This window comes from Myxine glutinosa, chromosome 7, assembly GCF_964187855.1.
Source record: "Myxine glutinosa chromosome 7, kmMyxGlut1.1, whole genome shotgun sequence".
Taxonomy (NCBI): domain Eukaryota; kingdom Metazoa; phylum Chordata; class Myxini; order Myxiniformes; family Myxinidae; genus Myxine; species Myxine glutinosa.
The window spans coordinates 18,699,348-18,760,295 of record NC_136267.1 but is presented as its reverse complement, the minus strand read 5'-3'; the positions used below and the strand labels follow the sequence as shown (position 1 = coordinate 18,760,295).

Sequence of the window (60,948 nt, the reverse complement as noted above, 5' to 3'; positions counted from 1 at the left end):
GCTCTGCTCATTGGCAAGTCATCTTCATGCTCTGCTAATTGGCAAGTCATCTTCATGCTCGGCTCATTGGCAAGTCATCTTCATGCTCGGCTCATTGGCAAGTCATCTTCATGCTCTGCTCATTGGCAAGTCATCTTCATGCTCGGCTCATTGGCAAGTCATATTCATGCTCTGCTCATTGGCAAGTCATCTTCATGCTCGGCTCATTGGCAAGTCATCTTCATGCTCCGCTCATTGGCAAGTCATCTTCATGCTCCGCTCATTGGCAAATCGTCTTCATGCTCCGCTCATTGGCAAGTCATCTTCATGCTCCGCTCATTGGCAAATTGTCTTCATGCTCTGCCCATTGGCAAGTCATCTTCATGCTCCGCTCATTGGCAAGTCGTCTTCATGCTCCGCTCATTGGCAAGTCATCTTCATGCTCCGCTCATTGGCAAATCGGCTCATTGGCAAGTCATCTTCATGCTCCGCTCATTGGCAAATCGTCTTCATGCTCCGCTCATTGGCAAATCGTCTTCATGCTCCGCTCATTGGCAAATCGTCTTCATGCTCCCCTCATTGGCAAGTCGTCTTCATGCTCCGCTCATTGGCAAGTCATCTTCATGCTCGGCTCATTGGCAAGTCATCTTCATGCTCTGCTCATTGGCAAGTCATCTTCATGCTCGGCTCATTGGCAAGTCATCTTCATGCTCTGCTCATTGGCAAGTCATCTTCATGCTCGGCTCATTGGCAAGTCATCTTCATGCTCTGCTCATTGGCAAGTCATCTTCATGCTCTGCTCATTGGCAAGTCATCTTCATGCTCTGCTAATTGGCAAGTCATCTTCATGCTCGGCTCATTGGCAAGTCATCTTCATGCTCGGCTCATTGGCAAGTCATCTTCATGCTCTGCTCATTGGCAAGTCATCTTCATGCTCGGCTCATTGGCAAGTCATATTCATGCTCTGCTCATTGGCAAGTCATCTTCATGCTCGGCTCATTGGCAAGTCATCTTCATGCTCCGCTCATTGGCAAGTCATCTTCATGCTCCGCTCATTGGCAAATCGTCTTCATGCTCCGCTCATTGGCAAGTCATCTTCATGCTCCGCTCATTGGCAAATTGTCTTCATGCTCTGCCCATTGGCAAGTCATCTTCATGCTCCGCTCATTGGCAAGTCGTCTTCATGCTCCGCTCATTGGCAAGTCATCTTCATGCTCCGCTCATTGGCAAATCGGCTCATTGGCAAGTCATCTTCATGCTCCGCTCATTGGCAAATCGTCTTCATGCTCCGCTCATTGGCAAATCGTCTTCATGCTCCGCTCATTGGCAAATCGTCTTCATGCTCCCCTCATTGGCAAGTCGTCTTCATGCTCCGCTCATTGGCAAGTCATCTTCATGCTCGGCTCATTGGCAAATCGTCTTCATGCTCCGCTCATTGGCAAGTCATCTTCATGCTCCGCTCATTGGCAAGTCGTCTTCATGCTCCGCTCATTGGCAAGTCGTCTTCATGCTCCGCTCATTGGCAAGTCGTCTTCATGCTCCGTTCATTGGCAAGTCATCTTCATGCTCCGCTCATTGGCAAATCGTCTTCATGCTCTGCCCATTGGCAAGTCACCTTCATGCTCCGCTCATTGGCAAATCGTCTTCATGCTCTGCCCATTGGCAAGTCATCTTAATGCTCCACTCATTGGCAAATCGTCTTCATGCTCCACTCATTGGCAAGTCGTCTTCATGCTCCGCTCATTGGCAAATCGTCTTCCTTCAGGCTCTGCTCATTGGCAAGTCATCTTCATGCTCCGCTCATTGGCAAGTCGTCTTCATGCTCCGCTCATTGGCAAGTCATCTTCATGCTCCGCTCATTGGCAAATCGTCTTCATGCTCCGCTCATTCGCAAATCGTCTTCATGCTCTGCTCATTGGCAAGTCATCTTCATGCTCCGCTCATTGGCAAATCGTCTTCATGCTCCGCTCATTGGCAAGTCATCTTAATGCTCCGCTCATTGGCAAGTCGTCTTCGTGCTCCGCTCATTGGCAAGTCATCTTCATGCTCCGCTCATTGGCAAATCGGCTCATTGGCAAGTCAACTTCATTCTCCGCTCATTGGCAAATCGACTTCATGCTCCGCTCATTGGCAAATCGTCTTCATGCTCCGCTCATTGGCAAGTCATCTTCATGCTCCGCTCATTGGCAAGTCGTCTTCATGCTCCGCTCATTGGCAAGTCGTCTTCATGCTCCGCTCATTGGCAAGTCATCCTCATACTCGGCTCATTGGCAAATAGTCTTCATTTTCTGCTCATGCGCAAGTCATCTTCATGCTCCGCTCATTGGCAAGTCGTCTTCATGCTACGCTCATTGGCAAGTCGCCTTCATGCGCCGCTCATTGGCAAGTCACCTTCATGCTCCGCTCATAGGCAAATCGTCTTCATGCTCCGCTCATTGGCAAATCGTCTACATGCTCCGCTCATTGGCAAGTCATCTTCATGCTCCGCCCATTGGCAAATCGTCTTCATGCTCCACTCATTGGCAAGTCATCTTCATGGTCCGCTCATTGGCAAGTCGTCTTCATGCTCCGCTCATTGGCAAATCGTCTTCATGTTCTGCTCATTGGCAAGTCATCTTCATGCTCCGCCCATTGGCAAATCGTCTTCATGCTCCACTCATTGGCAAGTCATCTTCATGGTCCGCTCATTGGCAAGTCGTCTTCATGCTCCGCTCATTGGCAAATCGTCTTCATGTTCTGCTCATTGGCAAGTCGTCTTCATGCTCCGCTCATTGGCAAATCGTCTTCATGCTCCGCTCCTTGGCAAATCGTCTTCATGTTCTGCTCATTGGCAAATCGTCTTCATGCTCCGCTCATTGGCAAGTCATCTTCATGCTCGGCTCATTGGCAAATAGTCTTCATGCTCCGGTCATTGGCAAATCGTCTTCATGTTCTGCTCATTGGCAAGTCGTCTTCATGCTCCGCTCATTGGCAAGTCATCTTCATGCTCCGCTCATTGGCAAGTCGTCTTCATGCTCCACTCATTGGCAAGTCGTCTTCATGCTCCGCTCATTGGCAAATCGTCTTCATTCTCCCCTCATTGGCAAGTCGTCTTCATGCTCCGCTCATTGGCAAGTCATCTTCATGCTCCGCTCATTGGCAAATCGTCTTCATGCTCCGCTCATTCGCAAATCGTCTTCATGCTCTGCTCATTGGCAAGTCATCTTCATGCTCCGCTCATTGGCAAATCGTCTTCATGCTCCGCTCATTGGCAAGTCATCTTAATGCTCCGCTCATTGGCAAGTCGTCTTCGTGCTCCGCTCATTGGCAAGTCATCTTCATGCTCCGCTCATTGGCAAATCGGCTCATTGGCAAGTCAACTTCATTCTCCGCTCATTGGCAAATCGACTTCATGCTCCGCTCATTGGCAAATCGTCTTCATGCTCCGCTCATTGGCAAGTCATCTTCATGCTCCGCTCATTGGCAAGTCGTCTTCATGCTCCGCTCATTGGCAAGTCGTCTTCATGCTCCGCTCATTGGCAAGTCATCCTCATACTCGGCTCATTGGCAAATAGTCTTCATTTTCTGCTCATGCGCAAGTCATCTTCATGCTCCGCTCATTGGCAAGTCGTCTTCATGCTACGCTCATTGGCAAGTCGTCTTCATGCGCCGCTCATTGGCAAGTCACCTTCATGCTCCGCTCATAGGCAAATCGTCTTCATGCTCCGCTCATTGGCAAATCGTCTACATGCTCCGCTCATTGGCAAGTCATCTTCATGCTCCGCCCATTGGCAAATCGTCTTCATGCTCCACTCATTGGCAAGTCATCTTCATGGTCCGCTCATTGGCAAGTCGTCTTCATGCTCCGCTCATTGGCAAATCGTCTTCATGTTCTGCTCATTGGCAAGTCGTCTTCATGCTCCGCTCATTGGCAAATCGTCTTCATGCTCCGCTCCTTGGCAAGTCGTCTTCATGCTCCGCTCATTGGCAAGTCAACTTCATCCTCCGCTCATTGGCAAGTCATCTTCATGCTCGGCTCATTGGCAAATAGTCTTCATGCTCCGCTCATTGGCAAATCGTCTTCATGTTCTGCTCATTGGCAAATCGTCTTCATGCTCCGCTCATTGGCAAGTCATCTTCATGCTCGGCTCATTGGCAAATAGTCTTCATGCTCCGCTCATTGGCAAATCGTCTTCATGTTCTGCTCATTGGCAAGTCGTCTTCATGCTCCGCTCATTGGCAAGTCATCTTCATGCTCCGCTCATTGGCAAGTCGTCTTCATGTTCTGCTCATTGGCAAATCGTCTTCATGCGCCGCTCATTGGCAAGTCATCTTCATGCTCGGCTCATTGGCAAATAGTCTTCATGCTCCGCTCATTGGCAAATCGTCTTCATGCTCCGCTCATTGGCAAATCGTCTTCATGTTCTGCTCATTGGCAAATCGTCTTCATGCTCCGCTCATTGGCAAGTCGTCTTCATGTTCTGCTCATTGGCAAATCGTCTTCATGCTCCGCTCATTGGCAAGTCGTCTTCATGCTCGGCTCATTGGCAAATAGTCTTCATGCTCCGCTCATTGGCAAATCGTCTTCACGTTCTGCTCATTGGCAAATCGTCTTCATGCTCCGATCATTGGCAAATCGTATTCATGCTCCGCTCATTGGCAAGTCATCTTCATGCTCCGCTCGTTGGCAAGTCATCTTCATGCTCGGCTCATTGGCAAATAGTCTTCATGCTCCGCTCATTGGCAAATAGTCTTCATGCTCCGATCATTGGCAAATCGTCTTCATGCTCCGCTCATTGGCAAGTCATCTTCATGCTCCGCTCGTTGGCAAGTCATCTTCATGCTCGGCTCATTGGCAAATAGTCTTCATGCTCGGCTCATTGGCAAATAGTCTTCATGCTCCGCTCATTGGCAAATCGTCTTCATGTTCTGCTCATTGGCAAGTCGTCTTCATGCTCCGCTCATTGGCAAGTCATCTTCATGCTCCGCTCATTGGCAAATCGTCTTCATGCTCCGCTCATTGGCAAGTCATCTTCATTCTCCGCTCATTGGCAAGTCGTCTTCATTCTCCGCTCATTGGCAAATAGTCTTCATGCTCCGCTCATTGGCAAATCGCCTTCATGCTCCGCTCATTGGCAAGTCATCTTCATTCTCCGCTCATTGGCAAGTCATCTTCATTCTCCGCTCATTGGCAAATCGTCTTCATGCTCCGCTCATTGGCAAGTCGTCTTCATTCTCCGCTCATTGGCAAGTCGTCTTCATGCTCCGCTCATTGGCAAGTCGTCTTCATGCTCCGCTCATTGGCAAGTCATCTTCATGCTCCGCTCATTGGCAAGTCATCTTCATGCTCGGCTCATTGGCAAATAGTCTTCATGCTCCGCTCATTGGCAAGTCATCTTCATGCTCGGCTCATTGGCAAATAGTCTTCATGCGCCGCTCATTGGCAAGTCATCTTCATTCTCCGCTCATTGGCAAGTCGTCTTCATTCTCCGCTCATTGGCAAGTCATCTTCATTCTCCGCTCATTGGCAAATCGTCTTCATGCTCCGCTCATTGGCAAGTCGTCTTCATCCTCCGCTCATTGGCAAATCGTCTTCATGCTCCGCTCATTGGCAAATTGTCTTCATGCTCCGCTCATTGGCAAGTCATCTTCATGCTCCGCTCATTGGCAAGTCGTCTTCATGCTCCGCTCATTGGCAAGTAATCTTCATGCTCAGCTCATTGGCAAGTCGTCTTCATGCTCCGCTCATTGGCAAGTCATCTTCATGCTCCGCTCATTGGCAAGTCATCTTCATGCTCCGCTCATTGGCAAATCGTCTTCATGCTCCGCTCATTGGCAAGTCACCTTCATGCTCCGCTCATTGGCAAGTCATCTTCATGCTCCGCTCATTGGCAAGTCGTCTTCATGCTCCGCTCATTGGCAAGTCGTCTTCATGCTCCGCTCATTGGCAAGTCGTCTTCATGCTCCGCTCATTGGCAAGTCGTCTTCATGCTCCGCTCATTGGCAAGTCATCTTCATGCTCCGCTCATTGGCAAGTCATCTTCATGCTCCGCTCATTGGCAAGTCGTCTTCATGCTCCGCTCATTGGCAAGTCATCTTCATGCTCCGCTCATTGGCAAGTCATCTTCATGCTCCGCTCATTGGCAAATCATCTTCATGCTCCGCTCATTGGCAAGTCGTCTTCATGCTCCACTCATTGGCAAATCATCTTCATGCTCCACTCATTGGCAAGTCATCTTCATTCTCCGCTCATTGGCAAATCATCTTCATGCTCCACTCATTGGCAAGTCATCTTCATGCTCCACTCATTGGCAAGTCATCTTCATGCTCCACTCATTGGCAAGTCATCTTCATTCTCCGCTCATTGGCAAATCATCTTCATGCTCCACTCATTGGCAAGTCATCTTCATTCTCCACTCATTGGCAAATCATCTTCATGCTCCACTCATTGGCAAGTCATCTTCATTCTCCACTCATTGGCAAATCATCTTCATGCTCCACTCATTGGCAAGTCATCTTCATTCTCCACTCATTGGCAAATCATCTTCATGCTCCACTCATTGGCAAGTCATCTTCATGCTCCACTCATTGGCAAGTCATCTTCATTCTCCGCTCATTGGCAAATCATCTTCATGCTCCGCTCATTGGCAAGTCGTCTTCATGCTCCGCTCATTGGCAAATCGTCTTCATTCTCCGCTCATTGGCAAGTCGTCTTCATGCTCCGCTCATTGGCAAGTCGTCTTCATGCTCCGCTCATTGGCAAATCGTCTTCATTCTCCCCTCATTGGCAAGTCGTCTTCATGCTCCGCTCATTACATTGGCAAGTCATCTTCATTCTCCGCTCATTGGCAAATCATCTTCATGCTCCGCTCATTGGCAAGTCGTCTTCATGCTCCGCTCATTGGCAAGTCATCTTCATGCTCCACTCATTGGCAAGTCATCTTCATTCTCCGCTCATTGGCAAATCATCTTCATGCTCCGCTCATTGGCAAGTCGTCTTCATGCTCCGCTCATTGGCAAATCGTCTTCATTCTCCGCTCATTGGCAAGTCGTCTTCATGCTCCGCTCATTGGCAAGTCGTCTTCATGCTCCGCTCATTGGCAAATCGTCTTCATTCTCCGCTCATTGGCAAGTCGTCTTCATGCTCCGCTCATTGGCAAGTCGTCTTCATTCTCCGCTCATTGGCAAATCGTCTTCATTCTCCGCTCATTGGCAAGTCGTCTTCATGCTCCGCTCATTGGCAAGTCGTCTTCATTCTCCGCTCATTGGCAAATCGTCTTCATTCTCCGCTCATTGGCAAGTCGTCTTCATGCTCCGCTCATTGGCAAGTCGTCTTCATGCTCCGCTCATTGGCAAGTCGTCTTCATGCTCCGCTCATTGGCAAGTCGTCTTCATGCTCCGCTCATTGGCAAATCATCTTCATGCTCCGCTCATTGGCAAGTCGTCTTCATGCTCCGCTCATTGGCAAGTCGTCTTCATTCTCCGCTCATTGGCAAATCGTCTTCATTCTCCGCTCATTGGCAAGTCGTCTTCATGCTCCGCTCATTGGCAAGTCGTCTTCATTCTCCGCTCATTGGCAAATCGTCTTCATTCTCCGCTCATTGGCAAGTCGTCTTCATGCTCCGCTCATTGGCAAGTCGTCTTCATGCTCCGCTCATTGGCAAGTCGTCTTCATGCTCCGCTCATTGGCAAGTTGTCTTCATGCTCAGCTCGTTTTTCTCACCCTCACCATCATTATATGTTCAACACCAAAATGTTAATTGAAATCATTATTATTGTTTTACTAGAAGGGTTACTCCGGCGTTACTCGGTGGGAAAAAAAACAGAGAATTGACAACGAAATAGAAATGAGGACAAAAACATATTTGTTTCAAACACTTGTACTTTCCCAAAAAACATAGCATAACACATACGTGCACAAACACTAATAAACAACAAGAAAGAGCAATCAGAGATTGCAGACCCTCGCCAGGATGTGTTTTCAGTAGTTTTTAAGGCTTTCGTGTTAAAACATATATGGCGGCCGAACCACGTGACCGATGACGTCACCATTATTATTTTTTTCTCCACCAATTTATTCCTGGACTCAAGAAATTTCATCTTGATCGGATGAAGTTTTGTACTTGTCGAATTATGACGTCAAAATGGAGGTACCTATGACATCATCATTAACATATTTTATTCCACATGGAGAGTTCTTTACAATGAGCCATGTCTCAATTTTTTATATACAGCGCTTTCGGAGATATAGAGCTGCAAATGTTTTCGGTTTTTCCAAGATGGCAGCCGAACAACGTGACCGATGACGTCATCATTATTTATTTTTTCTCCACCAATTTATGCCTACATGACGCTCAAGAAATTTCATCTTAATAAGATGTAGTTTTGTACTTGGCGAATTATGACGTCATAATGGCGGCACCTATGACATCATCATTAGCATATTTTATTCCCCAAGGAGAGTTCTTTACAATGAGCATTGTCTCAATTTTTTCTCTTCAGCGTTTTCAGAGATATAGAGGTGCAAATGTTTTTAGTTTTTCCAAAATGGCGGCCGAACCACGTGATCTATGACGTCATAATTATGAAAAAAAATTGTGCAGGTGGAGTTGCACCTATGTTGAAAATTTCCTGTCAATCGGACCAACGGTTGCAGAGAAAATCATATTTATTCTGTGTGGATAAACAAACAAACAGACAGACAGACAAACAAACAGACAGACAGACGAACAGATGAAAAATCACTCATAGAGCGACACTTGGCAAAAGAGAACAAAGCAGAATGGCACTCATAGAGCATCTTTTTGACCTCACAAATAATTGGTGGTTGAATTCAGTTGGCTGACATGAAAATCCAATTCAAATTTCAAGTCAATCGGATGAAAATTGAGGATTTTAGAAATTTGAAATTGTTGTTGATCTTTGGCCTATGTTGCTCTTTTGGCCTATGATGATCTCAAAAATAGTTGGTAGTTGAATTCAGTTTGCTGATATGTAAATCCCATTCAGATTTCAAGTGAATCGGATGAAAATTGAGGATTTTAGAAATTTGAAATTGTTGTTGATCTTTGGCCTATGTTGCTCTTTTGGCCTATGATGATCTCAAAAATAGTTGGTGGTTGAATTCAGTTAGCCGATATGTATATCCTATTCAAATTTCAAGTCAATCGGATGAAAATTGAGGATTTTAGAAATTTGAAAAAAGTGGTTGACCTTTGGCCAATGTTGACCTTTTGACCTCAAAAGTATATAGGATTTGGTCGGACCACGAACTCTAACATTTGGTGAAGTTTCGTGAAGATCGGTTTAAAATTGTGACCTGTAGGCAAGTATAAGGGAGTGGACAGACAAACACACACACAAACATCACTCAAACCAGAGTGATCAACATACTTGCAATAAAATATATATATATATTTGCCAAGTAACAAACAAACGGACTCAAGTGCAATACCCTCTCCTCGGGCGAGTGTAATGAAATAGCTACATCAACGAGCCTCTTTGTTAACAATGTTCCTGGTCTTGCCTTCCGACAAACCGCCACAAAAATAAATAAATAATGAATTTAGAATTCTAGTTAGTGATATCATCATTAGCCAAGGTGTAGCCTATATTCAACAGGAGGCCCAATTTGGTCTATGTGTAAACTTTGGTGGCAATTGGCCGAGCAGTTTGGCCATGATTAGTGTTTCACACGCACAGACACACAGAAAATTACTTTTATTTATAAAGTTAAAAAGAATTATGGAGTATTTTTATATTTAAATAATTTAATCTAAATCGTGTGTTTTTAAGTTTACATCATGGATAAAATATAATTACTATTTTTTTAACTTGCATTTAACTTAGTTGCACTTAACTAAGGTATTATTAGCTTACACATAACTCAGTAATTCATTATATTAGCATTGAAGGCCTGACATTGTTGTGAAATCTGGTTTGGTGAATCATTTATTAACTCAACTGGACTATGTCCAGCTGAGTTTTTGTCGACCCCCAGTGTCCGTCGTCCGTCTGTCTGTCTGTCTGTCTGTCTGTCGTCTGTAAACAATTCGACGTCTACGCTCTAAAAGTCACAAATATTGATGAAATTTGATGAAACTTGTTACGCAGCATCTTTAAGACATAAACTAGTTTGGGATTGCATTTGGGCGTTGCACGCCCAAAAATGGGCGTGGCAGGGCGGCCATATTGAAAAATCAATTTTTGTCATATATTTTTAGCACATATAAACTATATAGTTTGTGGTTCTATTATGCATATTCTAACCATATTGATATGGACCAGTTGAGTTCAGGTTCCCTGGAACCTCTCTAGTTTTTAGTGCAATACTTGTTTGACATTGTTGATGTATCGTGGACAAAAACTGCACATTTGTACAATAAAGGCTTTTGCTGTTCTTGTTACGAAGAGTCCTCTGTTTATCTAGTTCTGTGAAGTCATGTTCGACTTCTGGTGACATTCCTGATCATATTTCTACAAACTTCCTGTTTGCACTGCTTCCTGAAGCTCTGGCAAAGACATTTTGGTGGCAGCCTTTACCCCATCCATCCAGCAAATACAGGTTTGCCTCTTCCTCTTCTTATCTCAACTATACCCAGCATGGTTGACTTCTCCAGTCTCTCTTTTTAATCTCCAACACCATATTTCAAAACTGAAAGACTCCTCTTTGAGTGTATTAACTCACTCGATCATGTGGTTCCAAAGGTTTGCTGGGACGATAAACAAATGGAACATTTTATTTACATTGATCTGAGGTTCATGAAGGAACTTCAAATTACATGCAGGACAAAGACACGTGGTGTTACAGCAGGGGAGTGATGGTGCACTCACAGGGTTTATTGGTAGTAATCCAATTTTATCACCCATCACCTGCATCCAAAGTCCTTCCCAGTTGGCTTGGTCTTGTCTTGCCTCTGAATATTCGGCTCTTTGGAGGAGAGGAAAACTTTTGTCCTATGGGAAAACAAGCATCTGCATTTATGTTTTGGGTGGAATATGTGCAGAGAGTTCGCCATCAATTCAGTCGCTCGGTGGATTTGTTGCCTGTTCCATGCTGTGGATTTGTCCTGCCCATCAGAGCTGCTTATTTTTCAGGATGGTGCTAATATTTGATGTTTTGCACCTGTCTGAGGCAATTGTCAGGTATTTTGTGAAACCATGTGCTCATTCCAAGGACGTGCTGAAGGTTCGCCACCGATTCAGTCGCTCCCTGGATTTGTCGCCAGTTCTATGCAGTGGATTTTTCCTGCCCATTGCAGCTGATTCTTTTTCAGGATGGTGCTAATATTTGATGTTTTGCACCTGTCTGGAGCAATTGTCAGGTATTTTGTCATACCGAGGATGTCGTACCGAGAAGGGTTCGCCATCGATTCAGTCGCTCGGTGGATTTGTCACCTATTCTATGCAGTGGATTTTTCCTGCCCATTGCAGCTGATTCTTTTCCAGGATGGTGCTAATATTTGATGTTTTGCACCTGTCTGGAGCAATTGTCAGGTATTTTGTGAAACCATGTGCTCATACCAAGGACGTGCTGAGGGTTCGCCACCGATTCAGTCGCTCCCTGGATTTGTCGCCAGTTCTATGCAGTGGATTTTTCCTGCCCATTGCAGCTGATTCTTTTTCAGGATGGTTCTAATATTTGATGTTTTGCACCTGTGCACCTGTCTGGAGCAATTGTCAGGTATTTTGTCATACCGAGGACGTGCTGGCTGAGGGCTCACCATCGATTCAGTCGCTCCCTGGATTTGTCGCCTGTTCTATGCAGTGGATTTGGAGCCTATTCTATGCAGTGGATTTGTCCTGCCCATTGCAGATGATTCTTTTTCAGGATGGTGCTAATATTTGATGTTTTGCACCTGTCTGGAGCAATTGTCAGGTATTTTGTCATACCGATGATGTCGTACCGAGAAGGGTTCGCCATCGATTCAGTCGCTCGGTGGATTTGTCGCCTATTCCATGCAGTGGATTTGTCCTGCCCATTGCAGCTGATTCTTTTCCAGGATGGTGCTAATATTTGATGTTTTGCACCTGTGCACCTGCCTGGAGCAATTGTCAGGTATTTTGTCAAAATTAATTTGTTCTTTGTCCTCGGTATGAGAAGCCATCTTCTCATACCGAGGACGTGATGCGAGCAATGCAAATGGGAACTGTTTAGACGTTTTTTTAATGATGTCCAAGTCAAACAGGATTCACTGAAGTAAACTGCCCAAAATGCATGATCCATCAACCACACAAACTTTGGTTGTGAGCGGAACCTGCTTGTTTTTCCACATCCTGTATTGCATCTTCTTACCAGTTGTAGCGACTTTCCCGGTATGAACATTCATCTTGGCATCAAGTTGCGCAGAAGTGTTGACAGTAGGGCCAAGATAGCAGAACTTGGTAACAACTTTACAATATGAATTTCCTCATAAGGAATTAAACTCAGGAGGAGGCAACATATTCCGCATCAAACTTCCGCAATGGTTACCAACATGTGATTGTTTGTCCCTGCTCTATCCTTTTTGTCCCTGCATGCCAGAGACTGGGTACACTTTGAGCTCAGTTCTATCAAAGGTAATGCAAGGAGCCACCTGCACGTCCTGTACCAGAATCACTGCCTTCTTACAACTGATTGTGACGTCATAATGTTTGCAGCAATGGACAAGGTGGTGCACATCAGATGTTCTGGAGATCATGTTGAGTGAGAGCACGGAAAACTGCATCAGCGAACAGCACTTTGGAAAGGAGTACTTCCTGGACTTTTAGTTTTGTCTTTTGCCAGTTCAGATCAAAAAGTATGCCATCACTTATTGTGCGAAATGCAATTCCAGAAGATGAGGAGAAATCTTGTTGGAACAGTAGGGATAAGAAAATTCCAAATGGCATTTGTGCGTCTCTTGAATCCCTGTTCCGTTTAATCCTTCATCAATGTGTTAACCTGTTGCCCCCTGTCGTTCAGCTCCTCCTTGAGCCTCGGCTTCTACATATAAATAAATAAAAATTAGAAAGAGAAGTCAAAATTTAAAATTAGTCAAAAAAGGGAAGACAAGTCAAGATTAGCAAAAAAACAAGTGCAGAAAATTGAGATTTAAAAATTGAGTAGTCAATGCTGTGCAAGTCTTAGAAGGCCAAGAGTTCCACAGGTGAGCAGTAAATCTGGAGAATGCTCAGCTACCAAAAATCTTCATCCATGGGTGAGAACACGACAGAGGTTCCGGTTGTTCGACCATACCATCTCCTGTGGGGGTATAAGGTGTGTTTAACCTGGTGTTGGTTTAACAGTTAAGGCTGCTTTAAGATCTTAGGGTCTAGAGTTCGAGACTATGTCGTGCCGTTAAATACCACCAGGTGGGTTGACTCGGCCAGCCATCAGCAAAATGAGCAGCAGCTTCCTGGAAACAGGGGGCACCGCATCAACGGCACAGCCAAACTCCCAGCAACGATGGAACCAGCAGCCTCAGGATGCAAACTAATTTAATTAAAAAGTTGTGTTTTAGTAAGAAATGCAGGCAGGTATCAGTTCAGTTCAGGTGAGTTAATTTCCACTCTTGAATCTATGATACACAATATACAAGAACCATGACATCATGCTTTGAGATCAGTGGAGAGACCTGAAAAAATAAAAAATAAGCATGGCTGTTAATATTTCCGGTCCCCATCCCAATGGATTGTGACTAAAAATATGGAGAGACAGAAATAAATAAATGTTGTGAAATAAGATACCTATAACGAGAACAATGAGCAAATAGAAGGTAAAAGAGAAAGGAACACAAATGGGGAAGGGGAGTGTAGGAGGAAACAGCTGTTTTGTAAAACTTTCCATGAGAATTACAATAACACTCATTTACTCATTCATTACCACCACAAGTAATTACAACATCAATTTTGAATACACTTCTCCAATGAGAACCTTTTGACATTGTGTTTAAAGGGGCCATCTCTCTAACTCCGAGGGCCTTTCACTCACTCACTCACCATAGGCAGGTAGGTGGTCTTTCTGTCTTCTACGGACTCCTCTCCGGCATTGCTCCCCCAGCTCTGTCTGTGCTCTGTCCCCCAAATATTCCTACAGGTCGCACAAGATCTGCCAGCAACCCTCTTATGGTGAAACTGCCAAAATCTAGGCTCTCTGCTCACCTTCACTCCTCTTTTCTCCCGCCTCTGGAACAAACTCCCTCACTCTCTCCAATCCCACTCCTCCCTCCAGGTCTTATAAACAGCTGTTTCCCCACCATGTCTTATCTTCCCCCATCCAAAACCTTGATCTTTTCTACCCCCGTTAATTCACCCCAGATCCACTTTTATTGAAATACCGACTTTTTTCCTGGAAGTTCTAGCAGTGTCCATGTGTTTTATACCTTTCCCACCCCACCCCCCCCCCCTTCCCATTCCTCCTTCCCCCAAGCCCTCCCACAGATCTTCCGATGTCCCTGTTCTCTGCTGTTGTACTTGTGTGCTTCCCCCTCTCCCCCCATCTTGTCTCCCGCTCCCTTTATTATATGTTTTACGTGTCCGTTTTTTTTGTGATTGATGTTAGCTCTTACACGAGCCTCGATATTGTATACAAAAAAAAAAAAGCTGTTATATACACCAATGGGATGTATCAATTCACGTTTTGTTTTAAAGGTGATCAACAGTGATTGAAAATCGATATCGGGAACCAGTGGAGTGTTTTTAGCAATTTTCGGATCGAGAAAGATGTGATCTTCATCTTTGAGCCTCACTTCCATATTCTGGATGTGTCATAAGGGATTGAGAGAGGAATTGGAGAAGTTGATAACAGTGAGTTACAGTAATCAAAGTGTGATGAAAATACAAAACTTATTGATGAATATGGTGATTTAGCATTAGTTTATTAAACCTGTGGTGTTTACTATATTCACAACTAGTTAACACAAAATTAACACCAAAACTAGTATTGTGTAATATATTATACTCACAAGTCATTTCCGGTGTGGTTAGCTCTTTTGCCATCGACTCAGATTATCTTGAATCAACAGGGCACATGACCAGTAATGTGACCACATGTTCCTGTAATGGAATGTACCGTTGAAGGTTTCTTCTTCATCGTGAAACGTTCATAACGGTCCAGGATGTTGTACATGCTGTTTGGGTTTGCATTGGTCTGGGGACATTGTACTTGTCAAGCACGGCCCAGGATCTCAGTCCTGAATGTGACCGAGGGGAGCTGTGTGAGAGTGCCGTGTGAGTGTGCCCGTGGGAGGTCGACTTCGGTCCACTGGCTCCGATACACAGACGTGGACGGAGTGGCCGAACAGGAGATCAGCTGCAGTGGAAGCAAATGCGATATTACCGAATGCAACAAGGGGCAGATAAAAACCAAGCAGGGCCGTTATAGGATGCTACCCAATGGGACTCTTCAAATAAGCAGAGTGCACCCGAGTGATTCTGGCTTTTACAGGTGTCTGAAACAAACACGACAGGTACCCTCAGCCCACAGCGACTCGACGCCATCACTTTGTGCTTCCCGGGAGCAGCACCGTCAGCAGGGAGATTCTGCAGCTCAGGATCACTGGCACACGGCATTCCTTCTGTCCATCTCAGGTACCTACCTGCAGGTCTACCTTTTTCATCCTTTCATCTTTATGTATTTCCTGTATGTTTGTCTTTATGTCTGTCTGTATGTCTGTCATGGACAAGACATCAACATAAATGCTTGCAATAGTAAAGGGGGCCTTTTGAGATACTGTTGGGTGTTTAAGGACGAGGAATAATCTATCAATTTGAGAAAGGTATCTTTCATTCAGAAGGTAGTAGATATGGGGAAGGGTTAATGAGGAGGTATGGTGGGATTACCAACAGCAGATTAGATAAAAGGGGATTGGAAACATATCTATGATGGACATATTAAGGATACATATTGCTGGAATAAGTCGAACAGCACTCGTTGGGGTGCATACCTACGCCAGACTGAACAGTTTACGTTTTATATCCCTCTCAACTGATAGGCCGGATCTGCTGACCTGAACCCAAAATCGAATTGGCTTGTTCTTGTCATCCAACCAACTCATCCACCAAGTTTGTCATAATCCATCCACAACTTTTTGAGATATCCTATTCACAGACAAACAAAAACAGACAGATGGACATGGGTGAAAATATAACCTACGTCCACCTTAGGTAACTCGATGGTAATCATAGAATACTTACCCTGCGCAGTCAACTTGTTGCGAGCCAACTATTCTGTTTTTGAACATTTTTTTCCTTTGATCCAATATGGCTGCCAGACCACGTGAGCGATGACATCATAAATTTATATTCTCTAATATAATTGTCGCATAGATCACGCTCAATACATTTCAAACTGATCAGACTAAGCATTGTCCCTGTCGAATTATGACGTCATAATTACGACACCAATAACGTCGTCGTTAACAAAACCTATTCCACATATGGAGTTCTTTACAATGAGCCGTTTCAATTTTTTCCATGCAGCGGTTTTGGAGATATAGAGGTGCAACATTTTTCGGTTTTTCCAAGATGGCGCCTGTACCACATGACCTATGACATCATGATTATCATTAAAATATTATACAGGAGGTGCTCCTGTGGCGACAATTTCGTGTACATCAGACCAACAGTTGCAGAGAAAAAAAAATTCATACTGATCGGATGAAGTGTTATACTTGTCGAATTATGACGTCATATCAAAGGCACCAATGACATCATCATCAACACATCTTATTCCCCATGGTGAGTACTTGACAATGAGCAATGTCTCAACTTTTTCCATTGAGCGGTTTGGGATATATAGAGGTGTAACGTTTTTCCAATATGGCGTCCGTAGCACATGACCTATGACGTCATAATTATGAATAAAAAATATTCTGCAGGCGGAGGCGCTTCTATGGTAAAATTTCGTGTCAATTGGACCAACGGTTGCCGAGAAAATGAATTTTAAAAATGCCGACACGGACGCCACACGTACGGACTCACCTGAATGCCTAACCCTGCTTTTCGCTTCGCGAGCGCAGGGTAATAAATACAAAAAGAGCTAAACTGGAGGAGAGACGGTTACAAAAACAGAGAGACCACCGACCTGTTTGTGATGCGAGAGCAACCTTGTGTTTCGGTCTTGTCACGGAAGATTCCAATAATGTTAAGAGTTTTAGGTTCCACAGAATCCGGCTATAGATTCTTCTCCACAATGATATTAAGATTTGTAAATGAAAGTGATCTCTTTTCTCTGTGGATCATCTTTAATTTCCCTTATGAGCTGAGAGTTGATCTTTGTATATAAAATTTGGAATACTCATGGGAATTCTACTAGGATTGAGAACAGAAAGCAAAGTGTACTTCTTACTTTCCAGCTCTCCCCCAACAGGAATACAAGGTCTCCGTCCATACAGGAAGCCATTTCGGGTCTGGGACAGATGCAAAAGTCTTCATCAACCTGTGTGGAGAAATTACTTGTGTGGAATCGGAGCTCAAAACGTCAACACGTAATCTTTTTGAAAAAGGGCAGGTAATACTATTTACCTTATTTATGTAACTAGTACACCCACAGACTCCGGGAGGGGCAGGAAGGGTCATTCCTCTTTGGGGTATATATATATTACAGTCGATCTTTGGTCTGGTCTCAAGAACATTGGGTGTGTGTTCATTTACCAAGTTTCTTGTGAAGAGATCGCCAAGTGGTTTAAGCATTTGAGCAAGAACTCCATTCAAAACCGTTAAGGAACGGCTGGCTTGGCAAGCGCTAGCTATCTGCTTTGTAAAGGAGCACAACCCGAGCTTCTCCCTTTCAGTTTTGTATGAAACAGCAGGAGTGAGTTTCAAAAGTTCGCTACGAAAAATCGCCACGGTAGCGGCAGAAAGGGCCATGTTATTAACCCAACATGTGTGGGTTATATAGAGTACAGTAGATCTTCGCTCAGTTTTGTAAGTAAACCTAACTTCACAGATGTCGGGATTCCTCCAAATTTCTTCATTTAGTGTTATAAAGAGCATTAGCGACTGTTTAAAAAACTAAGCATACGTGTTTGTGGTTTATAGCCGGCGAAGCCGGTGTTGTGAATGAACGCGTACGTATTATGTTGAAAAAACAGATTTTGCTGGATCCTTTGAGCATTCCAAGCTTTGACGCACCAAATCACTCAATGGAGGCTGCCATCTTGCGGATGCGGAAGTATGCATAAAAAATTGAGAAAAAGTTCATAGGAGTTTGTTTCACCCGTCTTTTTTTTATTCACATTCTTATGCACCTCTAATTTGTAATTAAAATACTTTAAGACCAACCTCGTTCCCCGGGCCCGCATGGGCCCTGGTTGTCTTCAACGAAAATCGTCACCAAACACCGGAACCAATGAAATTCAAGCATTTGAAAAAAATATTTCAAAAACCAAATCGCTCCATGGAGGCCGCCATCTTGCGGATGCGGAAGTATGCATAAAAAATTGAGAAAAAGTTCAATAGGAGTTTGCTTCACCGTCTTTCTTTGATTCACAATCTTATGCACCTCTAATTTGTAATTAAAATACTTTAAGACCAACCTCGTTCCCCGGGACCTGGTTATCTTCAACGAAAATCGTCACCAAACAGCGGATCCAATGAGATTCGAGCATTTGAAAAAATATTTCAAAAAAGCTTTAATATTACCGCGTCTCGGAGGCTGAAAATGGCGTCAAATATTCTAAAATTGACGAAGAATTATTTTTTAGAAATCTCGCGGCCGTCGGGGATAGTTTTTCACGGCCGGAAATATCCGAAGTTGAGACGGAATTCACCGAATTAATCAAGAAGAAAATTTCATAAATTTTAATCTCATCCAGAATGCAAATGGTGTCATTTTGAACTAGGTACGGTACCTACTACACCTACCTACTACCAAACCTACTGATGCCATAGTGATGGGTAAAATAGTGGCAAGAGGCTTTGGCTTCGCCGGCTCATTGCGGCTTTGCAGTCGGGTACAAGTATTTTTACTTCCTGTGGAAGCCGTTGCTCCCACAGAAACGCCATTATAACTATAAGCTATTTATACACGTTCTCACTGCAGGAAAAACGCCTCGGGGAAGTGCGACATTATGTATTAACATTGTATTAACATGTATTAACATTGTTTTTTAATAACATTAACAAAATGCAATTATCATTAATTTTGTTTTTAAGCGTCATTGGAAAAACGCCACGATAACTCTTCTTCGGACAAATGCCACGATAAAGCTAATATAACATTTATATACACCTCAACGTGCAACCCCATTGACGGCAATAGCGGGCAAACTCGCTCGGGGGAGAAAACCCCCCTTGGGGAGGGGCAAATGAATGCGCTACAACCTTCATTGTGTAACCCTTTGTCATCCTGTCAGGTTTGGGTTAGATTGGATAAGTAATGACAGAATGTATTGGCGTCAAATATTCATCAGACAGACAGATACAAATGGCGTATTTTAGTATGAAAACTGTGCAAGGATCATTACATTTTATCAGCCCAATGCAAAGGAAGCCATTTTAATCCACAATTTTATGTGATATTTGTACAGAAAGATCATTTTACCATCAATGGGCCTTACCTGGGACATCTTACCAAGCTGAAGATCTGGCATGACGGTGCAGGAGTTCTACCAAGCTGGTTTCTAGATAAAGTTACAGTCAAGGAACCACTGTCCGGCATGACGGACACCTTTACCTGTAACTGCTGGATTGACAGAAACTCAAGGAGAACTCTCTCAGCTCAGGTATTGTTGTGATCTCAGAGCAGCTTCATTGGAATGTGAAATTGAAAGTGTTCATGTGGAAACACCTGGGGAGATTGTAGTGTTTGTATATTTTGATATTTCTTCATGAAAATGAAACTTTATGAATGCTGACGTCACAAAATGGAAGGTCCAAAGCAGCCTTTATTAAAATCTACAAACATGATCTGCATCTAAATAGCCGAACTAAGTTTGGACAGACGATGTATTAGTAAATCAGTGGGCGGAGCATCGAAGGACTGCCTTGCACCCATTGGCTAGACAGCTGGTCTCAGCGGCCATTTTCCTGCTTGGGTCCGCCCAAGCCATCTGTGGAAGCGTTACACAGTATTCACGATCGTTATGTTTTCCATTTCAGTTTTCCCTTCAGTGTAAAGCAACAATCATCAAATATATATGGAAAGGTTGCAGTCGATAGCCATCACGGGCCTTGAGAAAGCCATGTAGCATGTATAGGCATCAGGCTTTTGGCCTTCAGGCCTCAAATGGCTTCTTTCTCCGAAGCAATGTTGTTGTTGCTACGAGGTTAATATATGTACAAGGTAATATTTAGTTTTCCAGAGCGATAATGTTATTACCTCTGCCCCCAAAGGTGGATGGAGGTTATGTTTTCACCCCTGTCTGTCTGTTTGTCCGTTTGTCTGTCTGTCCGTTTGTGAACAAAATATCTCAAAAAGTTGTGGACAGATTCGGAAGAAATTTGGCAGTGATGCAGCGTATGTGACAAGGATGAAATTGTTAGATTTTGGTGAAGACCCGGATTCGGATCCGGCTACTATAATTTTTGAGTGATTCTTCACCATTGGAAGAATTGGGCCAAAAACGATACATAGCAGGATATCTCCAAAAATTATGGACGGATTCGGACGAAACTTGGTGGACCGGTTGGGTGTCTGACAAGGAAAAAAATAGATTCGATTTTGGTGAAGATCCGGATTCGGATCCGGCTACTGGAATTTTTAAAAGTGATTCTTCACCATTGCGAGATGGGGCCAAAAATGATACATAGCAGGATATCTCAAAAAGTTATGAATGGATTTGGACGAAACTTCTTGGAGACGTTGGGTGTGTGACAAGGACAAATCGATGCCATTTTGATGAAGATACGGATCCGGATCCAGCTGGTAGAATTTTTAAAGTGATTCTTCACCATTGAGTGATATGACAACCAGGCGGAGGTACGCTCTCTACTGAGTGCCGTTCTAGTTGCAGGTGTAGTTGTTTTTTTCTTGTTGTCATGAAGGTAATATGTTGTGCGGAGGTTCCGTTTGTTTTACAATGGTTATATTTACCTTTCCAAACAATCAGAGATTTTTGCGAAGGAGATTTATTTGGTGATTGGAACTGTTTATTTTCAAGTCTTGCTTTACAAGAGCTTCACGTTGCTGCTGCCGCTACTGTTGTTGTTCCTGTTGGAGGTCGATTTTTGAAATGTGCAACCATTGGTTGGACAGCTGCCAGACCACACCCACATCTGTTGCTTGACTCCACCCACCATAGCTTTGAAACGAAATGATATGACCGCCATCTTGGTTTTTCTGGTGGGCCTACCTAACACATTAGGCCTGTAGGCCTCTGCTTGGCTATACACTTGGCCAATCAGAACACATGGTATGTCAGAACATATGGTAATTAAGCGTTACGTTATGTTACATTACTTAATCAAGCGTTATGTTGCGCAAATTACTAATAAAAATAGGGTTACGTAATTTTTGAAGACGTCATATTGATTGGAGTTAAACAATCCGTGACTATGACAAATCAGCTCGTTGTGATATAACCGTGGCGGAGGCTGACATGGATGAGAGGTGTCAAGTTAATCTTTAAATTGTGCATTAAATGTGTGTTTCCCAATCGGCCCGTTACCGGATTTTGTTACAGGTTGTGACCGCAGTACATGGTCATTCTTGTTATTTTAAACAAATGTACACAACCAATAAATACCAGTATATGTAATTCATATACAATTATTGCATTCTGTTTTGTAGGGCCTGGCATTTCAGAAGAAGAAGACTTGGTGCAAAACGTTTTTAACAGAGAACCATGAAGCACATCAAAATAACTCTGGTAAGTAAATAACTCAACAAACAAATGAAAAATCACTCATAGAGTGAGACTTTGCAAAACAGTACAAGGTAGAATGCCACTCATTAGAGAATACATTTGACCTCAAAAATAATTTGTGGTGGAATTCAGTGAACTGGTATGCAAATCGTCTTCAAAGTTTAAGTTAATTGGAGAAAATTGACAATTTTAGAAATTTGGCCTATGTTGAACTTTTGGCCTATGTTGATCTCAAAAATAGTTTGTGGTTGGTTTCAGTAAGCTGATATTCAAATCCTAGTCAGATTTCAACTCAATCGGATGAAAAGTGAGGATTTTAGAAATTTGAAAAAAATTGTTTGATCTTTGGCCTATGTTGACCTTTTGGCCTATGTTGATCTCAAAAATAGTTTGTGGTTGAATTCATTTCGCTATGAAAATCCCATTCAAATTTCAAGTCAATCGGATGAAATTGAGGATTTTTCAAATTTGAAATTGTTGTTGACCTTTGTTGACCTTTTGGCCTACGCTGATCTCAAAAATAGTTCGTGGTTGAATTCAGTTAGCCGATATGTAAATCCTATTCAAATTTCAAGTCAATCGGATGCAAATTGAGGATTTTGGGAATTCAAAAAAAAGTGGTTGACGTTTGGCCTACATTGACCTTTTGGCCTTTTGACCCCAAAAATATATAGGATTTTGTCGGACCACGAACTCTACCGTTTGGTAAAGTTTTGTGAAGATCGGTTTAAAATCGTGTGCTGTAGGCAAGTATAAGTGAGCGGACAGACAAACACACAAAGAAACACACAAACCGGAGTGAGCAACATACTTGCAATTTTTTTTTTTTTTTTTTGCCGATTAATAAAATGCATGTATCTGTGTAAGTACATTAAAATAGGTGTATAAAGGGCTGGTGAGATAGAGGCTTTAACCTGTCTGACCTGGGTTCAAATCCCAACCCAGCTATAAACTACCACCTTTAAGTATCGCAGGCATGGTTGGGCATCAATGTGTGCGCTGTACTTCGGATGGACATTAAACTGGAGGATCCGTCTGCAAGCAAGATTTGGTCTTTAGTAAATATGAAGGATCCCATGGTGTCTTTCATGAAGAGTAGGGGAGTTATCGCCGGCAGCCCGAACAAATTACTAATTACTGCCAGAAACACCTTTATTTGAACGTCTGTGTGAGTGCCTGCGTGCCTGCGTGTGTGTGTGTGTGTGTGTGTGTGTGTGTGTGTATGTATATACGTGTGTGTGTGTGTGTGTATGTATATACGTGTGTGTGTGTGTGTGTGTGTGTTGTGTGTGTGTGTGTGTGTGTGTGTGTGTGTGTGTGTGTGTGTGTGTGTGTGTGTGTGTGTGTGTGTGTATGTGTGTGTGTGTCTATGTTTGTCGATGTGTGTCGTCTGTGTGTATGTGTATGTATGTGTGTGTATGCATGTGTGTATGTATGTGTGTGTACACACACACACACACACACACACGGACAAAAGGTTGTGGACGGATTCGGACGAAACATGGTGGACAGGTTGGGTGAGTGACAAGAACAAGCCGATTCGATTTTGGTTCAGGTCCGAATCCAGATCTGGTGCGACTGCGATGGAGTGGCAGGGTGTCCGTCACATAAGCGGCTCCCAAGTTCCCCGATGCATGGTGGCTTCAGAATGAATTAGTAAGTGTACAGAAACATTTTGTCTGCCTATGTACAAGAAAATGCCTCCAAACTCATTGGGCGGTGCTTCACCATGCAGCAAGATAATGACCCAAAACCCACTGCCAACGCGACCACTGCCAACATCAGGGAAAAAGTGGAAAGGTTTTAGACCGTCAAGTCAATCTCCTGATGTAAATCCAATGGAGCATACATTTCACTTGCTGAAGAGGAGATTAAAGTCAGAACCCCCAAAAACAAACAACAACTGAAAATGGCTGCAGTGAAGGCTTAGCAAAAATATATATATATATCTATCTATAATTCCACTAATCTCTGTCTGTGTGTGTGTGTGTGTGTGTGTGTGTGTGTGTGTGTATGCGACCGCTGTTTCTCGACAACTACCGGTCCGATATACTTGAAACTTGCCAGGTATATTGCTGGTGACCCGAGGATGTGCCTTTTCAAGGTTTCATATTAATCGGACAATTACTTACCGAGCTATGTCCAAAAAACGATTCAACCAATCAGAGAGCAGCGAGCTATCGCGTGTGCCGAACGTGGCGAACACACTCTGCCTCGGATGGCACATTTGAGAGCGTATTCATTTATTTCCCGTCGGCAAACTATGTTGGCGCTATGTTGGCGTTAAACTATGTTTTAAAACTAATTACAACTAATTTGCAATTCTTTCGCTTTGCGATGCGATTTGCGATTGCGTTAAACTCGCTCGGGCGTTAAACTATGTTTTTAAACTAATTTGCGATTCATTCGCTTTCCTGCGCATTTGTGCACGCGATGGCGATTTCTTTACCTGGGGGGTATTTCTTTACCTTTATTTCTTTATCCGGACCAAATTCAGATCCTGGGGGGACAGGGCCTTCTCCATCGCTGCTCCCACCCTCTGGAACTCACTACCTCACACCATCAGAGACTCCTCCTCACTCACCACATTCAAAACATCACTAAAGACCCACCTGTTCAACGCTGCATTCAACATTCAACCCACAGCATTTAACCCCTGACTATCTCTTCTCCTTCTCCCTCCTTTTGCTTTAAATATTTCCCTATTGATTCTTGTCTTGTCTTTTTGATTCTTGTCTTATATATATGCCGTATATCGCTGCTGTTTGTTTTCTTGATTCTTGTCTTTTTGCAATTGTTGTTTTCATGTATTGTTATGCATTATGTTTTCCACTCTGTCAAAGCGCCTTTGGGCTTCTGGAAAAGCGCTATACAAAATAAATGAATTATTATTATTATTATTTACCAAACTCCGCAAGCCGTTAGCTTTGGACCAAACCATTTCATGTAAATAGAGGGGGGGGATTGTCACCGTACTCGCAAGCCGTTCGCTTTGGACCAAACCATTTCATGTAAATAGAGGGGGGGGGGGGGGATTGTCACCGTACTCGCAAGCCGTTCGCTTTGGACCAAACCATTTCATGTAAATAGAGGGGGGGATTGTCACCGTACTCGCAAGCCGTTCGCTTTGGACCAAACCATTTCATGTAAATAGAGGGGGGGGATTGTCACCGTACTCGCAAGCCGTTCGCTTTGGACCAAACCATTTCATGTAAATTGAGGGGGGGATTGTTACCGTACTCGCAAGCCGTTCGCTTTGGACCAAACCATTTCATGTAAATAGAGGGGGGGGATTGTCACCGTACTCGCAAGCCGTTCGCTTTGGACCAAACCATTTCATGTAAATAGAGGGGGGGGGGATATACTTTTAGATATATATATAGTACGGGCATGCCCTAGTATATAAATAATCGATATATAGAATGAACAAGACGACTATTTCCATATTCATTGTATAAACTTATCTGTTTAAAAATGAAAAAATGATTATCTCGTGACATTATTTACAAGCTAAGCTGTTAATTAGACGTTAATTGTATATCCAGTATCGAGTTAAACTGTGACATGTTCATGCTAGATGATGTTACATTCTCTTAGCTTGTGGAAAGATCGCAAAAGTTCGGAAATTTTCTGCCTGTCATAACAAGTTACTCGAAATTGTTCTCATCTAAACAATTACATTTATCGTGGCATCTGGATATAGAACCCTCTAGTGCTTACGAGTAGTCTCAAGATGGAGGAGCTTTTGTGAATACTCTTGGAATGAGCATATAAATGGTAAAGCGGTGCATATGGTGGGGGAGGTTGTGGGATGGGTAGGGAGCAGAGAGAAGAGCTAGTAACCATTTGATTTGTGCAGTGCGATATCGTTTTATTGCTTTGTGTTTGTCCCTTCAATCATCACACTGAAATACGCAATTTGGTGTCTGTCTGTCTGTCTGTCTGACGGTTTTGACCGCGATACATTCGGTCGTTGCTTATCCAATCTCAACCAAACTTGACAGGAGGACCAAGGGTCACATGATGAAGGTTGTAGCAAATTCATCAATGTATCGTCATATAACAGCTTATCACGCCGTTTTGGTGGGAGCATCCCTACCAGAAGCAAAAAATATTATGAACCACAAACACGTTTAATTACTTTTTGAAACAGTCGCTCCTGATGTTTAATACTAAACTGAAAGGGAGAAAACCCAGTGTATGTTCAGTGACCAAGCAGCTAGCTGGTGCTTGCCAAGCCTACCATTCCTTATCAACAGTTTCAAATGGATTGCTCCGACACTTCATCACACAGAATGGTGAATGTGCTCTTAACAAGGTTGAGAAACACGAAACAATCACAGAACATGGAGTTGTTAATCTGTCCACTTGTTCTGCTGCATTTAAAATCGTAACTTAAGAAAACGAATCCCTACAAATCGAAATCGTGTTCGCCTTTGACTCCGAGAGCAGTTGGCTGGGTGTTGAGCGTTCCCAACTGAGTACTTGGCTCGAGTTTTTGTAATAATTTTCTTTGTCCCGCAGGAGAATCTGAAGATGACCAAATCCAAACATTCCTTACACCATCAACAACAGAGCCATCAACAACAGAGCCATCAATATCAACAACAGAACACATTGCAGCCATTACATCTTCGTGGGAATTTCTCTGGACATTAATGGGAGTTGGATTGTTTCTGTTGGGATTCCTACTCATTACAACTATTGTCTTGGTTAGCAGGAAGTTCTGCTTTTACAAAGGTGTGTTATTTCTTACCAACAGTTGCATTATATACTAGTGGGGTAAGCTTGCACATTGTAAGCAATAAATACAAGGTACATAATAAATAGAAGCTTTATGATTAAAGGCAACATCAACGACCTCCTGATCTACATATATATATGTAATTTTTTTTATTTTTTTTTAATGCGGACGCGCAGGTATACGGTTTTTAACGTAAATTTTCATTGAGGGTTTTATTTTACAGTTTACAGTTATAGGAATTGCTATTTTCAAATGCTAGATATTGATTGAGGTTTTTATTTATTTAATGGGCGCTTTTACAGTTTTTTCTGTAAGTTTTAATTTACGGAAGCTTTCCGACGGTTTTGTGATTTTTCCCGGTGTACTCGCGTCGATATCCGTCGGCACGCCACATTTCAGCTTTCCACGACAGCTGGAAGGTACCGAACATTAATAACAGTCAGTCTGTGAGTGATTAGAAAGAGCTTTATACGAGTACATTAGATGTACATAATATATTCCTGCAATGTACATTATTTTTTAGCCGATAATGGGGTGTAGCCTGGTGTTGGCTTAGCGGTTAGGGTGCCGGCTTGGGATCCTAGCAATCCTGGGTTCGAATCCCGGTCGATCGCTAAATTAACACCAGGGGGGTTGACTCAGCCTGTCATCCTTCTGAGGTCGGCAAATTGACTACCAGCTCACTGGGATGAATGATCACGGTGTGTACCCCGGCTTAGAATAGGTACACCGTATCCCTGCGCATTGTAAGAGGCGACTAAGGGTTGGCGTCAGGAAGGGCATCCGGCCATAAAAACATTGCCTCAAACAGGGAACCATGATTGTCATGGGGCCCGCAAGGCTAACCCCCGCTCTAGCGGGGAAAATGGCCTTAAAACGATCATTCATTCATTCATGCAATGTAAATTGACGATTTATTATTTATTTATTTTTATATTTTTTATCCTCGCCAGAGGAGAGGGTATTACATTTGAGTCCGTTTGTTTGTCTCTCTGTCTGTTTGTTTGTCTGCACAGAATAAATATGATTTTCTCTGCAACCGCTGGTCCAATTGACAGAATTTTCATCATCGGTGCACCTCCAACTGCAAAAAAAAATTATTTCTAATTATGACGTCATGGGTCATGTGGTACGGGTGCCATCTTGGAAAAATCGAAAAACTTTGCACATCTATATCTCCGAAAGCGCTGAATAGAAAAAATTGAGACATGGCTCATTGTAAAGAACTCTCCATGGGGAATAAAATATGTTAATGATGATGTCATAGTTGCCTCCATTATGATGTCATAATTCGACAAGTACAAAACTTAATCCGATCAAGATGAAATTTCTTGAGGATCATCTCGGGATAAATTGGTGGAGGAAAAAAAGTATGATGACGTCATCGGTCACCTGGTTCGGTCGCCATATTTGTTTTAACACAAAACCCTTAAAAACTACTGAAAACATGTCCTGGCGAGGGTCTGCAATCTCTGATTGCTCTTTCTTGTTTGCTTTTGCATTTAACCAGTCGTGGAAAGTTCAACACACAAAATTAGTGTGGATTATCAGAGATATCTTTGAATAAATGACGTCTTTTCAGGAAACGTCACATTTATGATTCACCGAAGTGTAGAAATAGCATGAAAGCCTAAAAAAGTTAATTTTTATTCATTATCTCTCCCTCTTCCTCTTCCTCCACCTCTCAGAAAACCTGCCACTGAAAACATCCATCCAGAAGCAAACAAGGTGAGTGAGTTGCGCAATGAAAATCATAATATATATATATATATATATATATATATATTTGTTATCCTTATTCTTAAAGTGTTAAACCTTTGTTATCCTTAAAGTGTAAAATATTGGTATCCTTAAATATTGTTGTTATCCTTAAAGTGTTAAACTCCACAGGGCTTAAGACTAAACTTCTTCAAAGAATATACAGACGACATATGCCATGATTATTATGTGAAGGGTTAATAGATTTGAAGGGCTAACAGGAGAGGTCAGAGTATAATCTCCATGAGCTGTCTTTTCTGGGTTTGATTCCCGACCCGAATGTATACCGTCGGATTGGTGTTTATCAGGCCGGGTGCTGCACTACAAGTTTGCCGTCCATTGGATGGATGTTAAACTTGATTTCCCATCTGGCAGCATTAGTTGGTGTTATTTAAATTTCCACTGTGTCTTCCATTAAAAGTAGGTGAGCTATCGCCGGCACCCTGAGCAAATTACAAATACCTGCCCAAACACTAGAACACCAGGCCTGGTCAGCCATTTCCTGAAAGGCTTTGGCCAAAGCTTTCCCCTTGGCAGACCCCACGATATGATGGGATTGTTTCTGCTCATGCAACCATAGTCGTACAAAGACAAGAAAAATATTTCCATTATTATCAATTCAAAATGGAGACGTGATGGCATTTTTCAAGTATTACGAGTGTCTTCATTCCCACAACTTTCCAAATGCCCCCCCCCCCCTCCTACATGGCTGCCCACCCAAAATATAATTATTTCACTTCACCGTGGATTTTGGTAAAATATTTAAGCAATTTTAGACTATTGGGACCCAGGTAGTTACTATACGATACATGATTCTGTGTTTTTTTCTGTGTTTGCTTATAAATCCTGTGTTCCCAAGTCCTCGCTCTCTATACCCACCCTTCCCATTCATACCCAACTGCTCCTGGACTCTGTGCCTTTTACACTTGAGAAGGTGGACAAGTTTCTGTCAACCCTCGACTCAGACTCTGCCAGTGGACCGGATGGCATTAGCTCACGTGTTCTAAAAACCTGCTCTGCCTCTCTTGCACTTCATCTCTCTGCTCTTTGTACCCTGTCATTTGTGCTACGTCATCTTCCATCTGGTGGAAATCAGCCAACATTACTGCATGGTGCACAAATTTGCACGAAATGCACGCAATGCACGAAAAAGGTGCACAAATTTATGCCTTCAACTACAGACCTATCAGCTTACTTCCAATCATCAGAAACGTCATGAAATCCACCATCGCAGTCCACATAAAATCATTCCTTTTCTCCAGCCTAATCTCAGATCACCAATGTGGTTTCAGACCAGGTCACTCTACCGAGGAGATGCTGCTTCTACTCTCCAAACAAAGGATGGAGGCCCTCAATGTCAGACATGAGATCAGGGCCGTCTCTCTGAACATATCACGTCCTTACTTTCCAAACTCTCTGCCTCTGGCATCCAAGATCAACTCCACACATGGTTTACTCACTTCCTCCGCTCTCGGAGCCAACGTGGTGCTCTCAATGGAATCGTTTCTTAATACTCTCCCTGTCAAGGATGAAGTGCCACAAGGGAAGTGTTCTGGGCCCTGACCTATTCCTAATCTACATCAATGACCTCTCTGACTCTCTGGAAAATCCTCCACCCTTTGCAGTGACATCACTCATCTTTCAGATGAGAAGGCTGCAGCATCTCCCCTCTCTTCAGACCTTTAAGAAAATCACAAGCTGGTCAAACTATTGGAATATGCCTTTCAATCCCTACAAATCTCTCCCACTCACTAATCTCTCTCTGAAAGGACCGTCTGGAAAACCCTCCCCTCTACTTTCTTAACAATGCTCTTGAGGAAGTTCAGTCATTCAAACTCCTGGGTCTCACTATCTGCCATGATCTTTCTTGGGCAAACCGCATTTCAAAGTTGCCCTCCGAAGCCAGACGCCGACTGGGCATCCTCCGTCATGCAAGGTCTTTCCTTTGCACAACTGAACTCTTATCCAAATAAAGAGTAAATGGAATATGAACTTGTGTTCACAACATCATGGGACATCGGTTCAGATGAAAATCCTAAACATGTGAACCCCAACAAATGTTTCCGAGAAGCAGAGGTTTCTGAATCGATCATATCTGTAGACGGCACCTGTGGAAAAACATTGAGCGAGTGTGGTTAACCGTGGGTACCTTGATTTATAATGCAGATTGTTTGCTGGAAAATTATTAATGTTCCAATTTACCAAATCAAGCAAACCAGAGGATATGTGATGTCAGAGTTTCCTGGTTACTCCATGAAAGCGATGCGGTACAAGTGTTGTTCCACACTCTAAAAAAAACCTCCTGGAGTCCGCATAGAATATAATATTTCATCCCTCATTGTCCTGAAAATAAATGTGGAATCCCAGAATCCCATTGGAAAAAAAAAGTCACATTTGTCACTTTGCCAGGAACAAATAAATGACTTTTCTGACTTTAATCTCGGTGACGTCACAATGTTGATAAGAGTTATGGTCGTGTTGTTGTTGTGCAGGAACCAAGTCAAGAACACTCATGGAAAGAACTCCAAGACAACTTGTAAGCTTAGAGCAAGACCAACACATATAGAAAGAGTGTTGAAGAACAAGACGGAAAAAGTAGAGACTAATTCCACGGCACTTTATGGTGAGGACCGATTTTAAAGCATGGTGACAATGTGACGAACCACAGTGTATCTCAAAACAAGAGAAGTGATTGGTTTAACCTTGAGGAACACGGCAAGAACACAACTGAGTGTAGATGATGGGGTCAAGTAGGTTGTTGTGACAGGGTTGAGGAATGTATTGTACATTTATTAGTATTATTGTATAAAGAGATCCTGGGTAGTGTCGTGGATTCCCTAATCCCTTCCAGTTCTGGAAAAAGCACCTGCTCAACTTCCAAGTGGACAAGAGGTTTACGGAGGTATAAGGGTGACATGCATGGTAGATGATCGGCGCATCGGCCAGTAACGCCATTTCAGGAAAAGAACATCACACAGCCAGCCCCAAGATTAACTCAGGGACTTTCAACTTACATTAGTCTTTATATACTTTCTTCAAAGGACAAGAAACTCAAAACATTTCCCCAGTTTACACAGACTGTCCCTGGGAGCAAGATCTGGCAGGCAGGGAGCTCAGGGGGAAGGAATGGCACCACAAGGTCAATTAAGGATGTTTATCAACAGCTTCTCAAATCGAGACAGTCAGACCGTAGCTTTGAGGGAGAAATGGGTCCTATTGCCCCCATTAGGCTGGGATTAGACTAAAATCCCTTAGAGTAGAATCTGCGCATCAACCGCACCAACAGGGCCGTGGCAGAATATGTCTGCAATTACCTCCGCCACCGAAGATGGACAGAGGTTATGTTTTCATCCGCAAGTTTGTTGGTTTGTTTGTTTGTTTGTGAGCATGATGTCTCAAAAAGTTATGGACGGATTCGGATGAAACTCTGTGGACAGGTTGAGTGTGTGACATGTACGAATTGATTCGATTTTGGTGGCGATACAGATCCTGACAACTGACAGATAGGCCAAAAACAATATATAGAGCATGATAAAAAAGTTGTGGATGGGTTATGATAAAACGAGGTGGGTGAGTTGGGTAGGTGACAAGAACAAGCTGATTGGATTTTGGTTCAGGTCTGAATCCAGATTCGGACTATCAGTGGGATGCACGTAAACTTTTCACCCTGGTGGAGGTATGCCCTCTACCAGTGGGGCAGATTTGTGAAAAAATTGTGGGTTTTGTGGTAAAACCACCAAATTTGGCATATATCATGTTTGATGTGTGCTTAATGATTGCAGATTTAGTGCCAAGCTGAATATTTCCCCAGAAGCACGTAAAGGGGTAAAAACAAAGATGGCCGCTGCACATTTAGAAAAATCCAATACGTCCAACATATTCAGAAATATACCACATATAACCATGAATTAAGTACCCGTTTCTCAGTTTTCAGACATAAACTATCCAATGCCATCGTTATTGCTCTGAATAATATCTCAGGGGATGATTTTGTGCTTTTTCTTGTCTTTTATTGGTATAAGTAATCTTACTATAATTCACCAAATGTCCGTCCGTCTGTCTGTCTGTCTGTCTGTCCGTTCGAAGGTACCATAAAAACTGCTGAACCGATCGCATCGATATTTTGGGTGGGTAATCCTGGGATCTCCAGGAGTAAAATAGGCTATTCAGTTTTTCCAATTTCAGCTTTGGTCTCCAGCATTCTCAGGTTTGGACTCCTGCATAACATTCGCGTTCGCATAACGTTCATTGTGACGATGTTTTCATTGTGATTATGTTGTTTTCCCGGGTGCCGCACAAACGGCTGCACCGATCGAACTCGGTGACCTCGGACAAAGACCTTTTATAAGGACACGGGTTGAATCCCTGCTTGAGAGAATTCTAACCCATTTCAACTGAAGGAAACACGTATCGGGAGTACATATGACATAGCGATTGTGAACACGATTATCGATCACGATTCACGATCACGATCATCACGATCATAGTGTATCGATCACTGTGGGAAATTTGGAGAATTATAGTAAGACTATGGAGATACCCATGCTACGCACGGGTGGGAGGCCAGAAGCAAACGGGCAATGCAGATACGGCGAATGCCAAAGCATGAAACCAATAAATTCCACATTCCTGTAGCACCTTCATTCGCACGTCAGACATGGACAGCAAGTTCGTGAAGGACTTCCATGAAAACGTACCCGTTCGCAAACAAACGGGTACGTTCACGTATAGAAACATCGATCGTGGGACCGTGGCGAATCTGCATATGGCGATCCGCGAAGTTCACGTTCAGAAAGTGGAAACCATCACGGCTTGTCGTCATTCACTTGAACTCGATATCTCTTTTTTAATTCCAAACAACATATCTCCAATCACAAATTAAACTTTTAACAACATTGTTAATGTTTCCTTCATTGTCAAAACTACCAAATCAACAGTTAAAAGGATTTTGAGCCGATAGCTGTTACGGCCTTGGCAAGATCGATGGAGACAGCGATCTGTTAGCGCATACACCACCCAAATAGCCATGTGGAATTCTCTCATGTAGAGATTAAATGTCGTTTGAACTTTCGCTGAGGTCATTATTTACTTTTAATGATGTTTATACACGAATGATGTTTAATGATGTTTATATTGGTTTTGGGTCGTCTTTTCCGCATATCTCGTGGGATTGTGAGTTGGAGAGACGGCCGTGATGGCGGCGAGGGGGTTAGAATTCTCTCAAGCAGGGATTCAACCCGTGTCCTTATAAAAGGTCTTTGTCCGAGGTCACCGAGTCCGATCGGTGCAGCAGTGCAGCGATCGGTGCAGCCGTTTGTGTGGCACCCGGGAAAACACCATCGTCATAATGAAAACATCATCACAATGAACATTATGTGAACGCAAATATTATGTGGGAGTCCAAACCTGAGAATGCTGGAGACTAAAGCTGAAATTGGAAAAACTAAATAGCCTATTTTACTCCTGGAGATCCCAGGATTACCCACCCAAAATATCGTTGCGATCGGTTCAGCAGTTTTTACGGTACCTTCGAACAGACAGACAGACAGACAGACAGATGGACATTTGGTGAATTATAGTGAGATGCTGTTTAGATTTTGATTATTTGCCTGTGATATGATTTAACGGATGTTTATATGAATCGTTTAAAATTAAAAAAGTCTTCAATTTCTGATATTTTACCTTTTCATTTGGGCCTCCCAATTGAAGCCCCGCCTGTAGGGCGGGTACCGTTGCTAGTCTTTTTTAATTACATGTCTGTTTTTAAATTTTGTTGTGTCTTTTCTTGTCTTTTATTGGTATCTTTTTTTTTTTTGAAATTATATGTGTTTTTTACTTTTCACATAGATGAGCAGATCTCCATATATATAGCATCCAGCATCATGTCAGCATCATGTCAGCAAAAAAGAGATGTAAGCTTGTTCACAATGAGAGTCTGCAGTCATCTACCTCAATACCTGATACTATTGATTCGACCGTATGTGCTCTGTGCCAAGAACATTCTCACGCACCACTTCAGTGTCCGGCACATTCTAAACGGACAAGTGTTGGAGCTGGTTATTAGAGTCTTGGTGAAAGTGCCATCGGAAAGTATTCACACCCCTTGACGTTTTTTACATTTTGTTGCATTTTGTTGTGTGGGTGTGAATACTTTCTGACAGAACTGTATATTTCTTTTGCGACAAAATTGGAACAGAGTCTAGCGCTCTAGCCTTATTTATCCGAATTTTTTTTTTTCCTAAGCTGTTAGTGGCATTTGATACGTTATGCCTGAAAACACACAGTAGTAAAGGATATTTCATTAATTTTTATGTGATATAATGCCGAAGATATTGGGTTTATTCGATTTTTCAGTTTGTGCTGTGGCCATCTTTGATTTTACCCCTTCATGCGCTTCAGGGAAAAAATTCATCCTGGCACTAAATCCCTAAATCTGAAATCATTTAGTACCTATCAAACATGATATATGCCAAGTTTGGTGCTTTTACCACAAAACCTACAATTTATCTAAATTTTGTCACATAGCTTCCCCACTATATACTGAGTGTCGTTCTAGTTGCTACCTGTGAGGGCTGTTAACCTTGATATTACAGGTATACAGACACACACACACACACACACACACACACACACACACACACACACACACACACAATAAAATGTTGAAATGGTCCCACTCCTCTCTCTCCCTACCTCCCCCCAACAGTGAATGTTCCAGTGAGGCCAAAAACAACAGAGACCAGGTTCGTTTGATTGCAATTTTAATGCAATGTTTCCCGTTCTTAATTCATTTATTGGCTGTTTTATAACCCCGTCTCTAATATTATTATTATTACTCTTCTATAATTTAGATGTACAACCACTAAAATGGTTGTGATTGTTTTTTTTTGTTGTTTTTTTTATCGTTGGTTGGTCTACACTCTACAGGTACGGTTCTCACATTGAATGCTGGATTTTGCGGAGGATCTCAACTGCCTCTCACATTGAATGCTTCAAATCCCGGACGAGCCACATTATTTGTAGTTACCCTCCACTTTGCACTTTAGCCAATCACACCATACCTATTCTACCTCCCCATCCCCTGCCTTCTAACTGTCTCCACAACATGGGACACATTTTAGAGTTGGGTTCTAGTTGGAACCCCGTTTCCCCCTACTTTCCTTTGATAGTGTTTCTGAGTTTGAATCAAGCACTATTGCAAACAGGTAAGGGGAAGGTTGTCTGGAGTACTCCAGCTGGAGTTTTGAAAAATTTGTTTCTCCATCGAGTGAGAATATCTTGGTTTGTGTATTCCGAGACATATTTGAAATCGCCTTCACAAGTTGATCAGGAATTCCATGTGCTGATAGGATCATCATCATTTTGCCATATAGGATGGAGTCAAAGGCTTTTCAAAAGTCAATGAATGTCATTATCACGGGGAGGTTGTGGGCACACATTCCTTATATGAGACTTCACAGCACAAGAATGTGTCCAATAAATTTTGGTTTGATTTCAGGTGTTGATCAAAAGCAGGATGGATTTGGTTCAAAATAATTTGATTGTAGCTCTCAGCGACTATTGAGATTAAGCAAATACCACGATAGTCTCTTCCAAGATTGAAATCTCCTGGTTTTGGAAAGGAAACTATAAGTATGATCGACCATTGTTTGTTTAGGCCTCTCTTCTTCCAATCCGTGCTGCATTTCAAAAGTCGAGATTGATAGTGTCGGCCTCACACCGTTAAAAAAGTTCTGGCGGTATAGCGTCTTCACCGCAGGTTTCCTTCTGATAAACACCTTTTATTTGTTATAGTCTCCAAAGCCATCTTGATGGCATGGTCTTCAAAGACAGTTTTGACTTCCTCCAACTTGTCGTCTATCCTCGGTAGGCTGCCATGACGATTCTAAAGATGAGGGTACCAGTTCTTAATCCTTTCCACATTGGTACTTCCTCTAATAAAACCTTTTTGGGAAGCCTTTCTTCTACTAATGCCGTTTGAGGTGCCAACTCATTTTATGCTGCAGTTAATGTACGCCTTCTCTACTTCTTCAATTTTCTTGCTGAGGTCCTTCTCCCAGGCCTTCTTTGCCTGTTCATATTTGTGGCAGTTGAGGTTCTTCTCCCAGGCCTTCGTTGCCTGTTCATATTTGAGGCAGTTGAGGTCCTTCTCCCAGGCCTTCTTTGCCTGTTCATATTTGAGGCAGTTGAGGTCCTTCTCCCAGGCCTTCTTTGCCTGTTCATATTTGAGGCAGTTGAGGTCCTTCTCCCAGGCCTTCTTTGCCTGTTCATATTTGAGGCAGTTGAGGTCCTTCTCCCAGGCCTTCTTTGCCTGTTCATATTTGTGGCAGTTGAGGTCCTTCCCCCAGGCCTTCTTTGCCTGTTCATATTTGAGGCAGTTGAGGTCCTTCTCCCAGGCCTTCTTTGCCTGTTCATATTTGAGGCAGTTGAGGTCCTTCTCCTCGGCCTTCTTTGCCTGTTCATATTTGTGGCAGTTGAGGTCCTTCTCCCAGGCCTTCTTTGCCTGTTCATATTTGAGGCAGTTGAGGTCCTTCTCCAAGGCCTTCTTTGCCTGTTCATATTTTAGGCAGTTGAGGTCCTCCCAGGCCTTTTTTGCCTGTTCCTATTTGAGGCAGTTGAGGTCCTTCTCCCAGGCCTTCTCTGCCTGTTCATATTTGAGGCAGTTGAGGTCCTTCTCCCAGGCCTTCTTTGCCTGTTCATATTTGAGGCAGTTGAGGTCCTTCTCCCAGGCCTTCGTTGCCTGTTCATATTTGAGGCAGTTGAGGTCCTTCTCCCAGGCCTTCTTTGCCTGTTCATATTTGTGGCAGTTGAGGTCCTCCCAGGCCTTCTTTGCCTGTTCTTATTTGAGGCAGTGGAGGTCCTTCTCCAAGGCCTTCTTTGCCTGTTCATATTTGAGGCAGTTGAGGTCCTTCTCCCAGGCCTTCTTTGCCTGTTCATATTTGAGGCAGTTGAGGCCCTTCTCCCAGGCCTTCTTTGCCTGTTCATATTTGAGGCAGTTGAGGCCCTTCTCCCAGGCCTTCTTTGCCTGTTCATATTTGAGGCACATACTTACCTTTGTATCGCATTGATGAGCTTCATAAAATTGTTTGGTATTTGATCTTGCCTTTGCTACTGTATGATTTTTATAAAGATAATTCTTCTTAGCTTTCTTTCTTTTTGGTACAAGTTTTGTTGTTGGTTAGCTTGGATAAAATGGTCATATCTTCCTGTTTCTGTTTATTTTGTATCTTTGAGAAGACATTGAAACTGGTTATGGACTTCCACAGCTTATTCCTTCCGCAATGTTGCGTTTGCTCTGAGAGACCCCCAAAGTACAATGGCGTTTTCTTCGCCAGAGATTTACTCTTCCTAGGGCTGAGGTTGACAATTTAAGTAACTATTTGATGGTCTGATCCAATACCAGTGAAGGTATTATATGGTTTCTGCACCGTTCACACTATTTATCCACTTTTTGTGAATGAGAAGCTAGTCTAACTGATACTCGCTGCCATATGGGTCGATGCAAGTCCAATATTTTCCTTCTTTATTTCGAAAGCAAGTGTTTTTGTTTTTTTGGATACAAGATCTAGGCTCGTTTAAGAGCTAGCACGTCAAACACATATTAGCACATAAAACACAAAAAAAACAAAAACGGACACGTAAAACAATAAGGGGAGGGGGAGACAAGCTGGGAGAGAGAGAGGGAAGCACACAAGCATGACAGTAGAGAACAGGGACGTCGGGAGATCTGTTCGAAGGGAGAGCGCTAGGGAGGGGGCGGGGGGGAAGGGGTACATGGTACAAAACAAATCGACACTACAAGGAATTTCAGGAATGAAGTCGGGGATTGAAAGATGTGGATTTGGGGTGTATTAACGGGAGTAGAAAAGATCAAGGTTTTGGATGGGGGAAGATAAGAGATGGTGGTGAACAGCTGTTTTAAAGACCTGGAGGGAGGAGTGTGATTGAAGAGAGTGTCGGAGTTTGTTCCAGAGGCGGGAAAAAAGAGGAATGAAGGAGTGAAGGTGGGCAGAGAGTCTTGATTTTGGCAGTTTCACCAGAAGAGGGTTGCTGCCAGTTTTTGTGCATCCTGCAGGAATATTTGGGGTGCACAGCACAGACAGAGCTGGAGGAGCAAGGCCAGAGAGGAGTCGGTACAATACAAAAAGACCACCAACATGCCTGTGGTGAGAGAGTGAAAGGCCCTCAGAATCAGCTTCATCGCGGGAGATACCAATGATCCTGAAACCTTTTGTTTCAACAGCGTGAAGCCGAGCTAGGTGTGAGGCAGGAGCACCAGCCTAGAGGGGAGAGCAGTATTCCATTGAGCTATGGATGAAAGACTTGTATGTGGTGAGGAGCTCAGGTGTGCCAAGGAAGGACTTCGTATGACGGAGGATGCCCAGTCGGCGACTGGCTTTGGAGGCCATCTTGGAAATGTGGTTTTCCCAGGAAAGATAGTGGAAAAATAGAGAGTGGGAAAGATAGTGAGACCCAAAAGCTTGAGTGACAGAACTTCTTGGAGAGGATTGTTGAGAAAGTCGATGGGAGGGTTTTCCAGATGGTCTTTTTGGAGAGACATAGCGAGAGTGTGAGATTTTTCAGTCTTGAAGGACATGTTCCACTTGTTTGACCAGTTTGTGATTTTGTCCAGGTCCGCAGAGAGTGAAGAGGCTGCTGCCTGCCGATCTGAGGGTTGAGATATGGAGCGGCAGAGAGTGGAGTCATCAGCAAAGAGATCGAGAGCATTTTCCAGAGAGTCGTTGAGATCATTGATGAATACCAAAAAAAGCACAGGGCCCAGAACACTGCCTTGAGGAACTCCAGCATGAACAGGAAGGGGAGATGAGAGAAATCCATTCAGGGCCACACGTTGACTGCGACCGGAAAGGAAGTCCGCAAGACATGCGTGGAGATTACCATAGATACCATAGGATGAGAGTTTGGTGAGCAGAGTGCGGTGCCAGACCGTATTGAAGGCACATGATATGTCAAGGGAGACAACTATGATTTCCTGTTTGGCATTGAGGACCTCCATTCATTGTTGAGACAGCAGAAGCAACATGTCCAGAGTAGAATGACCTGGTCTGAATCCAAATTGATGATCCGAGATCAAGCCATTGGAGAAGAGGAAGGATTTAACATCAGAAGCGATGATGGATTCCATGACCTTGCTGATGATTGGGAGCAGGTTGATTGGTATGTTGTTGCAAGGATCTGTTTTTGCCCCTTTTTTGTGTAAAGCGGTAATTTGGGCTGATTTCCAAGCAGATGGTAGATGACCTTGAGCAAAAGAGAGGGTGAAGAGAACAGTGAGAGGGTGTGAAAGAGCTACAGAGCCGGAATTTAGGACCTGTGGGCCGATGCCGTCTGGTCCAGTTGCACAATCAGAGTCGAGGTTTGATAAAAACTTCTCCACATTGTCAGGAGAGAAGGACACAGAGTCCAGGAGCAGTTGGGTTTGACTGGGTATGGTGGGTACATAAAGAGATGGGTTCGGGACACAATATTTTGAGGCAAACACAGAGTTGAGGCATTCGGCTTTTTCACGTGCGGTGTCAGCTGTGGTTCCGTTTGACGTAAGGGAGGGGATGGAGGGGGAACAAACACCAGAAACAGATTTGACCAGATGCCACGAGGATTTGGAGGGAGGAGACAGGTTTGAGAGTTCATTTTGGAGTGTGGAGATATAGTGCTTCCTGGCACTCCTGAGGGTAGACACACACTTGTTCCTGGCTTTGTGAAAGGAACTGAGATTGCCTTCAGTTGGATTCGCCTTCCAAGAGGTGAAGGCAAGTTGTTTCATGACAACAGCCTCACCACAAGATTCAGTGTACCATGGACAGGAGGAAGGGTAAGACAACTGAAGATGAGATGGGATAAATCTGTGCATGAGAGAGAGCAATTTACTTTGGAAGAATTCCCAGGATGAGTTGATGTCAGAGGCAGCAGAGATGGGAGACCAGTCCAGGTGATTTATGGCTGCTTGAAGACCGTGCCAGTTGGCCTGAGTGAAATGCCAGACTCGTCGACGCTGAGGAGGCTCTCTGAGAATGGTCAGAGAGATGTCCACTTTAACAAGGAAATGATCAGAAGAACCGATTGGAGCAGAAGAAGAGCAGCTGACATTTGCAGGGAAGTTTGTCATAACCAAGTCCAGAAGAGAAGATACTCCGTTGACTGAGATCTGGGTCGGGAAATTGACAGATTGTGTCAGTCCCAATGAGTAGCAGAAGTCCTTTGCTAAGGTGTCATGGCTGGTGAGAGATGAACCCACACCCAGCCAGCTGGCATGATGACAGTTGAAGTCGCCACATATGAGGAAGAGAGAGTTGGGATGAGTTGATAGAAGTTGGTCCATGTTGTCAGACAGCGAGACGTAGATGGAGTCATCACTGTTTGGTGGACGGTACAGAACACATATGAACAGAAGTGTTAAGAAATTCAAAACCTTTTTCAGTTGTCAGACTGATAAGGAATTCCCCATTGCAATTTGGCACATCACAATTTATGTCATGAAAAGGAAAATGAGTATCTTCCAATCCGACCTATGTGTTGAAGTCACATGCTATAATGAGCATGTTGTGTAAAGCTACCTTTTCAATGGCCAACTTAGAATAACAATTCTACCGTTTTATAAATAAAGTTTTGTTCATTTTTGAAAGCACGGTATCTTGCGTTGGCATCATGCATGTTACTTTCATGACAGGAGAACAGAAACAAGAAGACACGAAACAGCAAGAGCAGAAAACTTGGGAAAGAGTAAAAGAAAAGATGGAGAGACACGTTTTGTTGCCACATATGGTATGAGGTGTACTTGATGCTTTGCCCCATTGTTAATGTTTATACTTTGAAGTAATTATTTTATTGTTAGAATCTCCCTTTACATGCCCAAGTACGTTGAGCCGGTGACTCGTGTACTTGCAATGATTGCTGCTTTGCGCACGTTAAATATCCCAGGGTGTCTATCGTGAAGAGCTAACTATTGTCTGCACCCAAAACGAATCAAATATTAATAAAAACAGATCATTGTTTATTTCCTGTGTGACGTAATGTCCCAACTTTTGTATTTGCAGAAAACTGGAGACAAAACTCCAAACTATAAAATATTTGTGTGAAGTTCAAAGTGCCGTTTTAACTGCACACTCACGTTGTCTATTTATTTGCTGTTGTCTCAATAAAGGTCACATTTCCTGCCCTTGTTTCCTCTAATTGTCGAATATTTATTTTCAACATGAGTTGTTTGAGAATTTATCCCCCTTGCCCCCCCCCCCCAAATGAAATGTATTTAAAGGGGTACACCAAGTTGAACTTTCAATTGCAAGCCGTTCCTGCCTTCGATTAGGTTGTGCCGATGTTCCATTGCTGCCATGGTATAATCCATTGGCATGAAAGGAACACATTTTGGAAGAGGTTTTCATGCAGAAGAGCCGAATGTCTCCTTCTCTGATGCTGGAGACCGTTTTGTGTTTGCCTTGATGTCCTCTCATCATCCATTTGTTGACTAACAAATCTCTGCTGGGCTTTTCTGTTTTGTGCAATAAATGCATTTTAATCACGTTTGTTGACTAACAAATCTCTGCTGGGCTTTTCTGTTTTGTGCAATAAATGCATTTTAATCAGTCACAGACAAACTCGCTCCACTTATTCCAAAATTCTCTCGATTTCTTTTTGTTTTGTGCACAAGATCGAGGCTCGTGAAAGAGCAAACATTAATCACAAAAAAATAATAACGGACACATAAAACATAAAATAAGGGGAGCGGTAGACAAGATGGGGAGAGAGGGGGAAGCACACAAACACAACATTTGAGAGCAGGGACATCAGGAGTTCTGTGGGAGGGAGAGGGCTTGAGGGGAGGAGGCGTGGGAAAGGGCGGGGGGGGGGGGGAGGGAGAGGTATAAAACACAACGACACTGCAATGACTTCCAGGAAAAAAGTCGGAATTTCAAAAAAGTGGATCTGGGGTGAATTAACAGGGGTAGAAAAGATCAAGGTTTTGGATGGGGGAACATAAGATGGTGGTGAACAGCTGTTTATAAGACCTGGAGGGAGGAGTGGGATTGAAGAGAGTGAGGGAGTTGTTCCAGAGGCGGGAGAAAAGGGGAATGAAAGAGTGAAGGTGAGCAGAGAGTCTTGATTTTGGAAGTTTCACCATAAGAGGGTTGCACGCAGATCTTGTGCGACCTGTAGGAATATTTGGGGAACAGAGCACAGAGAGAGCTGGGGGGGCAAGGCCGGAGAGGAGTCGATAGAAGACGGAAACACCACCAAACTGCCTGCGGTGAGTGAGTGAAAGGCCCTCAGAATAAGCTTCATCGTGGGAGATTCCAATGATTTATTCTTAATCTGGCTTCATTTTTCTCCCCTGTCTCAATAAGTAGCCCTTTCGCATTCAAAATGGAGTTTCTGATTAATTTGGTCTTTCATGTGGATGGATTGTCGCCTGAAGAAAGAAAAGATTGATTTTTATTTTAAAAAATACATTAAAAGATATAATTTTGGTTGTAATTTTTACCTCACCTGGAACGAAGTTCAGGTGAGCTTGTGCGATGGCGTGTTGCCCTTCCGTTAGGTATCCATGTCAGTTCGTCAGTCCGTCAGTCAGTCGATCCATCCATCCATAAACACTAGCAACTTCTCCGAAACCGCTGATGGGATTGTGACCAAATTTGGCACAAATTATATTTGGTGTGTTGTGACTGAGGTTTGTTCACGGCATAAAAAAAAAAATCGGGATGTAAGGGGGTTTACTGGGGGTCAAAGTGGATCCAGGTTTGACCCCCCAAAATAGGAATTTGCTTTTTCTTCTGAAACTACACAATCAATTCCGATGAAACTTGACCACAACCTTCATCACCTGTGCTGTACCAAAGTTTGTTCACGGCATCAAAAAAAATCGGGCCTTGAGTGGGATTATGGGGGGGGGGGGGGGGTTGCCCCCCAAAATAGGTATTTTCTTTCTTCTCAGAAACTACACAATCAATTCCGATGAAACTTGACCACAACTTCCACCACCCGTGACGCACCAAAGTTTGTTCACGGCATTAAAAAAAAGATTGAGTCCTGAGGTGATCTGCACGGGGGGAGGGGGTTGCCCCCCAAAATAGGTATTTTTTTTGTTTGTTTGTGTAAAGTTTTATGATTATGTTAGTATGATTCTACATGCTCCCCTGTCTTCTAGCAATCATTGAAATTGGTTTAAAATACCTTCAGTCAGTGTAGTATATTGTTTATTCTACCAGGTGAGCACCAGGTGTATTGCTCCTATGTTTAATACTTTTCTATAGTTTGCCACATGGCACGTAACACCATATAAAGGGGGTTTTTCTATACCCCTGGCATTTTCCCCAAGAATGTCCCTTCTTTTCTATAGTTTAGATATGAAACTTGTAGGCAAGTTTCAAAAACATTGTGTATGTAGTTTTGGAGAAGAGAGTAAATACCTATTTTGGGGGGTCAAAACATCCCCTTTATACCCACTTTAAGAGGGCACATTTTGAATTGGTTTTGAAAGCCATTAATTCGATGTTTTTGGCCGATGTATATTCAAAGTTTCAGCTAGTCTCAATGTATAGCTTTTGAGATATAAGTAGCAACACATTTTGTGCGGACGGACGGACTGACAGACACTAACGTGAATTTGAAGGTTTTTTTTCAACCTCATGAATGCGGAAATGGACCTTGCTGAAATTTGGAACATATTACCTCGACGTAAAAAGCCTTTACTTCTGAAATTTGCAGCCGATTTCGTCCTGTGGGAGTCGAGAAACAAATTTTCAGTCCCCATGTTAAAGTTGCATACAGAGAAACCGCCTTATGTAAAGGGAGGGGCACTTTGTGCCTTGACCGACACATACAACCAGTTGTACATCCACCACCGAGAGTTCCTGTCTAACCCGCGGTTCTGTCGCACTCAGAGAGAAACTGAGAGAGGAACTGAGAGACAGACTCCAGGATCTCAACATTATCACCCCGGTTACTTCACCAACACTGTGGGTCGACAGCACGGTGACTGTTGTAAACCCAATGACGGGTAAATTGAGATTGTGCATGGACCCTCAGAACCTCAACACAACCATCAGACGTCGTCACTACCCCATGCCAACTAGTCCAGGATCTGACAAGTGCCAAGGTTTTCAGAACATTTGCTTCCAAGAATGGTTTCTGGCATGTCAAACTCGACCACACAAGTTCTTTTGCAACGACGTTCAACTTTCCATTTTGACCCTACTGTTGGCTGAGGATCCCATTTGGCTTCAATCCGCACTGGTGAAATTTCAACGTCAGGTCAAGCAGGCTTGGGGAGGCCTGTCTGGACGCAAAAAACGTACATGATAATAATAATAAGAATGCATTTATTTTATATAGCGCTTTTCAGGAAGCCCAAAGACGCTTGTACTTTTGTACTTTTGTATGTAGAGGGACAGACCGTAGAGGATGCCATCACTGATCATGATCAGAAGTTGATAGAGCTACTAGAACTTTGCAAGGAGTAAGGGTTGCACTTAAACTCAGAGAAAGTCCAATTTTGTCAGTCGAAGGTCACATACGCTGGACATTAGCTTACACTAGCTTACATGCTTACATTAGCTCTTGGTGTAGATGTATGGACTGGAAAGATTCCACCAATACACGTATGCCCGTAGAGTGACAGTCTACACTGATCACAAACCGCTTGAAATCATTGCCAAGAAGGATCTGTGCAACGCACACATCGTCTACGAGCCAGGTAAGGCTTAGACAACTCTTGTATGGTGCTGTTCTCTATTGCGTTCTCATCTTGTGTAATACTGCTTATTGTTATTTGCATATTCTGTATCTATTATCTTATTCTAATATCTACCATCGCTTTCTTTGTCTTGCAGATTGATTGTTCATCGTTGTGCTAATGAACCTGCATTCAATTGATACATTCTTGTTTATGAATAATCAACTCATCTGAAGATGCCTGCCGCAGTCTGCCCCTTCCCGAGCTGTGTCTACGTTACTGACAGCACTGACAATGCCGTTGCTGCTATCCAGCTCTCCATCCACGCCATGTCTCACACGTCCATTGCACCAGCCAAACCGGACAAAGACAGCCGTCCTCGTATCCAAACCGGCGGTACCAGCGAAGATTGGCAATATTTCACCAGAAGATGGGATGGTTACAAGGCAGCGACCCAGATAATCGGCAATGATGTTCGCGTTCAACTCCTTGAATGTTGTGATGATAACCTACGACGTGACCTCCACCGCAGCAACCCACGCATTGAAATCAAGGACGAGGCAGCTATACTACAAGCCATTCGGTCCCTTGCTGTCCGAGAGGAGAATACTATGGTGTCCCGCGTCAACCTCCACAACATGCGACAGGACCGAGAAGAACCAATTCGTACCTACGCAGCCCGTCTGGCTGGTCAAGCTGAGATCTGCAAGTTTTCTGTTGTATGCTCATGCAATCCCCCTACTGATGTCAACTACACCAAGGACATGGTTCGTGATGTCCTATGTCGGGGACTCGCCGATCAAGATATACAACAGGACATTCTCGGCGATCAAAATCAGAACATGAGCTTGGAGGAAGTTCTCACTTTCGTAGAGGCCAAGGAAGCAGGGAAACGCTCCCAGAATGCCTTGCTCGATAGTGAAGGCGCTCATGGCGCAAGCCAATACAAAAACTGGAAGAACAAAAGAACCCTGATCACTACCGACAAGCAGGCGGCCATTTGTAGTTATTGCGGCAAAACTGGTCACAGCAAACAGCCGAACATCGACCAAAGGCGTCAATTCTGCAATGCCTACGGGAAAACATGCAGTAAATGTGCCACTCGCGGCCATTTTGCACATGTCTGCCGGGGAGGCACGAAAAAGGCGGACAACAAACCTACGGACAAATCAATGGATGCTCATGATGTGGAAGAAAGCAGCCAGGTCCACGATCTCCTCTGCTCTGTCACGGAACGAGAAACGGCCATTTGGAAGCCGCAAATTAAAAGGGCCATGGCCACCTTGTCAACTCCACTACACCTCGACCACCATATATTTGACCACCTCTCTGGCTGGACTAAGAAGAGGTCTCAACCACAGCCGTACATAACACTCATAGCACGGATCGATAAGGAAGCTTATGACCATTTCGGCCAGCCACTGTCATCCCGACCAAAATCGGCCAGGCTCCAGGCCATGGCCGACACTGGCTGTCAAAGCTGCCTCACAGGACTCAACATTTTCCACAAACTCGGGCTGCGTAATGAAGACCTGTTACCTGTCAACCTGAATATGAATGCTGTTAACAGTGGAAGGGTCCGGATTATCGGCGCCATGCTCCTACACCTGTCTGGTCGCACAGCCAATGGCGACATTATTGAAACCCGACAAATCTGCTACATCTCACCTGACACACGGAACATGTATCTCAGTCGTGAAGCATGCGTCGATCTAGGCCTCGTGTCTAGTAGCTTCCCAACCATTGGCGAATCCAACACAGTTGGTGCTGCAGTGGCAGCAGTTATCGATGCAAATTGTAACTGCCCGGAAAGATCGCTTCCCCCTACACTGCCTACATCTATCCCATTTCCGGCCACTGACGAGAACCGAGAGAGGCTGGAGAAATGGCTACTGGAGTACTACAAAAGCAGCACATTCAATGTCTGCGAACACCAGCCACTACCCCACATGGAAGGTCCGCCTCTCACACTGATGGTTGACCCCGAGGCAACACCAAAAGCGGTGCACACCCCAGTGCCTGTCCCCTTACACTGGCAGGCAGAAGTCAAGGCTGGTATCGATCGCGACATCAAGTTAGGGGTTCTGGAACCGGTGCCAATTGGTGAACCAGTGACATGGTGCAGCAGAATGGTCGTCTGTCCAAAGAAGGACGGGACCCCACGGAGGACAGTTGATCTGCAACCACTGAATGCGCACTGCACACGTGAGACCCACCACACCCAGTCACCCTTCCATCAAGCAATGGCGGTGCCACATAACACCAAAAAGACGGTAACAGACGCCTGGAATGGCTATCACAGCGTTCCAATCAGAGAATGTGACCGCCATCTGACAACGTTCATCACACCATGGGGCCGATACCGTTACTGCACCACTCCCCAAGGTTACATCGCTTCAGGTGATGGATACTCCAGACGATTTGACGAAATGGTATCGGACTTCAAAAACAAGTCCAAATGTATTGATGATACCATCATGTGGAGCGACACATTGGAAGAGAGCTTTTTTCAGACATGCAACTTGCTCGACCTGTGCGGCCGTAATGGGATTACGCAAAACCCGACGAAATTCCATTTTGGTCAGGACACGGTCGAATTCGCTGGATTCGAGATCACCATGGACAGTGTACGACCATGCCAAAGGTATCTCCAAGCGATACAGGACTTCCCCACACCAAAAACAATTACTGACATCCGCTCCTGGTTTGGGCTAGTCAATCAGGTAACATACTGCTTCAGCATGACCGAGAAGATGCGACCTTTTCGAGACCTCCTAAAACCATCCACCCCCTTCTACTGGGATGCAACACTACAATCCCTATTCGAAGAATCAAAACGACTCATCATATCTGAAGTCGCAAATGGGGTCCGGATCTTTGACAAGGAACGGACAACATGTCTCGCAACTGACTGGTCGAAGGATGGGATTGGCTTCTGGCTCCTCCAAAAACACTGCAGATGCCCTGGTGAAACCCACAGTGCTGCCCCGATGGCTGGAAAATCACCCTTGCTGGAGGCCGCTTCACCCATGCAGCGGAGTCGCGCTATGCTCCGATAGAGGGTGAAGCTCTAGCAGTGGCGGACAGCCTGGAAAAAGTAAAGTATTTTGTGTTGGGATGCAACAACCTGATTATTGCCATCGATCACAAGCCCTTAATCAAGCTTCTTGGCGACAGACGATTAGAGGACATGCATAACACGCGGCTTGCCAACTTGAAAGAAAGGACTCTAGCATATCGTTTCCGAATTATCCACATCCCGGGAAAACGACACTGCGTACCAGATGCGATTTCACGACATCCGTCGGGTGCCAGACCATCGGAACGACTGCCACTGGTGGATGACATTTCCCCCATTATGGATGTGGCCACATCGACTACACTACGACAGCACACCTTGACTGGGCTGTGGACCACAGATGAAGACACTGGCATGGAAATGGCTATTTCTATGGCAGCCATCAAGACGCTCGATTCTGTGCGGTCCGTCACTTGGGACGATGTTCGGGACGAAACAGCAAGTGACACTCAGATGCTGCAGTTACTCAATTCTATTGAGCAGGGTCTACCTGTCAGTCGGGACGATTTCCCTGTGTCCATTTTGGAATACTTTCCCTTCCGTGAACACCTCTACACTATTGATGGCATAGTGGTCTACAAGGGGAGGATTATCATCCCACCGAAGCTACGGAAGCTTGTCCTTGAGAATCTTCATGCTGCTCACCAAGGAGTCACGGCTATGACCACCCGGGCCAGCAGCTCGATCTTTTGGCCTGGAATCACTCCCCAGATTCATGAGATGCGCAATCGCTGCTCACACTGCAATCGGATGGCCCCATCGCAACCAAGCGCTCCACCTACAGCCTCAGCTGAACCTGCCTACCCCTTCCAGTACGTTTGTTCAGATTACTTTCATCACAAGGGTCGGAGTTATTTGGTCACCGTTGATCGTTACTCTAATTGGCCAATCATTCAGCTAACAACTGGCGGGGCACAAGGCCTAGTGAAATGTCTGCGGTCGAACTTCGCCACTTATGGTATCCCCGACGAATTGGCATCTGACGGTGGGCCAGAATTCACGGCACATGACACCCAAGACTTCTTGCGCCGGTGGGGCGTTAACCATCGATTGTCATCCACTGCCTTCCCACACAGCAACTGTCGTGCCGAGATCGCAGTCAAAACATCGAAAAGAATGATCACCGATAACACTGGTTCCAATGGTGAACGAGACACTGATCGGTTCCAGCGTGCAATACTCCAGTACCGGAATGCACCGGATCAGGACACTAGGTTGTCTCCAGCCATGATCATCTTCAAGAGGCCAGTCAAGGACTTCATACCCATCATCCCAGGCAGATACTTGCCATCGGACACCTGGCTGGAAACACGCAACAATCGTGAGGAAGCTTTGCGCATTCGGCATGCCAGGGAGATCGAAAGACTCTCTGAACACACGACAAAACTACCTCCACTGGCCGTTGGGGACCATGTCCGGATCCAGAACCAGACCGGCCTGGAACCACGAAAATGGGACCGGGCCGGAACCGTGATTGAGGTAAAACAATTCGATCAATACGTTGTCAAGGTGGATGGCTCCGGAAGAATCACTCTCCGGAATCGTAAGTTCCTGCGACGTTTTACGCCTTTCAGCATGACAACTCCCACTACGACTGGCAAAAGTGGCATGCTGCCAAGCGTTATGCCAAGTGTTATGCCAATCGTACCGAAATATTTAATGTCTGGTACCCAACCCATCGCCGCTCCAAGAGTCTGTCTCAATCCTGTTACCACTCCCCAGAAGGGTGAACCCCAACATGTCATTGCGCCGGGCTTACCATCACAGACATTCCGCTCCACTACCGCGATGACACCACCCGCGAGAGTCGCAAACCAACCACATGTGCAGACCACCGCCAAACCTCCACAGTCACTGCCTATTTCTGCCCCCTTGACGGTTCGGGTGATGATGGACCAGCTGGAGGAGACTCCGGCGTCGGACAGGGCGATAGTGAACCACCCACCGGAGACTCCCACAATGGACCAGGAAATTACGAACTGCCCTCAGAGGACTCCGATGATTGATCGGGTGGTGACGGGCCGCCCGAAGCGAATTATCAAACCACCAGCCCGATTCAATTCAGAAGAATATCAATTATAAACTCATGTTGTAGCGGCTACCGCTGGGTTTACACAATCGCCTTGCACCTACCAACAAGAACGCGGAGCGATCACCATGCCGGGCTCGTCCAGGACGCCCGGGCAGGCCCGCGCTCAACTTGCCAGGCCTCGGCCGGGACGCCCGGGCACACCCGGCCACGCCCGCTCTCGACTTGCCAGGCCGCGTCCGGGACGCCCGGCCACGCCCCCTCTCGCCTTTCCTGGGCAAACGCTCCGGGATAATGTGTGTATATATATTGCTGCCCGATAAACGGGCTTTTCAGAGTACCCGAGTTGTTTTGTGACAATAAAGAAACTGGGACAATTCCAGCTTTTTGTCGCGTCCATTCTTCGGACTACGTGGGAGCACAGCTCCTTCATTGGTGACCTACCGACATGGACACGGCAGTTGCCCTTAAACTGCCTACCTTCTGGGAGGCTCACGCGGCGGTTTGGTTCGCCCAGGCGGACTCCCTGTTCGCCCTGCGAGGCATCACGGCCGACGACACCCGCTTCCATCATGTGGTAGCAGCGCTCGGTTCAGCCACCGCGGCCCGCGCCCTGAGCCTCCTCAAGAGCCCGCCAGCCGCTGACAAATACGGCGCGATTAAAAAGCTCCTCCTCGACGCTTTCGCCCTCCCATCGGCGGAACGCGCACGGCGCCTGCTCGACCTGCCCGAGCTCGGCGACACGCGCCCGTCCGAGCGAATGGACTACATGCTTTCGCTGCTCGGCGAGCACTCTCCGGCATTCCTGTTCCGGGAGCTGTTCCTCCGTCAGCTGCCTAGCCCGGTACGCCTCGCCCTGGCGAGCACGACGATCACGGATCCCCGCGCCCTCGCCAGGGAAGCCGACAAGATCTCCACGGCAGGCCAACGCATTGCAGCAGCGACCTGGGGACCACCGCCGTCCGACGCAACGCCCATGGCGCCCGAGCACCCGGCACGGTCGACGACCGAACTGCCGATGCAATTGGCGGCCGCAACGCCGAGCCGACCACCTCCAGCACGACGACCGGGGCCTCCACCTGACCAAGCATGGTGTTACTATCATGCCAGGTTCGGACAGAAGGCCCGGACATGCCGACCCCCGTGCACCTTCGGCAGGCCGGGAAACGGCCGGGCCGGCGTTCATTACCAGCCATGAGCGCCGGCCACACGGGCAATTTACTTTTCATCACGGACAAAGCGTCCGGACGGCGCTTCCTGTGCGACACCGGCGCCCAACTGAGCGTCATACCCGCCTCCGATCAGGACAGGCAGTCCGCGGTTTGCGGCCCCTCCTTGGTTGCGGCCAATGGATCGGCCATCCGCACCTTCGGCCCGCGCAACGTCACCCTCTGCTTCGGCGGCCAACGCTTTGCTTGGACTTTTGTAACCGCCAGTGTGCCCATGGCTCTGCTAGGCGCCGACTTCCTCTGTGCACACGGACTGCTGGTGGACGTCCAACGGCGTCGCCTCATCAACACCGAGACCTTCAGCTCCCTGGTATGCACATTGAGCAGCTCCGCTCCGGCCGAGCTGGCATGCGCCCTCCCGGCGGCGAACGAGTTTGCTCGCCTGCTCAAGGAGTTCCCGGCCCTCACGCGGCCGACGTTTTCGGCCGTCGCAGTACGACATGGGATTGAGCACCACATACCAACCACGGGCCCGCCGGTCTACGCCAGAGCCCGCCGCCTCGACCCAGCCAAGCTCGCCGTGGCCAAAGCCGAGTTCGACGCTTTGGAACACCTCGGCATCGTGCGGCGCTCCGATAGCGCGTGGGCTTCGCCACTACACATCGTCCCAAAACCAGGGGGCGGCTGGCACCCATGTGTCGACTACCGCCGCCTTAACGACGCTACCACCCCCGACAAGTATCCGATCCCGCACATCCAAGACTTCTCCGCCCGTCTGGCAGGACGGGTCATTTTTTCAAAAATCGATCTCATACGGGGAAATCACCAGGTACCTGTCAGGGCGGAAAACGTCCTTAAAACGGCCGTCATCACGCCGTTCGGCTTATTCGAATTCCTACGGATGCCGTTTGGCCTCAAGAACGCGGCTCAGGCGTTCCAGCGCTTGATGGACGGCGTGCTGCGTGACCTGCCGTTCCTCTTCGTTTACCTGGATGACATCCTCATCGCCAGCACGTCCCGGGCCGAGCACCTCCTCCACCTCCGAACACTGTTCGGGCTCCTCAGCAAGCACGGCCTCATCGTCAACCCGGCCAAATGCCACTTCGGCACGACGGCCGTTGATTTTTTGGGCCACCACATCACCAAGAACGGGGCCGTGCCGCTGCCAACCAAAGTCGAGGCCATCACCACGTTTCCGCGTCCCCGCTCCATAAAGGCCCTGCAGGAATTCCTGGGAATGGTGAATTTCTATCACCGCTTCGTGCCCCGCGCTGCTCAACTCATGCGGCCCCTCTACGAAGCCCTCCGGGGCAAGCCGGCCAAGCACGACATTGCCTGGTCCGCAGCAATGGACGCGGCCTTCCAAAGCTCAAAGCGGGCCCTCGCCGACGCAACACTGCTCGCTCACCCGGTGCTCAACGCTCCCATCGCCCTCACCACGGCTGCCTCCAACTACGCGGTGGGCGCCGTACATGAGCAATGGGTGAACGGGGTTTGGCAGCCACTCGCTTTTTTCAGCCGGCAGCTCCGGCCGAACGAGCTCAAATATAGCACGTTTGACCGTGAGCTCCTCGGTCTACACCTGGCCGTTCGCCATTTCCGCCACCTCCTGGAGGGCCGACCCTTCACGGCGTTCGTCGACCACAAGCCGTTGGTTTACGCAATGGCCAAGGTCACGGAGCCGTGGTCGGCCCGCCAACAGCGCCACCTCTCCGCCGTGTCGGAGCTTACCACGGACATCCGGCACGTCGCCGGCAAAAACAACGCCGTGGCCGACTGTCTTTCTCGGGCCAGCGCGAACGCTGTCCACCTCGGCGTGGACTTCGCGCTTATGGTGGCAGACCAAACCACCGACACCATGGTGCAAGCCAACCGGGCGGCGGACACGGGCCTCCGCCTGGCCGACATCCCCTTCGCGGACACTGTCCTGCTCTGCGACGTCTCCCAAGGCCAGCCTCGCCCCATCGTGCCCGTTACCTGGCAACGCCGCATCTTCGCCTCCCTCCACGGCCTTTCCCACCCGGGCCGGAAAGCTTCCCATCAGATGGTGTCGGCGCGATTCGTCTGGCACGGCCTTCGACGGGACGTCCGCGATTGGACCAGCACCTGCACAGCCTGCCAACAGGCCAAGGTCCACCTACACACCCAGGCCCCGCTGGCACCTTTCACCGTGCCCGAACGACGTTTCGACCATGTCAACGTGGATCTGGTGGGCCCCCTCCCCCCATCACGGGGGTTCACACACCTGCTCACCATGGTGAACAGGACCACCAGGTGGCCGGAGGCCGTTCCCCTCGTCTCCACCACCACCGCCGACGTGGCGCAGGCTTTCATCACCACCTGGGCCGCCCGCTTCGGCGCACCGGCGGACATCTCGTCGGACCGCGGACCGCAGTTCACCTCCGAGCTGTGGGGCGCGGTCGCCCGCAACCTGGGGGTCAAGCTCCACTGTACTACGGCCTACCACCCCCAAGCCAACGGGTTGTGCGAGCGATTCCACCGCTCCATGAAGGCCGCGCTCACGGCCGGCCTTCAAGATGGCGGTTGGGCCGATCGGCTGCCGTGGGTCCTTTTGGGCCTCCGCACGGCCCCCAAGGAGGACCTCCGGGCATCCACCGCCGAGCTTGTCTACGGCCAGGCGCTACGCGTCCCGGGCTAATTCGTGCCTGATGCTACCAGTCCCTGGTCCGCAGCTCACCAGCGCTCGGACCTCCAGGAGGCCGCCCGACGGTTTGCCCCCGTGCCAACATCCCACCACGGTGACCCCCAGTCCTACGTCCCCCCAGCGCTTCGCACAGCGGAGTACGTTTTTGTGCGTCATGACGCACATCGGGGGCCACTTCGGCCGCCGTACGACGGGCCCTTCCGGGTCCTGCGACGGGACGACAAGTCGTTCGTCATCGACATCGGCGGCAGGTCGGACCGGATTGTGGTGGACCGCCTCAAGCCGGCGCACGTGGACATCGACCAACCGCCACGGTTGGCCCTTCCGCCGCGGCGAGGCCACCCCTCGTCCACGGTGCCCCCCACTCGACCGCCCACCACCACACCGGACCCCCCCCCCCCCCCCCCACGACCCACCAGGGGTCGCTTCGGCCGGGTCATCAGGACCCCCCTCAAATTGACCCTACCGGTGCAAGTCGATTCTGGGGGGACGTGTGTAGCGGCTACCGCTGGGTTTACACAATCGCCTTGCACCTACCAAGGACGCGGAGCGATCACCATGCCGGGCTCGTCCAGGACGCCCGGGCCGGCCCGTGCTCGACTTTCCAGGCCGCGTCCGGGACGCCCGGCTACGCCCCCTCTCGCCTTTCCTGGGCAAACGCTCCGGGATAATGTGTGTATATATATTGCTGCCCGATAAACGGGCTTTTCAGAGTACCCGAGTTGTTTTGTGACAATAAAGAAACTCGGACGAATTCCAGCTTTTTGTCGCGTCCATTCTTCCGACTACGTGGGAGCACAGCTCCTTCAATGTGATCCTTTTTCTCGGTCTCCAGTTTTCGTTCTATTCTGTGTCACAATTGAACGTTTTTGGGAAAGGGAGATAGACAACTCTTGTATGGTGCTGTTCTCTATTGCGTTCTCATCTTGTGTAATACTGCGCATTGTTACTTGCATATTCTGTATCTATTATCTTATTCTAATATCTACCATCGCTTTCTTTGTCTTGCAGATTGATTGTTCATCGTTGTTGCTAATGAACCTGCATTCAATTGATACATTCTTGTTTAATCCAAAGGTTTTAAAATTGATTCTTTAACTTGTTAAAACCTTTTTCTCTTTAAACCTGCAAGGAAATGTTTGTTTCACTCGTGGAAATGTTGATTCGTCATTTCGTGGCTTCACAAGCAGGAAATAACAATCTAAATGATGAAGAAGAAGACTGTAACGGTTAGAGCTTCCGCTTGTTGTTGTTTTTTTGTCTGCAGCCTATAGCTGCTGGTTGCATCATTTTCTAGGGGTGTGTCTGTGCTGCTGATGCAGTGTCGTTGTTCCCAGTAAGCTGGTACCCAATTTATCGACCTCGGAAGGATGACAGGCTGAGTGAACCGCTCAACCCACTTGATGTTATTTCACCGACACAACAGGGGCTCGAATTCAAGGCCCTAAAATCTTAAGCCAGCCACCTTAACCGTTAAAGGTGCACAGACACAGAAAATGTTACAATTAAGAAGAAGAAGTGCTGTGGAAGTAGAGCTCATACATATGCTAATGAGGGACTGATGACACATTGTTTTGACGTATATATAGGAAAGTAGTTCCATCCTGGCTGCTCACTGCACCGTACAACGATTGGAGATGCCTCTTCTCGGTGGTTGTACAACCCCAATTCAAGTTGGGGCCAAATCTACACCGACACCCCTTTATTGTGTGTATGTAATATCAAGATGGCCTGTTATAATAGATGGAGCCTTAGTATTGTTGAACCCTATCCCAAAAGCCCCAAATCGTCAAACTGTTTAAACTTATGCTGGATAGACAGGTCAATGACTTCTCACAATGTCTCTTCATCATGAGAGATGGTGGTGAACAGCTGTTTTAAAGACCTGGAGGGAGGACTGGGATTGAAGAGAGAGAGGGAGTTTGTTCCAGAGGCGGGAGAAAAGAGGCATGAAGGAGTGAAGGTGAGCAGAGAGTCTTGATTTTGGCAGTTTCACCAAAGAGGGTTGCAGGCAGATCTTGTGCGACCTGTAGGAATATTTGGGGAACAGAGCACAGACAGAGCTGGGGGAGCAAGGCCGGAGAGGAGTCGGTGGAAGACAGAAAGACCACCAACCTGCCTGCGGTGAGTGAGTGAAAGGCCCTCAGAATACGCTTCATCGTGGGAGATTCCAATGATTTATTCTTAATCGGGCTTCATTTTTCTCCCCTGTCTCAATAAGTCGCCCTTTCGCATTCAAGATGGAGTTTCTGATTAATTTGGTCTTTCATGTGGATGGATTGTTGCCTGAAGAAAGAAAAGATTGATTTTTATTTTAAAAAAATACTTTAAAATATGTAATTTGGGTTGTAATTTTTACCTTACCTGGAACGAAGTTCAGGTGAGCTTGTGCGATGGCGTGTTGCCCTTCCGTCAGGTATCCATGTCAGTTCGTCAGTCCGTCAGTCAGTCCATCCATCCATCCATCCGTAAACACTAGCAACTTCTTCTCCGAAACCGCTGATGTGATTGCGACCAAATTTGGCACAAATGATATTTGGTGTGTTGTGACTGAGGTTTGTTCACGGCATTAAAAAAAAATCGGGATATAAGGGGGTTTACTGGGGGTCAAAGTGGATTCAGGTTTGACCCCCCAAAATAGGCATTTGCTTTTTCTTCTGAAACTACACAATCAATTCCGATGAAACTTGACCACCGCCTTCATCACCTGTGCTGTACCAAAGTTTGTTCACGGCATCAAAAAAAAGATTGAGTCCTGAGGTGATCTGCTCGGGGGGAGGGGGTTGCCCCCCAAAATAGGTATTTTTTTTGTTTGTTTGTGTAAAGTTTTATGATTATGTTAGTATGATTCTACATTCTGCCCTGGCTTCTAGCAACCATTGAAATTGGTTTAAAATACCTTCAGTCAGTGTAGTATATTGTTTATTCTACCAGGTGAGCACCAGGTGTATTGCTCCTATGTTTAATACTTTTCTATGGTTTGCCACATGGCACGTAACACCATATAAAGGGGGTTATAAAGGGGGGGCACCCCTGGCATTTTCCCCAAGAATGTCCCTTCTTTTCTATAGTTTAGATATGAAACTTGTAGCCAAGTTTCAAAAACATTGTGTATGTAGTTTTGGAGAAGAGAGTAAATACCTATTTTGGGGGGTCAAAACATCCCCTGTGTACCCACTTTAAGAGGGCACATTTTGAATTGGTTTTGAAAGCCATTAATTCGATGTTTTTGGCCGAAGTATATTCAAAGTTTCAGCTAGTTTCAATGTATAGCTTTTGAGATATAAGCATCAACACATTTTGGGTGTATGGACGGACTGACAGACACTAACATGAATTTGAAGGTTTTTTTCAACCTCATGAATGCGGAAATGGACCTTGTTGAAATTTGGAACATATTACCTCGACATAAAAAGCCTTTACTTCTGAAACCTGCAGCCGATTTCGTCCTGTGGGAGTCGAGAAACAAATTTTCAGTCCCCATGTTAAAGTTGCATACAGAGAAACCGACTTATAGGCACTTAAGACTTATAGGCACAAACCGACTTAACCGTAAAGGGAGGGGCACTTTGTGCCTTGACCGACACATATTTTTATTTTATTATTTTTATTTTTTTGTATACTGAATCGAGGCTCGTGAAAGAGGTAACATTTACTTCACAAACAAATCAACCAGACAAACAAAACACACAAAAAGAGGGAGCGGAAAACAAGATGGGGAGAGAAGGGGAAGCACACAAACACAACATTTGAGAGCAGGGAGATGTGTGGAAGGGAGAGGGCTTGGGGGGAGGAGGCATGGGAAGGGGGGGGGGGGGTGGAGGGAGAAGTATAAAACACAAGGACACCAAGGACTTCCAGGACAGAAGTTGGTATTTCAAAAAAGTGGAATTGGGGTGAAATTAGCGGGGGTAGAAAAGATCAAGGTTTTGGATGGGGGAAGATAAGAGATGGTGGTGAACAGCTGTTTTAAAGACCTGGAGGGTGGAGTGGGATTGAAGAGAGTGAGGGAGTTTGTTCCAGAGGCGGGAGAAAAGAGGAATGAAGGAGTGAAGGTGAGCAGCGAGTCTTGATTTTGGCAGTTTGACCATAAGAGGGTTGCAGGCAGATCTTGTGCGACCTGTAGGAATATTTGCGGGACAGAGCCCAGAGAGAGCTGGGGGGGGCAAGGCCAGAGAGGAGTCGGTAGAAGATGGAAAGACCACCAACCTGCCTGCGGTGAGTGAGTGAGAGGCCCTTGGAGTTAGCTTCATCGCGGGAGATTCCAATGATTCTGAATGCTTTGGTTTCAACAGCGTGAAGACGAGCTAGGTGTGAGGCAGGAGCACCAGCCCAGAGGAGAGAGCAGTATTCCATTGAGCTGCGGATGAAAGCCTTGTATGTGGTGAGGAGCTCAGGTGTGCCAAGGAAGGACTTCACACGACGGAGGATGCCCAGTCGGCGACTGGCTTTGGAGGCCAGATTTGAAATGTGGTTTTCCCAGGAAAGATCATGGCAGATAGTGAGACCCAAAAGCTTGAGTGACAGAACTTCTTGGAGAGGATTATTCAGAAAGTGGATGGGAGGATTGTCCAGTCGGTCTTTTCGGAGAGACATCGTAAGAGTGTGAGATTTGTCAGGATTGAAAGACATGTTCCACTTGTTTGCCCAGTCTGTGATTTTGTCCAGGTCTGCAGAGAGTGAGGAGGCAGCAGACTGCCGATCTGAGGGATGAAGAATGGAGCAACAGAGAGTAGAGTCATCAGCAAAGAGATACAGAGGATTTTCAAGAGAGTCAGAGAGATCATTGATGAAGACCAGAAAAAGCACAGGGCCTAGAACACTGCCTTGTGGAACTCCAGCCTGAACAGGAAGAGGAGATGAGAGAAACCCATTCAGGGCCACACGTTGACTACGACTAGAGAGGAAGTCCGCCAGACATGCGTGGAGATTTCCATGGATACCAAAAGAGGAGAGTTTGGTGAGCAGAGCGGGGTGCCAGACCGTATCGAAGGCACGTGATATGTCAAGGGAGACTGCTCTAATTTCCTGTTTGGCATTGAGGACCTCCATCCATTGTTGAGAAAGCAGAAGCAGCATGTCCAGAGTAGAGTGTCCAGGTCTGAAACCAAATTGATGATCAGAGATCAAGCCATTGGAGAAGAGGAAAGATTTCATATCTGAAGCAATGATGGATTCCATGACTTTGCTGATAATTGGGAGAAGGCTGATTGGTCTGTAGTTGCTGGGATCTGTTTTTGCACCTTTTTTGTGCAAAGCGGTGATGTTGGCAGATTTCCAAGCAGATGGAAGATGACCTTGAGCAAAAGAGAGGGTGAAGAGAACAGAGAGAGGGAGTGAAAGAGCGGAAGAACAGGATTTTAGGACCCATGGGCTGATGCCGTCAGGTCCAGTTGCAGAATCCGAGTCGAGGGTTGACAGAAACTTTTCCACCTTGTCAGGAGGAAAGGACACAGAGTCCAGGAGCAGCTGGGTACGACTGGGTACGGTGGGTACAGAGAGGGATGGGTTTGGGACACAAGATTTAGAGGCAAACACAGAGTTGAGGCATTCAGCTTTTTCACGTGCGGAGTCAGCCGTGTGGCCATTTGAGGTGAGGGAGGGGATGGAGGGGGAACAAACACCAGAAACAGATTTGACCAGACACCACCAGGATTTGGAAGAGGGAGACAGATAAGAGAGTTCTGTCCTGAGAACGGAGAGATATTGTTTCCTGGCTCTCCTGAGGGTGGACACACACTTGTTTCGGGCTTTGTGAAAGGAAATGAGATTTCCTTCCGTTGGATTTGCTTTCCAGGAGACGAAAGCAAGTTGTTTCTGGGCAATAGCCTCACCACAAGATTCCGTGTACCATGGATGGGAGGAAGGGTATGACAACAGAAGACGAGATGGGATAAATCTGTGCATGAGAGAGCAGTTTGCTTTGGAAGAATTCCCAGGAAGAATTTATGTCAGAGGCAGTAGAGATGGGAGACCAGTCCAGATGATTGATGGCTGCTTGAAGACCGTGCCAGTTGGCCTGAGTGAAATGCCAGACTCGTCGACGCTGAGGAGGCTCTCTGAGAATGGTCAGAGAGATGTCCACTTTAACAAGCACATGATCAGAAGAGCCGATTGGAGCAGAAGAAGAGCAGCAGACATTTTCAGGGAAGTTAGTCATAACCAAGTCCAGAAGAGAAGATGCTCCGTTGACTGAAATCCAGGTCAGGAAATTGACAGATTGTGTCAGTCCCAGTGAGTCACAGAAGTCCTTTGCTGAAGAGCCATGGCTGGTGAGAGAGGTACCCACACCCAGCCAACTGGCATGGTGACAGTTGAAATCACCACATATGAGGAAGAGAGAGTTTGGATGGGTAGATAGAAGTTGGTCCATATTCTCAGACAGCGAGATGTAGATGGAGTCATCGCTGTTTGGTGGACTGTACAACACACATATGAACAAAAGGTGGGAGCGAAGGGGAAGCCGTAGCCAAAGGTATTCCTGGGGGTGAGGTGGAGAGAGGGCAGTGCAGGGCGAGTGAGGAAGAGAGTTTTTTTATAAAGATAGCAACCCCACCTCCAGGACGAGGCTCAGGTCTATCATACCGGAAGAGGGAGTAACCTGGGAGAGATACCAAGGAATCAGAGACATCATGAAGGAGGAAAGTTTCTGTTAAGCAGATCACGTCTGGTTTGTCAGAAGCAACCTGTATGGAGAGATCAGACATGTTTGAGCGAAGGCCCCGGATGTTTGAGGTCCATACTGTTAAGGAAGAGGAAGGGGGAGCATCGGATACAGAACAGGGGGGGGGGGGGAGCGGTAGGGTAAGATGTGGAAGAGGAGGAAGAGGTAGGGAGAGCTGTTGAAGGTGTGTCGGAGATTACAGAATAGCTTGGAGAAAGGGAAGAATGGGGCAGACAAAAGGTTTGATGGTGATTGGGAGAGGCGCAGTGAGGTGTTATTTGACGAGGGGGAAGAGCGAGGCAGAAGGTTGAAGGAGATGAAGGTGAAAGTTGGAAGGGGGAAGAAGCGGGGAGGACGCTTTGAGGGGGAGGGGTGAGAGGGGAGTCTAGGAGGGGAGGAGCGAGGGAGAGTCTCGGAGGGGAGGG

At 45.8% G+C, this 60,948-nt stretch overlaps 1 protein-coding gene across 1 annotated transcript; it reads left to right on the top strand.

The window, feature by feature from the left end:
• Positions 1-15,008: 15,008 nt before the first annotated feature.
• Positions 15,009-41,404, top strand: LOC137431028 (uncharacterized). Its single transcript, XM_068121888.2, has 10 exons — positions 15,009-15,507; positions 17,274-17,428; positions 19,449-19,643; positions 21,650-21,728; positions 26,250-26,465; positions 28,158-28,197; positions 30,720-30,850; positions 34,934-34,970; positions 40,916-41,010; positions 41,283-41,404. Exons 1-10 carry the CDS (start codon positions 15,036-15,038, stop codon positions 41,309-41,311), a joined length of 1,449 nt encoding a protein of 482 aa, XP_067977989.2. The 5' UTR covers positions 15,009-15,035; the 3' UTR covers positions 41,312-41,404.
• Positions 41,405-60,948: the final 19,544 nt, after the last annotated feature.

Coding starts and splice junctions, on each gene's coding strand:
- LOC137431028 (XM_068121888.2), top strand. CDS start 15,036: ATGTTGTACATGCTGTTTGGGTTTGCATTGGTCTGGGGACATTGTACT. Junction 17,429..19,448: donor ATCTTTTTGAAAAAGGGCAG/GTAATACTATTT, acceptor ATATTTGTACAG/AAAGATCATTTTACCATCAA. Junction 34,971..40,915: donor CCAAAAACAACAGAGACCAG/GTTCGTTTGATT, acceptor CTTTCATGACAG/GAGAACAGAAACAAGAAGAC.